At 40.7% G+C, this 72,089-nt stretch overlaps 3 protein-coding genes, 1 long non-coding RNA gene and 1 pseudogene across 4 annotated transcripts; 2 read left to right on the top strand and 3 right to left on the bottom strand.

Moving 5' to 3' along the window:
* The first annotated feature begins 5,795 nt into the window (after positions 1–5,795).
* On the top strand, positions 5,796–13,865 carry TRIM64 (tripartite motif containing 64). The gene is made up of 6 exons (NM_001192539.2): positions 5,796–6,206; positions 6,701–6,796; positions 7,463–7,706; positions 8,510–8,519; positions 12,687–12,784; positions 13,366–13,865. Exons 1-6 carry the CDS (start codon positions 5,796–5,798, stop codon positions 13,863–13,865), a joined length of 1,359 nt encoding a protein of 452 aa, NP_001179468.2.
* A 5,825-nt stretch (positions 13,866–19,690) lies between these two features.
* Positions 19,691–26,526, top strand: LOC132344239 (uncharacterized). The gene is made up of 3 exons (XR_009493417.1): positions 19,691–21,874; positions 22,560–22,582; positions 24,522–26,526. It is a non-coding gene; the product is annotated as an uncharacterized lncRNA (long non-coding RNA).
* Positions 26,527–28,210: 1,684 nt separating this feature from the next.
* On the bottom strand, positions 28,211–29,789 carry LOC107131949 (MAU2 chromatid cohesion factor homolog; annotated as a pseudogene).
* A 277-nt stretch (positions 29,790–30,066) lies between these two features.
* LOC100139585 (upstream binding transcription factor like 1) lies at positions 30,067–31,786 on the bottom strand. Its single transcript, XM_024987462.2, is given in 2 exon segments — positions 30,067–30,730; positions 30,733–31,786. Coding segments are annotated over 2 exon segments (1,227 nt in total). The 5' UTR covers positions 31,661–31,786; the 3' UTR covers positions 30,067–30,431.
* An 18,325-nt stretch (positions 31,787–50,111) lies between these two features.
* TRIM77 (tripartite motif containing 77) lies at positions 50,112–70,536 on the bottom strand. The gene is given in 7 exon segments (NM_001111262.2): positions 50,112–50,831; positions 52,120–52,217; positions 52,927–52,949; positions 54,559–54,789; positions 57,397–57,492; positions 58,741–59,155; positions 70,399–70,536. Coding segments are annotated over 6 exon segments (1,353 nt in total). The 5' UTR covers positions 59,152–59,155; positions 70,399–70,536; the 3' UTR covers positions 50,112–50,337.
* Positions 70,537–72,089: the final 1,553 nt, after the last annotated feature.

Here is a 72,089-nt window from a genome sequence, read left to right as displayed (position 1 = left end):
ATTTGATGAAATATGGAGTGCAACAGTTTAATGACATCATCCTTTAGGAATTAAATAGCTCAGCTGGAATTCCATCACCTCCCCTAGCTTTGTTTGTTGTAATACTTTCTAAGACCAACTTTACTTCATATTCCATGATCTTTGGCCCTAGGTTAGTGACCTCAGCATCATGGCTATCCAGGTCATTAAGAACCTTCTTGAATAGTTCTTCTCTGTATTCTTGCCATGTCTTCTTAATCCCTTCTGTTTCTGTTCAGTCCTTAATGTTTCTGTTGTTTATCATTCCTACCCTTGCATGAAACAGTCCTTGATATCTCCAATTTTTTGAAGAGATCTCAAGTCTTTCCATTCCCTTGTCTACCTCTATTTTTTGCATTGTTCATTTAAGAAGGCCTTCTTATTTCTCCTTGCTAGCCTTGGAACTCTGTGTTCAGTTGAACATATCTTTCCTTTTCACCCTTGCTTTGATTTTTCTTCTTTCCTCAGCTATTTGTTAAACCTCCTCAGACAACCACTTTGCTTTCTTGCATTTACTTTTTCTTTGGGATGGTTTTGGTCGCTGTCTCCTGTACTATGTTACTAACTTTCCTCCATAGTTCTTCAGGCATTCTGTCTGTCAAATCTAATACATTGAGTCTATTTATGACTTTCAGTGTATGATCATAAGGGATTTGATTTAGCTCATATCTGAAGGTCCTAGAGGTTTTCCCTACTTTCTTCAATTTAAGGCTGAATTTTGCAATAAGAACTCAAAATGTGAGCCATAGTCAACTCCACATCTTGTTTTTACTGACTGTATAGAGATTCTCCACCTTTGGCTGCAAAATAATAATAATAATAATAATCAATCTGATTTTGGTATTGATCAAAATGCACTCTATGTATGGTGATGTCCATGCATAGAGTCATCTCTTGGGCTTTTGGCAAGGGTGTTTGCTATGACCAGTTTAGTCTCTTGACAAAACTCTGTTAGCCTTTGCCCTGCTTCATTTCATACTTCAAGGCCAAACTTGACTGATAGTCCAGGTTTCTCTTGACTTCATACGTTTGCAATCCAATATATTATGATTAAAAAGACATCTTTCTTTTAACATTAGTTCTAGAAGGTGCTGTAGGTCTTCATAGAATTGGTCAACTTCAGTTTTTTCCACATCAGTGGTTGGAGCACAGACTTGGATTTCTGTAGTGCTGAATCATTTGCCTTGGAAACAAACTGAAATCATTTTGTCATTTTTGTGATTGCACCCAAGTACTAAAGGAACTTACGAGCCTCTTGATGAAAGTGAAAGAGGAGAGTGAAAAAGCTGGCTTAAAACTCAACATGCAAAATACTAAGATCATGGCATCTGGTCCCATCACTTAATGGCAGATAGATGGGGGAACAATGGAAACAGTGAGAGACTTTATTTTGCAGGGCTCCAAAATCACTGCAGATGGTGACTGCAGCCATGAAATTAAAGACGCTTGCTCCTTGGAAGAAGTTATGACCAACCTAGACAGCATATTGGAGAAGGCAATGGCACCCCACTCCAGTATTCTTGCCTGGAAAATCCCATGGGTGGAGGAGCCTGGTAGGTTGCAGTCCATGGGGTCGCTAAGAGTCGGACATGACTGAGTGACTTCACTTTCACTTTTCACTTTGATGCATTGGAGAAGGAAATGGCAACCCACTCCAGTATTCTTGCCTGGAGAATCCCAGGGACGGGGGAGCCTGGTGGGCTGCCATCTATGGGGTCGCACAGAGTCAGACACGACTGAAGTGACTTAGCAGTAGCAGTAGCAGACAGGGGAACACATGTATATCTGTGGCGGATTCATTTTGATATTTGGCAAAACTAATATAATTATGTAAAGTTTAAAAATAAAATAAAATTAAAAAAAAAAAAAGCAGAGACATTACTTTGCTGACAAAATCTGTCTAGTCAAAGCTATGGTTTTTTCAGTAGTCAGGTATCGATGTGAGAGTTGGACCATAAAGAAAGCTAAGTGCCAAAGAATTTATGCTTTTGAACTATGGTGTTGCAGAAGATTTTTGAAAGCCCCTTGGACTGCAAGGAGATCCAACCAGTCCATCCTAAAGAATATCAGTCCTGAATAGTCATTGGAAGGACTGACGCTGAAACTGAAACTCCAATACTTTGGCCACCTGATGCAAAGAAATGACTCATTGGAAAAGACCCTGATGCTGGGAAAGATTGAAGGCAAGAAGAGAAGGGGAGGACAGAGGATGAGCTGTTTGGATGGCATCACTGACTCGATGGACATGAGTTTGAGCAAGTTCCCAGAGTTGGTATCGACAGGGAATCATGGCATGCAACAGTTCATGGGGTGGACTAACAAAGAGTTAGACATAACTGAGCCACTGAACTGAACTGAAATGCATTTCAGACTCTTGTTGACCATGAGAGCTACTCCATTTCTTCTAAGGGATTCTTGCCCAAAGTAATAGATATACTGGTCATCTGAAATTAGAACTATGATGCAGTTCATTAAATGGAGATATTCACATCTGGGGAGTTTATTTATTGTCCAAACAGCAACTTCATGGATTACAACTATAAATTCAAAATGTGACTTTTTAACAGAGACTGGATTGTGACAATTGGATTAAGTAGGTCTCAAAGGACTTCAATCATTGGCATCTGAAAGTGTTTTCAACCCTGGGAAAATCTAATCATGTGCACCTATACCTTTTCACAGAGCTGATAACACTATCACTTGGAAGAGATGGGCGTGGTCTTCAAAGACTATATATAGCATCCTTGAAGATCCACACTCACTTTTCTCCAGAGTCCAGAGCTGTCTAGACTGGAGTTGGCTGCGTTGTGGAGACTTCGGGAAGTTTCTGCCAGGCAGAGGTGAACACCTAAAGCTGAACTGAATCGTGCAGAATTACTTACAGCATAGGAGTAGAACATTTCATCAACTGTACCCAGTGGTGAGTTCTAATCAAAGTAAATGAAATTCAGCTATATTCACTTAGGAATGAAACTCTAATGGTGATTATGGACAGAAATGGAATTTTTTTTTTACTATCAATAATATCTGTATGTATGCAATGCATCAAGCATTTATTCCCTCTGGGATTTGCAAACAAGTAATGTCTTTTATCTATACTATGCCAAGTAATTTCCTTATAAAATGTGGGTAAAAATAGAAAATTAGTGAATATTGTTTAGACGATTAAAAGAGTTAATCCATATAAAAGGAGTTAATCTAATGGCAAGCTGATTCTTTATCACAGAGCCAAAGTGGAAGCCCATTTAGTTCTTCTATTATTTTAATGCTATCATGATTCCCAGTGTCATTAGCATAAAAATGATTTTATTCGTAAAGAATTCTTGGTCAGTTTCTAGCCCACTCTACACATGGCTTCCTTATACTTTCTCCCTGTTCATCAGCTATCTCCTCATTTGATGCACATATTTATAAATACGTAAGTATTTATAAAACACATAGTACTCCTAAAATGTTCAACATAATGAATACATTTCATAGTCTTTAAAGGATGAATATGAGTTAAATGGTTAAATTAATCAGAAAACCTTCTTGAAATGGTCACAGTTGCTATCATTTTAAAGACATCACTTTGCAGTCCAGAAGTGAAAAGTGTTCAAAATAGATCCAATCAACCAGTAGGGACTCCAAAGAAGTGGAATGGGCAGAGGGAAACATCAAAAAACAAAAAATCTGATGTTGCTTCCATTAACCAGATATTTGGAATTTCCAGTGTAGAGCGGAAATCCTTGTGTATATTCAAACTTATTTCTATGGTTTTAGTAAACAATGTATAGTCAAATTGGAACCTCCCTGGTGATTCAGACGGTAAAGTGTCTGCCTGCAATTTGGGAGACCCGGGTTCAATCCCTGGGTTGGGAAGATCTCCTGGAGAAGGAAATGGCAACCCATTCCAGTATTCTTGGCCTGGAAAATCCCGTGGATGGAGGAGCCTGGTAGGCTACAGTCCATGGGGTAGCATAGAGTTGAACACAACTAAGCGATTTCACTTTCACTTTCTTGCAGTTCAGTTCAGTTGCCGAGTCAGTCCTGTCTGACTCTTTCTGACCCCATGAATCGCAGCACGCCAGGCCTCCCTGTCCATCACCAACTCCCGGAGTTCACTCAGACTCACGTCCATTGAGTCAGTGATGTCATCCAGCCATCTCATCCTCTGTCGTCCCCTTCTCTTCTTGCCCCCAATCTCTCCCAGCATCAGAGTCTTTTCCAATGAGTCAACTCTTCGCATGAGGTGGCCAAAGTACTGGAGTTTCAGCTTTAGCATCATTCCTTCCAAAGAAACCCCAGGGCTGATCTCCTTCAGAATGGACTGGTTGGATCTCCTTACAGTCCAAGGGACTCTCAAGTCTTCTCCAACACCACAGTTCAAAAGCATCAATTCTTCATCGCTCAGCTTTCTTCACAGTCCAACTCTCGCATCCATACATGACCACAGGAAAAACCACAGCCTTGACTAGACGGACCTTTGTTGGCAAAGTAATGTCTCTGCTTTTGAACATGCTATCTAGGTTGGTCATAACTTTCCTTCCAAGGAGTAAGCATCTTTTAATTTCATGGTTGCAGTCACCATCTGCAGTGATTTTGGAGCCCCAAAAAACAAAGTCTGACACTGTTTCCCCATCACTTTCTTTACTAAACAATTGATTCTTTTTTTACAGATTATTGTTATAGTGGGAACATTCACCAGTTCAAAATACGACATACTCTGATTATCTGAAATGACTCCAGGAAAAATTGTCTTCCTGAACTAGCAATGACATATTTATTTTTTCTTTTTGTCTTAAAAGGAATAGTTTTGTTAGTTTAAGTTATAAGTAAACACTGACCAGTTTACAGCTTCAGAATGTCAAAGTTAAAAAAAAACATTAATTATATTAAGTTTAAATTATTCATAAACAATTTTATTTGGCTTTAGAAAAGCATATATGTCACTTCAAAGGCAGAAGGCATAGAGAACATTAGCAAAGAGACAAAGTATGGGTTTTAAGTAGGGGAAATGGAGAGAGAGAGACAGATTGAGATTATATATATGCTTTTGTACAAATCAGCTGACAAAAATTACTCTGGAGTCATCCTAATATTTATCTTCAGGTTAACTTTAAACAAAAAAAAAAGAAAACAGTTGCAAGTGACTCTCTTATCTAATTGCATCCTTTTTATTATAGCAGGAATACAACCTGTCTGTAGTCACCATTTCCAGGTTTGTACTGTGTTTCTGCTTAGTCATTCAGTCATGTCCAACTCTTTGCAACCCCATGGACTGTAGCCCACCAGGCTCCACTGCCCACAGGAATTCCTAAGCAAGAGTACTAGGACCAGTTGCCATTTCCTTCTCCAAGGCATCTTTCCAACCCAGGCCTCCAACCCACATTTCCCATTTCTCCTAAATTGTAGGCAGATTCTTTACCCACTGAGCCATTGGGGAAGTCCAGGTGCAATATTGGTAAAGAACCCACCTGGCAATCCAGGACACTTAAGAGACATGGGTTCAATCCATGGTAGCAAACATCCCCTGGAGGTGGGCACAGCAACCTACTCCAGTATTTTTACCTTGAGAATCCCATGAACAGAGCCTGGTGGGTTACAGTCCATAAGGTCACAAAGAGTTGGACATGACTGAGCGACTCAGCATGCAGGTTTGTGTTGGGGTTTAGCAAATACGGAAATTAGACAGAGTTCAAGACAGGACTGTGCCAAAGGCTTTATTTTCCCTGATCAGGGCAGAAGAAAGACTTCCTCTCTTATCATTTCTATTTCTATCTTTAATTTTCAGAAACATGGATTCAGACACACTGCAGGTCTTCCAGAGTGAACTCACCTGCTCCGTCTGCATGAACTGCTTCCTGGACCCCATCACCATAGACTGTGGGCACAGCTTCTGCCGTCCCTGTCTGAGCCTTTGCTGGGAAGAAGGCCAGACTCCAAGGAGGTGTCCGGAGTGCAGGGGAATAGCAGAGACGCCCGATTTCAAAACCAATATTGTCCTCAAGAGGCTGGTTTCCCTTGCCAGACAGGCCAGAGCTGACCACGACCACAGCTCTGAGGAGCAGATCTGTGTGACACACCAGGAAGCCAAAGGCTTCTTCTGTGAGGCTGACCAGACCCTGCTCTGTGGGCCCTGCTCTGAACGCCCCGAGCACACAGCTCACAGCCACAGTCCGATACACAGGGCTGCTGAGGAGTCCCGGGTAGGTGATGCCTCTAGAGCAGTTCGGGATCTAGAGACTCCTAAGTCAGAGAGGAAGATGAGGATGCTGTGATGGTGATGGGGGTGGAGATAGTGGAGGTGGGATTTCTGAATGTGGATCCTCACATATAATGTGTCCTCTCAGTGTTGTTGCCCAATTGTCCACACGTGTGGAAATGCAGCATCCCGGGGCGGGTGGTGCCAGGGACACAGGCTTCTGATGGGAACTTGAGGCTTTCCTAATCAAGCTATATAAATACGTGAGTCTCAGTTTCTTAGGGACTGGATTTCATGATCTGTAACATTTCCCCAGTTGTGTGGCATACACTTTTGTCACCATCATCTTGGTGTTAGATGCAGATTAATGTGGGAAAATCTGACCACAGCATTCTAACTCAAGGTTTCTGTGTAACCAACAACTGCCTTTGTTCAGGAATAAGGGGATGAAATTTACAGTGTCATCTTCTGTGTCTAAATCCCCTGGGTATTTTGCAGGAGAAACTTCTAAAGAGAATGGGCTCTTTATGGAAAATCAGAGAAGAAATGCAAATCCTTCTGAACCAGGAAGCTAAAAAAACTTGGTCATTTAAGGTAAGAATAAAAACGCTCCTATTTATTTCTATAGATAGTGATATAATTCTAGCTTTTAGGTCTATTTACATTTCCATTAAAGGATATTGATCTCTTCCCTTGAAAAGGCGTGATTTCAAACGACCTATCAGTGGTCACAATTGAAACGGGCCAATACAGGCTAGTTCAAGGAATGCTAGTACATGGGAAAACCTTGGCATGAAAAGTGTTCCTAGGCAAAATTTTGAGGATTTGATTAAAATTCAGAAATGAAGTATAAGACAACACTGTCCTAAGTGTTACTCTGTAGTAGAGGGGAAGAATATAGAAGTACCTAGAGGGAAAAGAGAACATCTTGTAAAACTATACAAAATGGGGTTTACCACATTAAAGAATATTTAGAAAAATCAGGGCAAGGAACAAGAGAAAAACATGATCCAAATTAAAGAGGAAATAATTGATAGAGTAATAACCTTGAAGAATCCTTCTAAGGGGAGAGCTTGGGACCCCTCAGATGGCTTGAATCAAACAGGGCCAGAGACTAGGAACTCAGAGAAACCTTGGACAGGAAAATACTTGAGGCCGACAGTTTGTCTAGAACATTCTTGATGACATCAAGGAAATAATATTGGAAGTTTTCTTTTGAATGTGAGCATAAGCAATACTTTGAATCCACTATCCCCACAGGACTACGTGGCCTTAAGGAAGGAGATGATTACAGCTGAATATCAGAGGATGCTTCTGTTTCTCCGGGAGGAGGAGCAACTGCATCTGGAGGCCCTGGAGCGAGAAGCCAAGGAGATGTGTGAACAACTCGAGGAGAGTGTGTTCAGAATGACTCAGTACAGAGCAAGTCTGAAAGAAATGTACAGAGAGCTGACTGGGATGTGCTGCAAGCCGGACAGGGAGCTGCTCCAGGTGAGAAAGGAGGGTTAGTCCTCAGAGAGAGAAACACTCTTTTAGATGAGTTGCTGTGACGCTGGAATGTTCACTGTTTAAACCGATACTCTCAGCTGAGGGATGGTGCTCCTTGACCCCCATTATTGTATTAGTCCAGTCCCCTAGTTCAAAATATTCTGGTAATCTTTGAAAGATTTTTGTCCATGTCTTAGCTAAAATAGGACTATATTTTTTCAGTGTGATCAGGAGTACTATCCAGACAGATGATCTAAAATCAGCAAAATTCTGTGACCAGCGGAAAGTTAACTTTCTTGGAGTAAATCTCAGTATGTGTTCCCCTAAAGCTTTGTCACTCCCTGTTATCCCAAATTTTCCAGAGACACTGAAGTTCCACCTGTTCTCTAGGCAAGATTGTTACAACCAGTCATCAATTTCACTCTAAGTTAAATACGGTTCCCTGTTTTTGCTATTGCTTTGTTAAATGGGGAGCTCTGTCCTTGAGAACAGCACTGGCAGCGGGCGATACTGGAATCCTAGATGTTGCTGCATCATTACGCAGACTCTTCTGTCCTCCTTCCTTTCATAATGTGCCCTGAGGAAGCCTCCCATGTTTTAGCTTAGGCTATGTTACTAGGATGCCTTCTGAGTATTCCTTAGAAGATAATGTAAAAAACAATAACACCGAATAAAGAATAGAGAAGAAGATGCAAAACGACAAAAGTCTCATGATTAACATGATCTTTGTTTTTCTTTGCAGGTCTTGGCAAATGTATTGGAAATGTGAGTATACACTAAAGTTCTTTTTCTGGAAAAGTTGTTATCTTTCTGATGAAGTAGACGCACGGTACCATGGGAGATTGTTTTCAAGTCCTCCTCAGTATTTAAACTCCAGGATGCAGGATTCCTTATACAAAATGCCTTAGTATTTGCAGTTAACTTACAAGCATATTGCCATACACTTTGTCATCTCTAGATGACTTATAACAACTAACACATAAAATGTAAATTAAACGCATTGTAAATAGTTCCCTAGTATGTGGCATTTTCAAGTTTTACTTTCTGGAATTTTTTTTCTGAATATTTTCCATTCAGAACCAGGAGTAAGGATGGGGGAAATGGATAGGCTGGGAATCTGGGGTTGACATATATACACTGCTGTTTTTAAAATATATTTAAAATAGTTGGTCCAAGAAGTACCTCCCATGAAATAAATAAATGTGTAAATAAACAAGTACATAAACAAATAACTGAGAATTTATAAATTGCATCCACATGTACATCCATAGGTGCAGCACCCTCATATACAGATGACCAATATTGTCTTTATGGCTATTTTCTATTTTATTTCAAAAGAATTTCAATCCTTGGCCTCAGAAGTTTCCTTCTCATTTGGCTGAAATCCAATATACCTGAAAACATTCTGACATTCTGGGCTTTATTTTACCCACTCACCCCATCCTCTCCAACCTCACCACGTTAAGCTTAGTGAAGGGATTTTCTAAGATATCACAGAGGAAGCACCTATGCTAATGAGTTGGAAAGTGGAAAAGGCCTGAAAGAGGCAAATTCCCTAAGAATGAGAGCAGAACTGTCCTTTTGTTTTGAGGAGTAGCAGGGACTCAGCTTGTTCCATCATTGCAAGGTCCCTTGTAGGCAGAACCTCAGAGGGAGTGGCTTTCCGCTGCCCACTGAGAAGGTAGACTTTTTGGACCAAAATAACCAGGTTGGAATTGGATCCCTTGCTGGGCTGACAAGAGCAAGCAGGTCTGGCTTGATGGACTCTTCCTTGTAGACACTGAATGTATCCTTGATGACTACATACTGACTGAAGTCTCAAAGGCTTAGCCTGAACTTTCTGTCTGTAAAATGCCCAGTATCTTTGCATTACCCATATGGAACAGAGGAAGGGAATGAGGTTCAATGAGTTGAAAACTGGAATAATATCTGAAAACAATGGGGAAGTTGAGTGGATGTGACTGGTGATATAAGCAAGGTCTGATGCTGTAAAGAGCAATATTGCATAGGAACCTGGAATGTCAGGGTCCTGGAAGTGGTCAAACAAGAGATGGCAAGAGTGAATGTTGACATTCTAGGAATCCGTGAACTGAAATGGACTGAAACGGGTAAATTTAACTCAAATGACCATTATATCTACTACTGCGGGCAGGAATCCCTCAGAAGAAATGGAATGGCCATCATGGTCAGCAAAAGAGTCCAAAATGCAGTACTTAGATGCAATCTCAAAAACGACAGAATGATCTCTGTTCGTTTCCAAGACAAACCATTCAATATCACAGTAATCCAAGTCTATGCCCCAACCAGTAATGCTGAAGAAGCTGAAGTTGAATGGTTCTATGAAGACCTACAAGACCTTTTAGAATTAACACCCAAAACAGATGTCCTTTTCATTATAGGGGACTGGAATGCAAAAGTAGGAAGTCAAGAAACACCTGGAGTAACAGGCAAATTTGGCCTTGGAATACGGAATGAAGAAGGGCAAAGACTAATAGAGTTTTGCCAAGAAAATGCACTGGTCATAACAAACACCCTCTTCCAACAACACAAGAGAAGACTCTATACATGGACATCACCAGATGGTCAACACCGAAATCAGATTGATTATATTCTTTGCAGCCAAAGATGGAGAAGCTCTATACAGTCAACAAAAACAAGACCAGGAGCTGACTGTGGCTCAGATCATGAACTCCTTATTGCCAAATTCAGACTGAAATTGAAGAAAGTAGGGAAAACCACTAGACCATTCAGGTATAACCTAAATCAAATCCCTTATGATTATACAGTGGAAGTGAGAAATAGATTTAAGGGCCTAGATCTGATAGATAGAGTGCCTGATGAACTATGGAATGAGGTTCGTGACACTGTACAGGAGACAGGGATCAAGACCATTCCCATAGAAAAGAAATGCAAAAAAGCAAAATGGCTGTCTGGGGAGGCCTTACAAATAGCTGTGAAAAGAAGAGAAGTGAAAAGCAAAGGAGAAAAGGAAAGATATAAACATCTGAATGCAGACTTCCAAAGAATAGCAAGAAGAGATAAGAAAGCCTTCTTCAGCGATCAATGCAAAGAAATAAAGGAAAACAACAGAATGGGAAAGACTAGAGATCTCTTCAAGAAAATCAGAGCTACTAAAGGAACATTTCATGCAAAGATGAGCTCGATAAAGGATAGAAATGGTATGGACCTAACAGAAGCAGAAGATATTAAGAAGAGATGGCAAGAATACATAGAAGAACTGTACAAAAAAGATCTTCACGACCCAGATAATCATGATGGTGTGATCACTGACCTAGAGCCAGACATCCTGGAATGTGAAGTCAAGTGGGCCTTAGAAAGCATCACTACAAACAAAGCTAGTGGAAGTGATGGAATTCCAGTTGAGCTATTCCAAATCCTGAAAGATGATGCTGTGAAAGTGCTGCACTCAATATGCCAGCAAATTTGGAAAACTCAGCAGTGGCTACAGGACTGGAAAAGGTCAGTTTTCATTCCAATCCCAAAGAAAGGCATTGCCAAAGAGTGCTCAAACTACCACACAATTGCACTCATCTCACATGCTAGTAAAGTAATGCTCAAATTTCTCCAAGCCAGGCTTCAGCAATATGTGAACCGTGAACTTCCAGATGTTGAAGCTGGTTTTAGAAAAGGCAGAGGAAGCAGAGATCAAATTGCCAGCATCTGCTGGATCATGGAAAAAGCAAGAGAGTTCCAGAATAACATCTATTTCTGCTTTATTGACTATGCCAAAGCCTTTGACTGTGTGGATCACAATAAACTGTGGAAAATTCTGAAAGAGGTGGGAATACCAGACCACTTGATCTGCCTCTTGAGAAATTTGTATGCAGGTCAGAAAGCAACAGTTAGAACTGGACATGGAACAACAGACGGGTTCCAAATAGGAAAAGGAGTTCATCAAGGCTGTATATTGTCACCCTGTTTATTTAACTTATATGCAGAGTACATCATGAGAAACGCTGGACTGGAAGAAACACAAACTGGATCAAGATTGCCAGGAGAAATATCAATAACCTCAGATATGCAGATGACCCACCCTTATGGCAGAAAGTGAAGAGGAACTAAAAAGCCTCTTGATGAAAGTGAAAGTGGAGAGTGAAAAAGTGGGCTTAAAGCTCAACATTCAGAAAACGAAAATCATGGCATCTGGTCCCACCACTTCATGGGAAATAAATGGGGAAACAGTGGAAACAGTGTCAGACTTTATTTGGGGGGGCTCCAAAATCACTACAGATGGTGACTGCAGCCATGAAATTAAAAGATGCTTACTCCTTGGAAGGAAAGTTTTGACCAACCTAGATAACATATTCAAAAGCAGAGACATTACTTTGCCAACAAAGATTCATCTAGTCAAGGCTATGGTTTTTCCTGTGGTCATGTATGGATGTGAGGTTTGGACTGTGAAGAAGGCTGAGCGCCGAAGAATTGATGCTTTTGAACTGTGGTGTTGGAGAAGACTCTTGAGAGTCCCTTGGGACTGCAAGGAGATCCAACCAGTCCATTCTGAAGGAGATCAGCCCTGGGATTTCTTTGGAAGGAATGATACTAAAGCTGAAACTCCAGGACTTTGGCCACCTCATGCGAAGAATTGACTCATTGGAAAAGACTCTGATGCTGGGAGGGATTGGGGGCAGGAGGAGAAGGGGACAACAGAGGATGAGATGGTTGGATGGCATCACTGACTCGATGGACGTGAGTCTCAATGAACTCCAGGAGATGGTGATGGACAAGGAGGCCTGGCGTGCTGAGATTCATAGGGTCGCAAAGAGTCGGACACGACTGAGCGACTGATCTGATCTGATATTTAGGAAAAGAATCTGGTAATGTTTTTATATTCCAAACTGTGTAGAATATATTGTATATGCAATTAACCAAAAACAGATTTCTAACAAAATGTCCTTGGTTAAAAACTTCTTTTTACATAATGGTCATATGATTAGCCTTTGGCCTTGACTTATATCTATGTCATTTGTTACAGGATTGACTTGGCAGAGATGCAGAAGCCTCAGCCAGTGAACCCAGAGCTCACTTGCTTGCCTGTCACTGGAATCCTAGACATGCTGAACAACTTCAGAGGTAAGAGTCAGCCCTGTGGTGATCAGGACTCTGCTTCATTAGAGCTTCCTGGGAAGGAGCCTCCTTTTAATGTTATTTTATTTTTATCTGAAATTATGATACTATATGACTTTCCCAAGTTGTTGTATCTTTTCTGCCTGTATATTTGGATTGCAAATATCAAGCCTGTACTTTACAACCTACAGTTTAATGAAAATGCAAAGTCATATACATATATTTAGTTACATTTGACATAGAGCAAAGGAGAGCAATCACATTGCTCATATGGTTATAAAGAAACAGAATATTCAGTTTTCAGAGTGATCATCAAGAGACAGATTAAATCAGACATCATGCAGTTCATGATATATCTGTCTTTTTCTTCTTTGATATGATTTAAGGTGTTTCAATATGCCGTATATATAGTAGTAACTCTTCCTCTTCGGAGAAGGGCAGTCTGAACTCACTTTGCTGTCTTTGTTTTGGGTTTTCTTGGAGGAGGGAAAATGAAAAAAAATCTCAGTGGGTAGGGAACCTCTGCCTTCTGCCTCTCAGAGACATGGAAATCCCACTCGCTAACCTGATTTCTGCTCTTTCTGCAGTGGATAACATTCTGAGTCAGACAACGACCATTCACCACATGAGCCTTTCTGAGGATGGCAATGATGCAAGTGTGATGTTCAGAGATGAGCACCACGGCACGTCCAGACAGCCTCAGATTGTGGAGAGTGTCGTGTCCTGGGGAACTCGGGCCTTCGCCTCCGGGAGGCATTACTGGGAGCTGGATGTGACGCACTCCTCCAGCTGGATTCTGGGCATCTGCAAAGATATCTTGATAACCAATACTAGTATCAATATTTATTCTGACGAAGCATGTATTTTGTTTTCCAAGAAGGTGAACAATCATTATAGTCTCTTCACCAACACCCCACCCTACATTCAGTACGTGAAAAGGCCTCTGGGTAGGATTGGGGTGTTTCTGGATTATGACAATGGAACTGTGAGCTTCTATGATGTTTGCAGAGGATCCCTCATATACCGTTTCCTTCCTTCCCCCTTTTCCTTCCCTCTGAAGCCTTTCCTTTGTCTTAGGTCTCCATGAATTGTCAAATTCTGTGACCATTATTTTTACTTCTCCTCTGAGGTGTTCTCCAAAACCTCATGTGAGACCACAGGATAATCCCTGACTATCTCTGAGCACACTGTAATTTAATGAAACATAGTGACTGCATGTTTATATAAAATGGCATGACCATGTTGAATGTATAAGTTTGTTAATTAAATTTTCTTCTAATAAAAATTGATTATGGAGTATTTCATTAAATATAATCAATTGTGTTTCTCTTTTAAATAATAGTTCTATTAACATAAAAGTTATATACCATAACGATTATGCCATTTAAAGTACATAATTCAGTGTTTTTTAGTAATATACAAAAATTTGTGAAACAAGAACTGTCTAATTTCAGAACATATACATCACTCCAAAAAGAAATCAATGCACATATTTACTCCCCATATCCCTTCCTGTGTCTTGTCACCCCCTTAATCCAGTTTTATTTTTCATGAATTTTTCTATTATATAGCTTCAATTAAATGGGTTCACACAATTTATGACTATTTATATCTGGTTACTTTCACTTATGTTTTCAAGGTTCATCTACATAGTAAGCAGTGTGCTTTAATTGCATAAATGAACTAGACAGGTGCAGGAATGAAGTGGTATACTTATTTACATCAAGTTAGTAAATAAAAGGAATGGTGCTTAGTGTATAGTTCAAATCATGGTGGAACTTGTGATATCCACTCATCGGAGGCTTCTGGGGCTTTCCAAGGAATTATATAAATCTTTTGACCTAGAAACATCTTCTCTAGCATTCTTTCCAACAGAAATTATAACAAGCAAGGATACATGGGCCAAAGAATGTATTACATAGCATTTACAATGACTAAATCAGTAAATAGAAAATCAATCAAAATTTTTGATATGTGGGATATCATTGAACAAAATACGCTACACATTAAACTGTGTAAGCAACAGTAGTTTGCACTTAGTCCGTGATCTCTTGTATATTTTTTAACGAGTTAATATTCTAAAGCAGTTGACTCCATATGACAGCAAAAAATACTGAAAAACAACTCATCATACTGAATGTTAAGAGGTTCGAAAGAGAAATCCACTGAAATCAGTCAAGTTCACAAACAGTAACATTAGTGGGCAAAATTTTAGTTTCTTTCTCTTGCATTCAGAAATGTGTATGATCAGACATGATCAATGTATTGAGTTCCAGACTATCTACCTAGTACACTTACTCACTGTGGGTCTTCATAATAAACTTATAATGGAACAAGGAGGTATTTTTATATTTGGTGAATTCTTTGGCATATAAACTCACAATGACTTTGTGACATGCCAACTTGGCAGGGCTACATGACAGAGGGGAAGTGAAGGCCGTAGCCAAGTTGAAACATGCCCACAGGGTCACCCGGTCTCTGATTATTCACACAAGCACTAAACTAATCCAAGGGCTATCGTGAAGGGAGTTTGCAGACACAAGTCTCTCAGCCAGATTCTAAACTAGAGAGCTTACACTAATTTATCTTCCTAGCTGCTGTCTGAGCAGCTGGCGTTTTTTAAGTATATTTTTAATTGGAGGATATATACATACACACACACACACACACACACACACATATAATATATATATATATGTATCCCCTCTCCCTTAAGCCTCATTCCCACCCGTCCCACAGCAGGGGCAGACTTTTCATTGAACATGCACTTACAGGCCTAATGTCATCCACTTCTGAGAACTGTGGGCTAACACCGTCATCAAACTCTACCACTGAGGAGATCCAGAGCACCCGTGTCTTCCAAAGAGGAAACTGTACACTTGTGTCTGGTGCCCTGATTTTTGTGACTGCTGCAATTTGTAAATACAGAAAAACAGAGAAATAATATACAGTCACTTTTATGTCAGCATTCCTAAAAACACTTTATGACTAATTCGGAACACAAAATATTATTGTAGAAATTAACCTATACTGCCATACTTCACTTACCAAAGAACAGTGCTAGGGAAATTGGTTAAGAATTGAAAAATAATGACCTGGGGATGCTTATAACAATTGTGGGCCCCCCTAAGACAGTGGTTGTGCTTTTGCAATTCAAGATCATTTTCATTTTTAAAAAACTTTTCATTTTGCATTGGAGTATAGCCGATTAACAAACAATGTCGTGATCATCTCCAGTGAACAGCAAAGGGACTCAGCCATACATATACATGTATCCATTGTCCCACAAACCCTCTTCCCATCCAGGCTGCCACATATCATTAAGCAGGGTTCCATGTGCTATATAGTAGGTCCTTGTTGGTTATCCATTTTAAATACAGCAGTGTGTACCTTTCCATCCCAAATTCCCAGACTATCCCTCTTCCTCCCATTCTTCCCCCTGACATCCACAAGTTCATTCTCTAAGTCTATGAATCTTCAAGATCATTTTTAAATGCACATTCATAAACATTTAGGAGCATCGACGCCTTGCCTGCATGCATATTCAGTCATTTCAGTTGAGTCCAGCTCTTTGTGACCCTATGGGCTGTAGCCCTCCAGACTCCTCAGTCCATGGAATTCTCCCCACAAGTATACTGGAGTGGGTTGCCATTTCCTTCTCCAGTGGATCTTCCCTACCTAGGTACCAAATCCATGTCTCCTGTGTCTCCTGCATTGCAGGTGGGTTCTTTACCACTGAGCCACCTGGGAAGCCATCAACTCCTTAAAATGTATATAAATAGTACAAGTGTCTTGAAAGAGTTAAAAGCAGGGTCCTGATTCCCACTCTTCCCCAAAATTCTGCATTCTCCAGCTTATTGTCCAATGGGAAATATATCAGGAAAGAAAAGTGAGGATATCATGTGTTATTGCTTCAAAATATGTCTTTGTCCTAATTTTCCCACTGTGGTCACTAATGTTTCTGTTTTGTTCCAGAGCAACCTTTTAATGTCATTGGCCTGAAGGTGTGTCTGAGCTGGGGCCTTCCTCTACTGTCCCACATGAGCTGGGCGGGGGCACCAGGCAGAAACCCCTGTGCTGTTGTTGCTGGAGGGAGCTGGGGGGCTTGATCTGGAGTGTGGGGGTGAGGGGCAAGAGATATTTCCATTCTGGAGTGGTGACCACAGGAGTTCTTACATTACAGTGTTCCTTTAAAATGCAGAAATCAATCAAGTGATAAAATAAAGCTCCTCCTCCACGACAGAACGTATTTAAACTAACCTCAAGAAATAGACTTCCAAGTTTTCCAAGACATTTAGCTAAACTCTCTAAGTGATAAAATAATCTTTCCAACTTTTTTGGTAAGTTAAAAATAAAAATGATTAATATTCAGAAAGTCACATATCAGTATATTTCAGGGTGGGTTTGTGAACTTTCACTTTCATTTTGTAGTACAGTCAGCGACTCTTGATGAGAGGATGTTTGCAGAGACATGTTTATGAGGATAAGCCAAGGTGTTAAAGCAATTTTATCTTGTTTCAGGGAATCTCATCATCTGTATTAATCCCATTGGAAGACTGATGAAATACAATCATTTGGAACAAATGGGCGGGGTTCAGAGATTCAGTACAAGGAGACTCCAGGACACAAAGTTTCCTCCAGTACTCAGAGGGTGTGTTTGGAGCTCACCTGGATCTTGAGACTTTGGAAAGCTATCACGACCACAATGGAACTCTTGATCCCTAAGCCAACTTTACATTCTTCTCCAGGATGAACTGTTTCTACATCTCCTTAGGCAAGTACACAGTTCACCACAGAGCAGCTCCTGGGACTCTCTTGAGGAAGGGGGTGGGGGGACACAATTTACTAATTTTAACAGAAAATTGAGGTTGCTTCATTGAAGTAACTGTGTGTGACAACTTAGTAAAATTATTGTATCTCTATATTGTCTAAATGGCATACATGTTGGAATTAATTGTGACTAATTTTAGTTCTCTAATTTCATTCATCTCTTAGTTATTCCTATGCATTACAAGGACTCAGAAAGTGGTATAGATCCTAAAAATAATTTTTAGAGCTATTTATCTCCATGTGTAATACCTAAAATGGTCTATTTTAAAAATGGAGTGTGCCTGTATACACAGGAGAGATAATATTGTCCACTACTGTATTCTATTGAAGTAGGTAAGGAATGCAATAATTTGAGAAAAATATTATTTTAAAGTGAAGTAACTGTTTTCTCTTCAGAAATGTGAGTTTTTATGGCTGAAATTTTAAAGAAACTAAGAAATAATTTAGCAGGCAGAAAAGTGACACTTGGGACGTCTGAGGAATGTCTGTACTTAACTAGCACAGACACAAGGATCCGATATTTTAGCAAAGTCAGTTTTAAAGAGTATGATTTGGTTTTTGCTGCTGATTATCACCATTACATGCAAACTGCATCTTACCACAAGATGAAAGGGGTGTCTGATAATAGTTTTAAAGACTTGGAAGATATAACCCTATGGTTTCAGTTTTGGTTTGATTAATGAGTATGATACAGATTAAACAGGAAGGCAAAGGCAACCAATCAGTATATGGAATTAGTATATGTTACGATTCATGAAGGGCTTCCCTGGTGGCTCAGAGGTAAAGAATCTGCCTGCAATGCAGTAGTTTCTGTTACATAGGATCCTATTTGACAAAATTACTCAGCAGCAGCAACAGCAGTTTCATCTTCATTAACTCTGAATGTATTCAGAAAGTGTTTTGGAGAGAAAAAAAGTGATTGTGGATGTGAATTTAGATTGACATAAAACAAAGGGCATTCAATCACAGGAATACTGACAATCACAGGAAAGAATAAAATACAAATTTAGTCAAGTATCACGTGCTAAATCAATGACTGGCACAAGTATTGTGATTGACTGTTTAGGGCAATCAAGACCCATAACAAAGAGCTAGAAATTAAGTCAAACTCCTGAAGCTCATGCTACTTAGAGGAAAATAAGACCCCAACAAAATTGAAGTTCTCCTCTAGGTAGAGGAAAAGGGGGCAGGAAGTATATAGTGTTTGTTTGGCAGTCGAGAAAATTTCCTGCAGCTCTTGAGAGCTCTCTTTGTGTCTCAGTTTTCCATTTTCGTCAAAGCAAACTCCAGTCTCTTCTGTTCCCAATACAATTCCACAGTTGAGTCATCCCCTGAGTCTAATTTGTTTGTTCCTTTATGTCTTGGGGAAAAAGGAATAAACTCCTGATGTTCTTCCCTCAGGAAAATGGACTCAGAAATCCCAGAAGCGTTCCAGAAGGAGCTCACCTGCCTTGTCTGCCTGAATTTCCTTCTAGACCCAGTCACCATAGGCTGTGGGCACAGCTTCTGTAGGTCCTGTCTTTGTCTTTTCTGGGAACAAGCCAAAGTCCCTGCCAGTTGTCCTGTATACAGACAACGATCAGAACAGACAAACCTCAAAACCAGCTTTCTTCTGAAGACTCTGGTGTCCACTGTCAGAAAAGCCAACCTCAGGCAATTCCTGAAGTGTGAGGAACACCTGTGTGCGACCCACAAGCAGACAAAGACGATCTTCTGTGAAGCTGACAAGAGCTTGCTCTGTTTGGTCTGCTCTCAAGGTCAGGAGCACAAGACTCACAGAGGCTGCTGAGGAATCCTAGGTGAGTGATGGCCTCTGAGAGCACTTAGGAAGCTTGGGGATGGTACACCTAAGAGACTAAAAGGATATTATGATCATGATGATGACTGAAACTTCTCTTTACTGAGTGCCAGTACAAATCTAGTTAGCAGTGATAAAGTTGTGAAGAAAATGCCACAGCCCACCTGCCTTTATGGAACTTGTATCCACTGGCTTGGTTATGAAGTCAATTTGTTGTAAAGTCATGTCTGACTCTTTGTGATGTCATGGACTGTAGCCCACCAGGCTCCTCAGTCCATGGCATTTCCCAGGCAAGAATACTGGAGTGGGTTGCCATTTCCTTCTCCGGGGGATCTTCCTGACCCAGGGGTTGAACCCACATCTCCTGCATTGGCATGTGGATTCTTTACTGCTGAGCCACCGGGAAGCCCCCGTGATTATTTGGATGACACGTTATTATGCTCAAGGTTCTGTAAAGCCTTCATTTTGAGAAGAGTCTTTGACTCCAAAATCTACAAGTGTAAAAAGTCTTTGTCATTGGATCCTGGTTTCCTAACCCTGGACAATGAAGGAAGATACACAGTACATTGGAATTAACAGGGGACAAGCATCACTAGAATCAAACTCTGGTTACAAGATGCCACAGTATCTGAAAATTAGCTATCTTCAACAAAACCTTGTTCCTTTCCCTAGACAGATGGTTCCCTTGGTGTGGTTCTGTGGTGCGGAATTGAAATTCTTGAAATTGAAATTCTTGAAATTGATCATTAGTGAGGAAGAACAAGGAAATGTCGTGATCTGTTATGGCCTTGCTAGTCTTCCTCCAGTTCCTGTATCTGACATTCCCTAGTACACTCCCTCATTTGGAGTCTGAAACCTCAGTCTTTTCTGGTGCTAAAATTCAATTCTTTTACAGGAGAAGCTGGCAAACCAAATGGGATCTTTATGGGAAAAGATACAAGATGTTGAAAGAAACCTCAAAAAATATGGCAAAAAACTGACGCTTGGATGGTAAATAGGAGAATGCATTTCTCTTTGAAAAAGATAAAGTAGACATGCTAGAAACTTGTCCCTTAATAGTTTGAGGTGAAATAATCATGTGCTAAAAAATTCAGAGAATGGGTCGAACACTATTTAGAATAATATCCCATGTACCATTTCAACCTACAATTCCAAGCCTCTTGGACTTTTTGGAATCTAATGGATCAGGAACTACAGCAAAAGATCCATTAGAAGAATGCAGCACAAGTGCTGAGATGGAGGACATGACCGGACGTGGACGACCCCACACCCGGGATTCAGGATCTCAGGGGAAACTTCTCAGGTTTAAGATCAGTTCTCATTCTGAAGATCAAGGGGGCGTTTAAAAATTTATGGGTTATTTCAGGCACAGATTTCTGTATAAGTTGTACATTCTAGAAAGTAAGGGACAGGTTATTGAGAACCACAGGTATTTTCAATCTGATTAGTACCTGAGCTCAGGTAGATACAAAGGAAACTGAACAGCAATTTAAGGGGTGTGAGTATCATGGTGAAGAGTGACAGCTCACTATCTAGAGAGTAAGCAGAAAATGTGACATGTTAAAGACAAACCTCAGGAGGGAAAGGAATAAAGAGAATCAGATAAAGAGTGAGAGAGAGAATCCATCGATGCTGGGAAGGAATATGCAATGGAATGAGGATGAATGACCTTCTAAACAGTGTAGGTAGGAGCCTGTGACCTTACAGAACCTGTTTGTAGAGAAAAGGAGGGCAGAAATAAAGGACTGGGAGGATGAACATCTCCTTGAAGGCAGTAGATGAAAATCTGAAGATCGTTCCTTAGGATACCCACCCTGAGGATAAAATGGAACATAGCTGCCCAGAGAGAAGGCAGGCTATGGAGTTTGGCAGGTTTAAGATGAGGCATCAGTTTACTACTTAACATTGAAATCAGGAAAATGCACATGATGTATGAATTACCCATAGATTTCAATTGCTTGCATGGGTCTGATAGATTTGATAGGAGGCATATGAAAGAAATGACCCATGAAAAGATTTTCTCCAGATGTTTCAGAAACATCTGTATGAAATGGATGGAAGTTATTTGAGAAAAGGGTGGGTTTGACTCTTTACCTAGTCAAAAACCATGAAAAATAAGTGAAGGAAAGAGGGAAAAGTTTGATTTCTGAGAAGAGGGAAGATATGAATTTAAGATGGGCATAGCTTCTTGGGAGACAGAATGAGTCAGTGCAAATTAAATGCTGTTGAAACCCCTCTCCCAACTGTTTGACGTTAATGGATATGGAGACATGATTATCAGATGGTAACTCTAATTCTTCAGGAGGGAGAAAATTACTACAAAGGGTTTATTATAAAAGAAGGCCAAAAGATTTGTAAGCAAATCAGAAAGAAACAAAAGGAACTGATTGGAAAGAAGACAGATCTGAAAGTAATATAGAAAGAATTCAAGAAAAATGTCCTATAAACCAAATGTGGAGCTGCTCCAGGTAAGGACCAAGGACTGAAAATGTATTGTCTGAAGCTCACAGCTTTGATGCCCATTAGATGGTACCAGGGGTCTATTTTTTCATCTCTTGCATTATAAGGTGGGAGTCTCTCCTAGTGGGCAATACTATAGAGAAAGTGCAACTCGTGCAAATCATGATTGAGCAAGCTTTGCAGAATTGTGAAGATGGAGACTCCTCAGGGAATACTCCCTTCTCAAAATCTCCTTTTGTAATTTGATTCTGTAAAAACCAGAAGGGAACAATGTTTATACTGCCATTCAATGTTTTGATCTCCAGTTGGGCAATGGGGGAAATTTTAGACACATTCATAAGTTTTCACCTCCTGTTGGAATATCCCAGGTTTGAGTTGCCTTTAGTTTGGGGCATATTAAACTTTTAGGACAAGCCCTAGGAAACATCAATTTACAGAGAGCTGAGGGTTGTCCAATCACTACCCTTGTACTTCTCTCTCTTCATTGCCCTCCAAATTTCTTAATTTACCGAGAATTTGGATTATCTCAACATGCTGTGCCAATTTGCTTTGGGGAGAAAAAAGACAATGGGTGTCCTGACTGTTTTCTCATGGTAGTGATAAGAACTTTTCTGAAGTTTTCCCCAACCCAAATACTGGTTGGCTATTTATGAAGAAGTCTAGTCTTATGTTTCCTTATTTTATTTTTGACAGGAATTGGGAGACAAACTGAAATGGTAAGTCTGATCTTGCAATGCTGATGATGGCACTGTGAGGGCTGTGTAAGAGATCGAGCTGCATTTAACAAAGGGAACACATAGTGTGCCAGACAATACTACATTGCTTGTGTGTATATGTGTCTATGGGGCTCCCCAGGTGGCGCTAGTGGTAAAGAACCCGCCTGCCAATGCAGGAGACACAAGAGATGCAGGTTCGATCCCTGAGTTGGGAACATCCCCTGGAAGAGGGCATGGCAACCCACTCCAGTATTCTTGCCTGGAGAATCCCATGGACAGAGAAGCCTGGAGGGCTACAATCCATAGGGTCACACAGAATTGGACGCAACTTAACATGAGCATGGGGTCGCAAAGAGTCGGACATTCTGAGCAACTTCATTTCACTTCACTTAACACGCACATATCGGTGTCTGTTTTGTTGAATATGATTTCCTGTTATACTTGAATTGAAGTAATTAATAGCATATTTTGCTCCTGTGGCTGAGGGAGGTATATGTTGCCATGCCCAATGCAGACTTTTCCAAAAGGCCAGTTTTTACTGATTTAAATTTCAAGATCATAAACATGTTGAAGCTCAAGGCCTAGTATTTCCAGGCATTAGGTGAGAAAGGTAAGTACCTCTGGGAAACGGGGGTGAAAACAGACCATGAGAAAAATGAGAAAAAAATTTCCCAAGAATAGCCTGATCCTATCCCATGCTTGTGGGAAAAGGATTTAGATGAAGAAAGTTGAGCTGAAGGATGCTGTCTTATCCTAAAGGCTGTATTTAAGAAGCCCTGGGCAGCAGAAGGATGAACCATATCTCCCTCTTACAGGAGTGAGTCAGCACAGCTGCACGTGCCTCAGCCTCTGCTCCCAGAACTCCCTGAATGACCTATGGCCGGGCTGATGGACTGGCTCAGCCGCTTCCAGAGTATCACCCCACCGATGTGTCTGCCCTGTAGGGTCCCTCAGTGTTGGTTTCTGTAGACAGTCTTTCCCTCTTCATGTCTCAGCTTGTGCAGAACAGCCTGCAATCACTAAAACCCTCTACAGAATATACCCAGGCTGGTGCTTGATGCGATTCTTGCCTCATCAATTACTTATAAATTTGAATAATTTGTATAATGAAGAAACGGACATACTCCAAAATGGCTCCTGGATCCCTAAAAATATCATCACCTACCATGTGGGTTGTTCACTGAAAGCTGCTTATTAATCCAGGGTATTCCAGTTTCAGAGTTTAAGTGCAGTTACATAGAGAAAGTTTCTTAGCAATTGAATGTATGATATGTTTTCCCATTGATATAATATGAACAAACATATAAGCCTCAAAAAAGTATGGAAACCACAAGAAAGCAAATGGTTGGTGGATGGGCCCCACAGAGCTCCATGATAAACTTCAGCCTGGAGGGTGACCAGGTCAGGAAGTGGAAGACTAGACCTTAGGCTGGAACTGCAGATCAAAAGCAGAAAAAAGCCTATAAGGAAATCACTTTTAAGAAGCCATACTTAGGTTTTGTTTCCTCAATGTCCACTTGCTAATTTAACTGAAATGGAAGAATGATCACCAATTCTCTATTCTACAATGTATTTTTTTTTCCCTTGAGCAGAAGTAATGGAGGTGGAGATAAGGTATATTGTCATGGTCTTGGAGATGGTCAATGCCTGTTGTCCAGTCTTTTAGATGGAATAAAAAGTACCCAGCCAGAAGTAGACATGACCTCCCTATTGTTTATAATCTCTGAGTTTTTAAGCAGTTTTTTCCATGGTAACTAATAATCTATTTCCTTGGCAGATATCCTGGCAACGTTTGAATCCAATGTTTTCCAGTTAAAACTACCTTTCTAATAACCTTAAGACTTTTCACCCAATGAGACTCTAGATAAACCCTCCTCTCTCATAGGTCATTTTATTTTAATATTAATTTTGACTGGCATATTCTCTCATCTCTCCACAGTAACTTTTTCACTCAGTAATGAAGTAAGCAGTCAGCACATCAGGTTGTTCGATGATGCAAGAAGTCTGAAGTATGAACATGACAGCCTCCATGCGTCTTTGGATGGTGGAACATTGAAGTATTTTGCCTCATGGGGAGCCCAGAGCTTCACCTCCAGAAAACAGTTCTGGTAGACGCTTGTGGACAGCTCTTGGACTGGGCTGTAGGCTTCTGTAAGGATTCCTGGATAAGGAAGGATGATGGCATACTGGACGAGTCCAACAGGGACAACTTTCTCCTTGTGTGTGTGAAGCAGGATGACCATTACCAACTCTGGACCACAGCCCCCACCACGCCTCTGTACATAGAGAGACCTCTGGGCAGGGTTGGGGTGTTCCTTGATTGTGACAGTGGGAATGTATTAGTTTTGTGGATGTTGCCAAGCATTCCCTCCTTTGGAGGTACGATGATAGCATGTGCACTTTCCCTGTCAGGCCCTTCATCTGCACTGGCCACAGGTGAGGAGGCTGAGTCACGGCCCAGACGGGGTGCTCAGGGCTGCTTCTCTGGCGGAGCCCTTGTCCAGTGCTGCAAAAGAATACTTCGTTGTCTTTAGGCTCTTTCTACTGTAATGGACCCTCCTTTTTAGTTCTACATTATAAAGCAGGTGCTAACTGCCAACTTTTGTTGGTTTCTAACATCTTGACAGTGAAATCTTCCATTATAGCCATTTGTCTGGAGTATATGAAATGGTTATTCACCTGTGTTGTGAGCTTGCTGGACTCAACAAAATATGACCATGTGCTTCCCATTTCCTGCCCCCCAGGGCTTAAACAGGATGGACAGACCTGGTCTCTAACCAGATCCAGGTCAGCCCCCAACCTTCTCCCTTCCTTGAAAACTACTCTGTCCTACACATCTATTCACCCTCTGAGCGAAAACCGATTTGCAGGGAAATCTCCACTGACCTGGAGACTGGGATAAGCATTTCTTTCAGAGAATCCAGAATTAGCAGGTCCTTTTTGTCTACAATAATAAAAAGAAAGTGCTTCATGAGGGGCACTGGACAAATCTTTGCCTGAAGAAATTAATAAATAAATACTCCTTATTGGAAAGGAGTTTTGCAGTAAAAGTTAGGGACTAGAGTCTAAAAGTTTAAGTTTTCAAGATTTGAAAGTGGATGTCAAAAACTAAGTAGATTACACACATTGAGCTTAAGTGTATTTGTATGTTGGAGGCTCTGTTAAGCGTAGATATTATAAGTGTGGGGGTGATTGTGGGCATTGCAATCATACTGGTGGTATGTTACTCTTTTTTATTATTTTAATTTAGGATTATCACCTGGGCATGAAGGATGGGATGGTATGACAGGGAGCATGTCTGTTCCCATTTTCCGATCACACAATAGAGCATTTCTTTTAATTTAAATATTTTTGCCCCACACTGAATTACATAGTCACCATTGTATTTCTAACACTAAAGATACTTCCTAAATATATATTGATAAGTTTTTCAATACTGGTTCTTTAAACGTACTCTCTAGCTCATGTTGAAATGTTGCCGAAACCAGCACTCAAGAAACCAAGCACCACACTCGGAGAGTTGGAAAACTCAGGTTTATTACACCAATGGGCACAGAGGAGTTAACACTCCAAGCTCTGAGCCCTGAACAAAGGGATTACAGAGTTTTTATAGACAGAGTGTAGTAGGCAACACTAGCTGCTAATAGGCTGGTTTAAACAAGGTGTTTCACACACGGAAACAATGGTCAGCATGGGGAGGGTGATGTCTGACCTGGACAGGCATGATTAAGCAGGATTGCGGGCTGGGTGACTGCAAAGAGTAGGACAAGGGTGAGTGAGTAAAGTCCAGTTCCTAGTATTGCAAGTCCCCACTTTCTGAGACTACGTGACCTATGTGATCTAGACTTTGCAAGGGGCAAGCTGAGTTACAGAGGCAGAAGGAGAAGGAGGTTAGGTAAAATTTAACTTTTCTTCAAAAAACCTTACTACATCTTAATAGCAAGAGTCCCCTATATTACCTGCTATTTGAAATAAAAATAATCATGTCTTTGACGCTAATTTCACAAATTTCATATTGAGCAGAGAAGCAAATCATATAATTTGCAGCATGGTTTTCCAAATACATTCAGCATTTCAACCATTTAGAATTCATTTAAGTACAGATATTTCTTCATAGTCATGAGAATGAAAGTGTGTTTTTATATTTACCACAATAACAAAAGCACCTACAAGGATCTAGATGGGGGAAAAAAAAAAGTACTTCACTTTACTTTTTGGCTGCTTCAAGTTATCTTACTTGGAATACACAGAAAAAAATCCACAAGTGAGAAGTTGTGTTCTATGGTTATGTCTTTTAAACAATGTTTTTTATTTACAATTTTTTTCCTAATTAAAAGCACCAGCTGCAGATACAGGCTGCTAAAAACATGAGACATTACAAACCCATTAAAAGACAGCTTGCCAAACGTGACTTAATGGACATGAATTTGAGAAAACTCCAGAAGATAGTGAAAGACCGGGAAGCCTGGCGTGCTGCAGTCCACAGGGTCGCAAAGAGTCGGACACCACAGTGAGTGAACAGCAACAACAATCCCAAACATATAGGGTTGGCCAAAAAATTCGTTCAGGCTTTTCCATAAGCTGTTGTGGAAAAACCCAAATGAACTTTTTGGCCAACCCAATACTTATTTTAAAAAACCCTTTAAGGAGACAAAAACCATGCAGCGAACAGATTTACCCACCGCGCCAGGCAGCTCTTTCCAATTTCCCTGCCTGTATTCCCAGTAAGTTGGACAAGGAGTGCTGACCCCAGAGCCTCACTCATGGTGACTGTCAGGACTCAACAACGGGGGGAGGCAGCTCTGGGTCTGTGACAGAGCGTGACACCTCCTGGACCAGCACCTCCAGAACCGCAGGCCCTGAGGGCCACCCCAACCAGTCGGAAGAAGTGGGAGGCGCACACAAAGGGGCTGACTAGCTTTCAGTGGTTCACCTCCCCACAGGAATCTTTCTGCCGCCTCCTCACATTCCTGTAAAGCTTTGAAGTTTTATTTATCTGTTTTTCCTAAACACTTAGTGAAGGGAATGGCTACCCACTCCAGTATCCTGGCCTGGAGAATTCCATGGGCAGAGGAGCTTGGTGGGCTACAGTTCATGGGGTCGCAAAGAGTCGGACATGACTGAGAAATTTTCACCTTCACTTTAGCTGTATGAGGCTAGCTGTAATGGCTCCCTGGGGGCTTGCTTGCTGTCTGTTTTAAATTCTTATGATTAAAAAACTTTGAGGCACTGAATTGGGATGGTATTTACAACAGCTTTACATAACTGAAAGGTGAAGGGGAGGCTCAAAGTTCACACAAATGCACGCATGCATGTACACTTGCGTTGGCCTCTGTGAAGCTAGAGTGGAATATTAAATATCAAGTACTGAATTTTGGGGGTGGCTTCCCAGGTGGCTCAGTGGTAAAGAATCCACTTGCCAATGCAGGAGAATGTTCGATCTCTGGATCAGGAAGATCACCTGAAGGAGGAAATAGCAACCCACTCCAGTATTCTTCCTGAAAAATTCCAGAGGACCCTCACAGGCTACTGTCCAGAGGGTCACAAAGAGTTGGACCCAACTAAGTGGCTGAGCACACAGGCACACACTGAATTTCTAACTGTAAATTTAAGAGCTTGTCCCTAACTTTACATGTATACAGATAACAGAATGGTCACTACAAGCACTTTAATATCAAAACAGATGTTAAATGTTAAGGTTCTTATTTAAACTGCTCTACATACAAAATGCCCTAGAAGCAAAGAAAGGCTTAAACATAGAGAGATAAACATAATGTAGAGTGTGTCTGACCTCCTTGTATCGGCTCTGGAAGAAGGAGAAGAGCACACACAGGTAAAAAAAAGCCACACACTCAGAGGTAGTAGGAGCTGACAGCGAGGCTGTGGTCTGGACTGACCCTCTCCAGCGAACTGTTCAGTTCCCTCTGGGTGTCTGTTTCCCTCCTTCATATACCCACTCACCAGGCTGGTGACGATGAAGGCCCACAGCTCCCAGTCATTAGTGAGCCTCAAAGCTGTGGTGAACTGGACTTCAGCGCTGTCCATGCCATTGGCAGAGACACAGGCCAGGCCCCGCAGGGTACGCAGCTGAGTTCTGCGGCTAGGAGGGTCGGAAGGCGGGGGTCGCGGTGCCGGCGCAGCCAACAGACCTGGGAGATCTCCTGCAGCCCAGTGGCCTGTAAACTCTGCCCAGCCTACACGTGCTGGTGTACTTACACAGGATTTTTTGGAAGGAGGACAGGATGGGCTGCAATCGAGCATTTTAAGCTTCTCCAGCCATGAGGACAAGTCTGTGTGTTTCCGCACCTTCTCTCGGTAGCTGGCTTGAAAGGAGCGCATCACAGTCTCCATCTGACAAGTGCGCACACGTGCTCCTTGGATGTCGGGTGGAAGAGGTCGGTGGGTTTGCTGGATCAGCAGGATCTCTTCGTGTGCAATGTGGAGATGGTCTAGATGCACTGCTGTTGCTGCTCATGCCCTTTACCTGCCTGGCATCAGGAGCACCTACCTGGAGCACCAGGAAGAAGGTACACAGACTTTCTGAGTGGGGTTCCCTTGCAGGTCCTCTACTATCTGTACACGGAGGTTCAACAGTGGGTGGACTTCCTGCAACAGCAGCCGCATCCCTTGCTGAGCGGGAACGGCGCCCATGTGTACTCAGATCCGACCACCTAGGCGTAGGCAGCCCCACACGCAGGAGGCTGCAGGCTGACAGGGGGTCCTTCTCAAGTGTGTGCAGTCGTGTAAGCTGGAAGACCAAGCGGCAGTGCCAGGACAGGGTCTGCCTGAGATCTAGATTGCTTCTCACAGCAGAGACTTTCCTGAATCAATGGAAGTCTCTTGATAGCATAATTCAGACAAAAGCCTTGCTGCTTCAGATTTAGCATCTTTGAAACAGCGGGTTTTGCTGTAATGTCAGCCTGCCCTCTCCAGGTGGCTACCTGCCTGCTCTCTGTTCTCAGTGTGAAGAAACAGCAGGGAGCCAAGCTGCAGGTGTGTTCGGGCTTCAGTGGGTTGCGGTAGCTTGAAGGAGAACATGGCCTTCAAGCAGTGCATGCACAGGGCTGGAAGTGCTCCTGGAAGCTCAAGAGCAGCAGGTACTAGGACTCAGTCTCCAGGCATCATCAGGGGAAATCCTGCCTTAATGCTTTGAAGCATCAGCTTTAAAGTCACAGTCAGGACAATAACGTATCTTTACTTTTAACATCGTTTTAGACATATGGCAAGACATAGTATGATATAAATTTCAGGTATAACAAGTATAAATATTATCATTATTTCTGGTATTATAATTGTTTACCAAGAAACACAGTTATGAACAATAAAATAAACCTCTAAGATTTTTAGCAACAAAATTAACACTATAAAAGATGCAACTACTTAGTAAATGCAAGTTTTCATGAAAACAAAACAAACAAAAAAAAACAAAAGAAGCCAGGAACTTTTAGGGGAAAAAAAAGAAAGTATAATGAGAGGGCATTAACCTTAAACAGATTTTCAAATATATCCTGGTTTGCAGGAGGAGGGGTGGGTGGTATTGGAGGTTGGAGCAACGCTAGTTCATATTTACAGTTATTCTCCCAGCAATATCCCCTCCTTTCATGTATATGGACCTGATGCAGTGAATACTTCTCAAGTTCTCTTCTTCCCAACCTATCCTACTTTATATGGAGGAGGAAGGGAAAGGAAAGAAAGAAAGAAGCAAGGAAAAGAGGGAGGGAAATGGGCAAGGAGGAGACTCCAGTCCCTTTGGTAACTCTAGATTCCCTAGAGTTTTGCTGCAAAGTCCTCTGTTCCACCATTTAAGGGATAAAAAAATAATTTTGGAGTCTGAGTCAGAGGAGTCCCCTTAGGAAGGTGAGTTACAGACAGTACTCTCAACATCACAATCTTTATCTTCATCCCCAGTGCTTTCAAATTTGCAGTCTACATCTTCTCTGCACTGGTCTGAGGAGTTAGTGGCATCCCCCTCTGCATCTTCCTCATTTTCCTCTGATCTCCCTGAGGTAGGAGAATGTTCTCCAGTCGTGTCTGATGATGCTAACTCTGCAGCCTGAAACACCGGGTCCTCTTTAAGCCTTCCTTGCAAATTCCCTGATGATGGGGACTGCAGACCCATCCTTCTAATCTTGGGGTTGGGCCCCCCATCATACTCATGTTCTTAGGCTTAGCACAGGTCACCTCTCTGTAAGCAGCATATTCTTCAGGAGACAGAGTCCTGAGCCAGAGATCAAGGTCCACCTTGTACTGTGTCTGTAGTTCCTCTGCCTGCTTCTTATAAAGCTCCTTCTGGTCCTGGGGAACCCTCTGCCAGCGTCTACTGATCTCCACCATGCGCTCCCTCGGGGGCACCACTTTCAGCTCCCTGCTCGACCAGAGATCCTGGTGGAACTTGTGATAGCCATTCATCGGGGGCTTCTCGGGCTCTCCGTGGAACTTCCATTTCACGGGTAAATGGTTTTCTGGGGGAGGCTTCACTTTTTGGACATGTTCCTGAAACTTCTTTGGCACTTTGCTTTGACTTCCTTTGGGGACATTAGGTTTCTTGGAGTTCCGGACAAGTTCAGGGTGCTGTTCTCTGAACAGAGTCATTTTCTCCTGAAACTCCTGTTTCTCTTTCTGGAAATCTTGACTGTATTTCAGCTTGAGCTGTTCTGGCAGCTTCCTGTATTCCTCAGACAGAACTTTGATCAGCTCCTGGTTGCTCATCTTGGGGTGTTTTTGGAGGTACTGAGGTCTCATCTCTTTAAAAAAGCGGAGGTAAGCTGTCAGGGGCTTCTTGGGTAAATCAGGATGTTTCTTGTGTTTTTTTCTTTTGGAATTGTTAATGTTTTCCTTAGCCTCCAAGATTAATTCTTTCAAAGTGCGGAACTTTCTCAAGTTATAGGAAATCTCTAACCATTTGAGTTTGCACATTTCCCCAGAAAAATCTTTAAAAGCTACTTTACCCCAGTCCATCACTGACTGGGTCACTTTGAATGTGTGCCTGTTGTTGGATGGAATGTTTTTCTCCATACATTCCAGTAACTGCATAATGTCTTCCTTGGACCAGTCATCTTGACTTTCAGGCATCGCCATTTCTAGGTCTTTGGGACACTTATGTGATCCCAACAGTTCAGGCACCTCAGTAGAATCTTCAGCTTCGTCACTCTCAAAATTCAGCAGATGAGTTATTTCCGAAGTCTTGCAGTGTGCAATTCTATGTTTCTGTGGAGAAAGAAAAGGAAAGTTCTCCTATGTGATACATGAGAGAAGCACACCCTGCTTGAGATATGTCCTTTCTATCCTTTCATTTACCCTTAAGAATGTAAATGAAAACTGGCCCAACCTCTGAGTTGAGACTCTTATTGAACATTATGAAGCTTCTTTTCCATAATTAAAAATCCTCAGGCGCTTTCCCAACATGCCTTCCAATCAGTCTTACCACAGGGTGTTTTACATACAAATGAACAAAACAAAAGATTGGTTGCCCCCTCAGGGGACAAATAATAAGTGAAAATGAAACAAAATTTAAAAAATTAAAATTCCTGAAAAGGAAAGGACTTTAAAATACCATTGAGATACCATGGTCAGTCACTCAGTCAGTTCAGTCGCTCAGTCATGTCCGACTCTTTGCGACCCCATGAATCGCAGCACACCAGGCCTCCCTGTCCATCACCAACTCCCGGAGTTCACCCAGACTCACGTCCATAAAATCAGTGATGCCATCCAGCCATCTCATCCTCTGTCGTCCCCTTCTCCTCCTGCCCCCAATCCCTCCCAGCCTCAGAGTCTTTTCCAATGAGTCAACTCTTCGCATGAGGTGGCCAAAGTACTGGAGTTTCAGCTTTAGCATCAGTCCTTCCAATGAACACCCAGGACCGATCTCCTTTAGAATGGACTGGTTGGATTTCCTTGCAGTCCAAAGGACTCTCAAGAGTCTTCTCCAACACCACAGTTCAAAAGCATCAATTCTTCAGCACTCAGCTTTCTTCACAGTCCAACTCTCACATCCATACATGACCACTGGAAAAACCATAGTCTTGACTAGACAGACCTTTGTTGGCAAAGTAATGTCTCTGCTTTTGAATATGCTATCCAGGTTGGTCATAACTTTTGTTCCAAGGAGTAAGCATCTTCTAATTCCATGCCTGCAGTCACCATCTGCAGTGACTTTGGAGCCCCCCAAAATAAAGTCTGACACTGTTTCCACTGTTTCCCCATCTATTTCCCATGAAGTGATGGGACTGGATGCCATGATCTTCGTTTTCTGAATGTTGAGCTTTAAGTCAACTTTTTCACTCTCCACTTTCACTTTCATCAAGAGGCTTTTTAGTTCCTCTTCACTTTCTGCCATAAGGGTGGTGTCATCTGCATATCTGAGGTTATTGATATTTCTCCCGGCAATCCTGATTCCAGCTTGTGCTTCTTCCAGCCCAGTGTTTCTCATGATGTACTCTGCATAGAAGTTAAATAAGCAGGGTGATAATATACAGCCTTGACATACTCCTTTTCCTATTTGGAACCAGTCTGTTGTTCCATGTCCAGTTCTAACTGTTGCTTCCTGACCTGCATATAGGTTTCTCAAGAGGCAATCAGGTGGTCTGGTTTTTCTATCTCTTACAGAATTTTCTACAGTTTATTGTGATCCACACAGTCAAAGGCTTTGGCATAGTCAATAAAGCAGAAATTGATGTTTTTCTTGAACTCTCTTGCTTTTTCCATGATCCAGCGGATGTTGGCAATTTGATCTCTGGTTCCTCTGCCTTTTCTAAAACCAGCTTGAACATCTGGAAGTTCATGGTTCACGTATTGCTGAAGCCTGGCTTGAAGAATTTTGAGCATTACTTTAGTAGCATCTGAGATGAGTGCAATTGTGCGGTAGTTTGAGCATTCTTTGGCATTGCATTTCTTAGGGATTGGAATGAAAACTGACCTTTTCTATTCCTGTGGCCACTGCTGAGTTTTCCAAATTTGCTGTCATATTGAGTGCAGCACTTTCACAGCATCATCTTCCAGGATTTGAAATAGCTCAACTGGAATTGCATCACCTCCACAGATACCATGGTACCTGTATTGGAATGTCCAAAATCCCAAACAGTGACATTACCAAATCCTGGAGAGAATTTGGAAAAACAGCAACTTTGATTCATTGTTAATGGGAATGCACAATGATGCAGGTATTCTGAACAGTAATAGGGAACTTTCTTATCAAACTAAATATCCTTTTAATATTATTCAGTAATCATGTTTCTTTGTATTTAACCAAATTGGCTAAAAACCTGAAAACCTCATTAAAAAAAAAAAAAAAACTGCAGAGGGATGCTTTAGCAGCTTTGTTCATAATTGTCAAAACTTGAAAGCAACCAACATGTCTTTAGATAGTTGACTGGATAAAGAAACTACGCTACCTACAGACAATGGAACATTATTCAGTGCTAAAAAGAAATGAGAGATCAGGCTAGAAAGAGACATCACTAAGTAAAAGAAGCTAATCTGAAAATAATATGTATTTCATGAGTCCAACTGTAAGACATTCTAGAAAAACAAAAATATGGAGATAGTGAAGTAACTTGTCATTTTCAGGAGTTTGAGCTTCCCAGGTGGCACTAGTGGTAAAGAATCAAATACACCTGCCAATCCAAGAGATGCAAGGGATGTCAGTTTGATCCCTAGGTCAAGAAGATCCTCTGGAGGGGGAAATGGCAACCCACTCCAGTATTCTTGCCTGGAGAATTCCATGGACAGACGAGCGTGGCAGGCTACAGTCCATGGGGGTCACGAAGAGTCAGACACAACTCAGCAACCTTCACTTACTCACAGCTACTATCACTGCGTCCATGCAATTCTCTTGGGAGGTCCAAGCTGACATAATCTATAAAAATGGCGGTGGTAAAGAGAAGGAAACAAAATTATAGTATTGAAAAGAAAACTGTGCATAAGATGATATCTGTAGGGGATCTTATAAGAAAGAAAAACTATTATACCAATAGATTATTTTTCAAAAGTAGCAAAGAAGTAGGAATACATATTCAATATTAAAATACTTTTTGATTCTAACAAAACTCTGAATATTTAGGCTTTTGTTGTGATATTTAGCTGTGTTCAAGTCTTTTGCAACTCCATGGACTGTAGCTGTCAGACTCCTGTGTCCTTGGGATTTCCCAGGCAAGAATACTGGAGTGGGCTGCCATTTCCTTTCCAAGGTATCTTCCCGACATGGGGATCAAACCCAAGTCTCCTTTATTGGCAGGCAGAGTCTTTACCACTGAGCCACCAAGGAAGCCAGTTCAGCCCTACTTACTTCATTATACTTTGTTTTCTTGCTCTGTTTGATTCAATGGCTTTTTCAGCCATGTACTGAAAAGCATCACAGCTCTTTCCCACCTCAGGATATCCACCCACCCCACCCTATTTATCCTTCAAGTCTGTCTTCAGATGCCACTCCCTTATGCCACTGCCTTAAGTTTATACTTCATTATGTATTCCTTTGAGTGGGTTGCCATTTCCTTCTCCAATGCACAAAAGTGAAACGTGAAAGTGAAGTCGCTCAGTTGTATCTGACTCTTCACGACCCCATGGACTGCAGCCTACCAGGCCCCTCCGTCCATGGGATTTTCCAGGCAAGAGTACTAGAGTACTAGAGTACATGGGGTCGCTAGGAGTCGGACACGACTGAGCGACTTCACTTTCACGTTTCACTTTCGTGCATTGGAGAAGGAAATGGCAACCCACTCCAGTGTTCTTGCCCGGAGAATCCCAGGGATGGAGAGCCTGGTGGGCTGCTATCTATGGGGTCGTACAGAGTCAGATACAACTGAAGCGACTTAGCAGCAGCACATTGATTCAAATTGTAACTAGAATTCCTATAACTTTTATTCAATTCCTTGCTCTCTGACTATAGCCTTCATAAGGGTAGGAAGGATGACTGTATTGTTCATAACTCCCCCTCGGTACTTAAAACAAATGTTAATACATAAGCAACAAAATAACCCAAGAATGCATTCAGATGCAGTATTCACAGTATTGAAAATATATTTACAGACTGAAAGACAGTCTCAAATCACAGTGACAAAATCTCAAGTCAAAATACTCTTGGCTAGTAGATGTGAATTTAATAATCCAGAGTGATTTCAAGGAATTCCACATAAATCTTGGGCAAAACAATATTCTCTTTAAAGTCTTAGCTTTCTATTTATTCAGGACTTTTGACTGATCGCCTGTTCTCTTCAGGAACTAGCTAATTAAAAGTCTTATTACTAATCCACGTTAAGATTCTCTAGCTCAGGGATTTTCCAAAATCAGAACAACTGACATTTGGAACTGCTTATTTCTTTCTTGTTGGGCTCTCCTCTGCCTTGTAGGCTGCTTAACAGAATCCATGGTGTCTACCCATGAAATAATAGTAACATCCAATTGTGACAACCTAACATTTATCCACATATCAACAATTGCCCTCTGGAAGGAAAAATCACCCCCAATTGAAACCATTGCAGTGAAAAAAGAAATGAGACATTGCTCATGATAAAATTTATATTTTTAGTTATGACGAGAAAATGTAAACATGAATTTCTCTTCCGTGTTCATTCAGGCCTCCTTCCTCCTTCTCTAGTGTGCAGTGTCCATCTGCATTCCACTCTAACCAGATCTCCTCAAAGATGTGGGTGTCTACCCGAACACAAAGAAATTCCTTTTCCCTCTTTTCTAATGCTAGCAACGTAACTTCTTGAAAGTGTTAGTTCCCCAGTCGTGTCCGACTCTTTGGGACCCCATAGACTGTAGCCCACCAGGCTCCTCTGTCCATGGAATCCTCTAGGCAAGAACACTGGAGTGGGTAGCCATTCCCTTCTCCAGGGATCTTCCTGACCCAGGGATTGAAACCCAGGTCTCCCACATTGCAGGTGGAGTCTGAGCCACCAGGGATGCTCATAGTCTAGGTAACAACACACAAAATGAGTAGCAAGTCATCATGACACCCCAATACAGAGCTGGAAAGAACACTCTTCTTTAAAAGGTTACACTGCTAGTGTTAAAAGAATGGGGGTTCCCCTACTGTCCCTCAGATGGTAAAGAATCTGCCTGCAATGTGGGAGACCTGGGTTCAGTCCCTGGGTTGGGAAGATCCCCCGGAGAAGTGAATGGCAACCCACTCTAATATTCTTGCCTGGAGACTTCCATGGACAGAGGAACATGGCAGGCTATATTCCATGGAGTCGCAGAGTTAGACATGACTGAATGACTAACACTTTCATTTTTCACCTGGACTATATACCTTTGGTGAACTTTATATAAAATATCAATATATAGGTTTAATGTCTGTTACTTTATCTTGAAAGGTTTGTGACTGTGCCTTCCATGTCTAACAGGCAGAGTAATTCTCAGAGCTTCTGCAAGTCTGTTTCCTGAGTTATACTCCTCAGCTTGGTTTGAATAAAATGCTCTTTTTCCCCCCTTGATTGTTAATTGAATTTTCAACAGCAGTAAGATCCATAACATAACTTAGATATGCTGATTCTTAAAACTGTAAAATCTAAAGCATGCAAGGCAACAATACAGAAGCTAATGAAGCAAATAAGTAATAATATGAAAGAAAAATACAAAAAAGGGACTTCCCTGGGGTGGTCCAGTGGTAAAGAATCTGTCCCTGGTCCAGGAAGACCCCAGGGCAACTAAGCCCCTGAACCACAATTGCTGAAGCTGCAGCACCTAGGCCCCGTGCTCTGAGAAGCCACCGCAATGAGAAGCCAGCCCACTGCAACTAGAGTAGCCTCTAGTCACCGCAGCTAGAGAGAAGAAGAGCCAGCTCGGTCAAATAAATAAATAAATGAAATGAAAAGAAATACCAAAAAAATGTATATAGTCCAGTCACATATTTCCTAATATTCCCACTTTTCATACACACAGAATTACAGATTTGTGTTCAAAGATAAGATGTTGAGGAAAATAATAGACTCTATGGTATCTTCTTACCTGGTTGATGAAGAACAATATTCATACAAAATTTTTGAGAAATGCTGCTGGATTAGTCTGAACTTTCATGGAGGCAATCCTTCCTTTACTCCATGTGAGAAGCTTTTCTGGATTCTAGCTCTCTAGAAACTGTGTTGATCTTCCAACCACAGGCTACACAAATCAGGCAAATTTTTTCTCCACGTCCTTCTTTGATTCTTACCGGGCTGCTTTCTTTCTGTAAATGGAAGGAAGATAAATATTTTTCTTCTTAAAAGGATTATGTTAATACAGTATTTAGTTGTGGATGTTTCCTAGGGATCTTTGAAAATGAACTGTGAGGAGAAAAACTCATCAAGGAAGATTTCCTAGTAGCTGAGAATAAAGAAACAGAGACTGAATGAACAACAGTTTTTCCTAAAATGAGATTGAAGGGAACAATTGCTACTAATCTCCTTTCAACATACCAATAACTTGTCCCTCCTCCCAGTTTTTTTGTAGATCTTATGCCTATCTTTTCAAAAAATAAATTTCCTTTATTATTTTCTCTAGTAAGAAAACAATAAACTCAAGCCCTTCCTTTTAAAACAACAGCATGCTTGTAGAATTCAGAGCCCCACTCTCCAAAGTTTGAAAGTTTCTATAGTCTAAAAGACCACTGTTTTAGGTGGCTGGAAATTAAATCCTATTAAAGGGATAGAAACTTAGATAAAATGCTTTAAAAATGTTCTATTAAACATGCAATAAACAAGGGACTTCTCTAGTGAGCTGGTAGTTGAGACCCCGCCTTTCAACGCAGGGGCTGTGGTTGGAACCATGGTCGGGGAACTAAGGTCCAATGTGCCATGAAATGTAGCCAAATTTAAAAAGGAAAGAAAAAAATTTTAATCAAAGAGATATGAAGAAATTTGATAAAAATCATACTTACATCAGTAGTAGAAGTGGGGCCAAAAAATCACATTTTTCTTCACCTTTCATTATCTAATAACAGTAACTATATTGAACATAATCTTGAATTCTTAGTCACTAGCGACAAATCAAAGGAAAGGTGACAGGAGGAGAACCTGGGAAATACACATTCCGATTCATTTAAGTTTGGGGGTGTTTGTTAGAGAAAATTAGCCTGTCCTCTAACTTGTTTGAGAGATTTTCACTTGCCTGAAATATATGTAAGAAGTGAACTCCTGGTTTCATGGAATTTAATGCATTACAAATTGCGTAATTTTTTCACATTTCAGACATCATTTATCCCAAGGCCATGCTGGTATTCAGTCGCTAAGCCATGTCCAACTCTTTCTGATTCCATGGACTGCAGTACACCAAGCTTCCCTATCCATCACTATCTCCTAGAGTTTGCTCAAATTCCTTCCTTTGAGTCCGTGATACTATCTGACCATCTTATTCTCTGCGACACTCTTCTTCTTTTGCCTTCAATCTTTCCCAGCATAAGGTCTTTTCCAATGAATCAGTTCTTCGCATGAGATGGTCAAAGTGTTGGAGCTTCAGCATCAGTCCTTTCAATGAATATTCAGAGCTGATTCTCTTTAAAATTGACCGGTTGGATCTCTTTGCAGTCCAAGGGACTCTCAAGAGTCTTCTCCAGCATCACAATTCAAAAGCATCTTCTCCATCATCACAATTCATCATCAGTTCTTTGGCACTCAGCCTTCTTTATGGTCCAATCCTCACATCCATACATGACTCCTGGAAAAACCATAGCTTTGACTAGATGAACCTTTGTAGGGAAAGTGATGTATTCACCATCTTGTTATTCAGTTGCTCAGTTGTGTCCACCTGTTTACAACCCCACCAACTGCATCACACCAGTCTTCCCTGTCCTCCACTATCTCCCAGAGTTTGCTCAAACTCATATCCATTGAGCCGGTGATGCCATCCAACCATCTCATTCTCTGTCATCCCCTTTTCCTCCTGTCCTCAATCTTTCCCAGCATCAGGGTCTTTTCCGATGAGTCACCTCTTCGCATCAGGTGGCCAAAGTATTGAAACTTCAGCTTCAGCTGCAGTCCTTCCAATGAATATTAATATACTGTCTAGGTTTGTCATAGCTTTCCCTCCAAGGAGCAAGCGTCTTTTAATTTCATGGCTGCAGTCACCATCTGCAGTGATTTTGGAGCCCAAGAACCAAATCCCAAAATATTTTCTTTGCTTTTCTTTCTTGTGAGTCATGTTATCATTTTGTTTATAGAAATGTGAATTCTTAGTCATGTGCATCATTCTTTCAAAAGCAAATCTGTTGTTTTTTTCCATGTGTAATGTTTATATCATCTAAAGCTTTAATAAGGATTCTTTTTTTAATATTTATTTATTTGGATGTGCTGGGTCTTAGTTGTGGCATACGGGATCTAGTTCCTTGATCAGGGATCAAACCCTGGCACCCTGGATTGGGAGTGCAGTCTTAGCAACTACCACCAAGGAAGTCCCAGTAAGTGATTTTGTATATATGCCTATTTAAATCCTGACTGTCTGAAGGAAGACAAATATCATATATCACTTGTATGTGGAATCTAAAAAAGGGGTACAAATGAACTTGTCTCCAAAACAGACATAGAGTTATAGATGTAGAAAACAAAACTATGGTTACCAAGGGGTAAGTGTGTTTGTGTGGGATAAAGTGGGCTATTGGGATCAACATACACACACTACTATATATAAAATAGATAACTAAAAAGGACCTACTGGATAGCACAGGGAAATCTACTCAATATTCTATAACGGCCTATATGGGGAAAGAATCTGAAAAAGACTGGATATTTGTATAATCAAGTCACTTCGCTGTACACCTGAAACTAATTACATGACATAGTAAATCAACTATACTCCAATAAAAACTTTAGAACTAAAAATCCTGACTGTCTCCTTCTAAGTACTGTTTTCCATTTTCTTATCACTAGGAACATTATCTTCCATATTATATATTTGCCATCCCTGAAAGTGAAAGTCACTCAGTCGTGTCAGACTCTTTGCAACCCCATGGAATTCTCCAGGCCAGGATACTGGAGTGGTTACCTTTCCCTTCTCCAGGGGATCTTACCAACCCAGGGATCGAACCCAGTTCTCCCGCATTGCAGGTGGATTCTTTACCAGCTGAGCCACAGGGGAAGTCTAAGAACACTGGAGTGGGTAGCCTATCCCTTTTCCAGCGGATCTTCCCAACCCAGGAATGGAACTGGGGTCTCCTGCATTGCAGGCGGATTCTTTACTTACTGAGCTATCAGGGAAGCCCATCTCTGAGGAAATCTCAAAATCAAACTTGTAGAATAAAATTGTAGTATATATAATCATTTCAAATCTCAAAATAATGGAATTTCCTTGGCCTATCAATCTGGAAATCAATTTATGACTTGCCTTTTGTTGACATTATGCTTTATTATTCTCAGTCCTATTATGTTAGCTGCATTTTGGAAAACTTTGCCAGAATAATATTGTTTATATTCACTCTTTCATTCATTTATTTATTCATTCATTCACCATATTTTTATAGTATTCTATGTTCTAAGCATGTATAAGATAGTGGGAATAATAAAAAATATTTTCCCTACCCTCTTGGGATATTCAGTCTAGTAGCATCAAAACGGGCTTCCCTGATAGCTCAGTTGATTAGGAGACCCCAGTTCGATTCCCAGTTTGAATCAGGGAGAACTTATTCTCTGGTTACCCGCTCAGCTGGGTCTCCTGCTGAAGCCCTGCTCTCTGGTTCCAGAACCAAAAAAGCACCTCCTGCCTTAACCCTGCATAGCTAACCCCAGGGAAGCTCCCAGACCTCAGAGGAATCAGAGCAGTGATCCCCAACCCTGAGGCATGGACGGCACCAGTCCATGGGCTGGAAGGAGCCAGGCCACACTGCAGGAGGCGAGCAGAGGGTGAGCAAGCGAAGGTCGTCTGCCCATCCCATCCCTCACGTTACCGCCTACACCATGCCCCCTCCCAAGTCCATGAAAAACTGTCTGCCATGAACCTGTCCCTAGCACCGAAAAGGCTGGGGACCAGTCCCAAGGATGGAGGCTTTTCTGTGCCTCCATTTCTTGTAAGGCCATAATGTTCCCTGAGTTCCAAAGGGCGGATTCAAACAGTTGCTAATCAAGGGAGGGACAGACAGAAAAACACCTGAGGTAAGATTAAAGGGACCAGAGAAGCTCATCAAGATTAGGGGACAGACTAGCTGAGATGAGATTAAACAGTGCAAGCCTTGCTCACACCCTAATTTTGTCAGACCCCACCTTTGATCCAATATTATAAAAAACCTTCATCAAATCCTCTGGGGTTGAGGCACATAGTTTATTGAGGCAGAAGCCTGGTATGTCTCCCTTTGCCTGGTAAGGCAATAAAGCTATCCTTTTCTGCTTCACCCAAAACTGGCTCTGGGATTTAATTTGGCACAGGTATTCAGAGACCAAGCTTTCCAATACAAGCTGAGGTTGTTTCTATGTAATGCTCTCATTTGTCAAATTTTTTAAAGTATTACATTTTTTCAACCTTTCTATAAATTAAACCATTCAGCCATCTTGTCTTGCTATATATTTTTGGAATAATTTAATGATTAATTTTAGGTCTGTTATCTATGAATTCCTTGGTTGTTTACATAGATTTTAAGGACTCAGAAAGTAGTTTCCAGGTACTGTTTAGTTTTCTATTTAGTGTAGTTCCTAAAAAGGGTCTCCTGCTCTACTCATATAAATATATTACAAGTGGTAATATTTGTGTGTGTTAGAAAGAATGTTTAGCAATAGATAAGTAGATAGCGCAGTAAATGATTTGAGAAAAAATAGAATTTGGTTTTGAGTGTTGGCAAATGACTTTTCAGAAACCTCTGACTTCGAGCAAGCAATAATGAATGTATCTATAGGAAAGCGACATTTGTAACTGTGCATAAATATGAGAAATTAAAGTGACCATTCATGGGATGTAGAAACTAAGATCAAGAACTGATGGTTTTGAACTGTTGTTGGAGAAGACTCTTGGAGTCCCTTGGATGTCACGGTCTTTGTAGACCGGGACCTGGGGACTGCAGTAGACAAGAAGAGGGATGCAGGGGACCCAAGTGAGTTGGTGAGTGAAACAAGGGTGCTTTATTTGCAGAAACGCATGTTTATATATCTTCATACAAGGCAGTTTTCAGTTCAGTTCAGTTCAGTTGCTCAGTTGTGTCCGACTCTTTGCGACCCCATGAATTGCAGCATGCCAGGACTCCCTGTTCATCACCAACTCCCGGAGTTCACTCAGACTCACATCCATCAAGTCAGTGATGCCATCCAGCATCTCATCCTCTGTCATCCCCTTCTCCTCCTGCCCCCAATCCCTCCCAGCATCAGAGTCTTTTCCAATGAGTCAACTCTTCGCATGAGGTGGCCAAAGTATTGGAGTTTCAGCTTTAGCATCATTCCTTCCAAAGAAATCCCAGGGCTGATCTCCTTCAGAATGGACTGGTTGGATCTCCTTACAGTCCAAGGGACTCTCAAGAGTCTTCTCCAACACCACAGTTCAAAAGCATCAATTCTTCAGTGTTCAGCTATCTTCATGGTCCAACTCTCCCATCCATACATGATCACTGGAAAAACCATAGCCTTGACTAGACGGACCTTTGTTGGCAAAGTAATGTCTCTGCTTTTGAATATGCTATCTAGGTTGGCCATAACTTTCCTTCCAAGGAGTAAGCGTCTTTTAATTTCATGGCTGCAGTCACCATCTGCAGTGATTTTGGAGCCCCCCAAAATAAAGTCTGACACTGTTTCCACTGTTTCCCCATCTATTTCCCATGAAGTGATGGGACCAGATGCCATGATCTTTGTTTTCTGAATGTTGACCTTTAAGCCAACTTTTTCACTCTCCTCTTTCACTTTCATCAAGAGACTTTTTAGTTCCTCTTCACTTTCTGCCATAACGGTGGTGTCATCTGCATATCTGAGATTACTGATATTTCTCCCAGCAATATTGATTCCAGTGTGTGCTTCTTCCAGCCCAGCGTTTCTCATGAGGTACTCTGCATATAAGTTAAATAAGCAGGGTCACAGTATACAGCCTTGACATACTCCTTTTCCTATTTGGAACCAGTCTGTTGTTCCATGTCCGGTTCTAACTGTTGCTTCCTGACCTGCATATAGGTTTCTCAAGAGGCAGGTCAGGTGGTCTGGTATTCCCATCTCTTTCGGAATTTTCCACAGTTTATTGTGATCCACACAGTCAGAGGCTTTGGCATACTCAATAAAGCAGAAAGTAGGCAGTAAAAAAAAAATGAGCAAAACAAAGCCAAGCAAATAGCAATCTTCCAAGGGCCAGAAAGCACTCCGTATCCTGAGTAAGAAGGGCATAACTGAATAGATTACTTTAAGTAAAAGGTCAAGGAAGGGAGTCACTAAAAGGAATCCAAGCAGGTGCCCTTTCTCATGATCTCAGAACTGCGTGTAGCTCTGCCCACTCCTGTTTTCCAGGAACTGATAAGGAAATGAGAGTCCTTGAGAAACAGCACACAAAAGAAGAACATATTGGATCCCTTAAAGTTGAACGTCCCCTGACACTTGGACAGCAAGGAATTTGAATGAGTCCATCCTAAAGGAAAAGAAAGAAAGAAAGTGAAGTCGTTCAGTCATGTCCACTCTTTGCAGCCCCATGGACTGTAGCTTACCAGGCTCCTCCTTCCATGGGATTTTTCCAGGTAAGAGTACTGGAGTGGGTTGCCATTTCCTTCTCCAGGGGATCTTCCCAACCCAGGGATTGAACCTGGGTCTCCCGCATTGTCGGCAAATGCTTTACCATCTGAACCGCTAGGGAAGTCCTCCTAAAGGAAATCAACCCTGAATGTTCATTGAAAGAACTGATGCTGAAGCTGAAGCTCCAGTATTTTGGCCACCTGATGGGAAGAACTGACGCCTTAGAAAAGACCCTGTTGCTGGGAAAGATTGAAGGCAGGAGTAGAAGGGGACAACAGTGGATGAGATGGTTAGATGGCATCGCCGACTCAATGGACATGAGTTTAAGCAAGCTCCGGGAATTGGTGATGGACAAGGAAGCCTGTTGTGGTGCAGTCCATGGGGTCGCAAAGAGTCAGAACTGAACTGAACTGAACTGAAATGTTTTTTACAAAAGAAAATGTTAAAAGGATTTGTTTTCTGGTGTTGTCTGTTACGAATGAGAGTTACATCACGGTGGCGAGGAGTTCCTGATAATAGTTTCAGAGAACTTTAGAATAATCCCTTTGTTTTGTTTTTAAATGCAAGGGTGTCAATAATAAAGATAGAAGGGCAAATTTAAAATGTAGCTATATTCATATAAGTAGACTTTAGTTGAAATCCAAACCATTTTTACAAAAATTAACCCTATTAATTATATATTTGGAAACTGATTTTTAATGACAAATTCTATTTGAGATAAAGGACATCAAAGGAAACCACTTAGTTTGTGACTATATCTTGTGTATGTGCGCTTTCCTACATTTTAATCAATGGGTTGCAATAAAGGCATTTAAACAAATTTTTTTAATGTTACTTTTATTTATTTTATTTTGGCTGTGCTGAGTCTTAGTTGTAGCACACTGGAACTTTGATATTAGTTGTGGTGTATAGGATCTAGTTCCCTGACCAGGGATGGAACCTGGGCGCTCTGCATTGGTTGTGAGGAGTCTTAGCCACTGGACCACCAGAGGAGGCCTTAAAGCATTTTCTAGACCGTGGGTGAGGGCAGAAGAAGTACAGATCAGTGGCACTGTGTACATTTCTTCATTTTAACAGCTGTGGTTTTGTTTTTAAATCTTTGATTATCTCTTATAAGGATGTTGTTTTATTAACCATTACATTCTCAAGCTGGTAGATTGTCCCTTGAACTGTCAGCTTGCCAGAAAACACTTGTTGAATGAATTAACATAGTTGCTTAGAAAACAACATGTTGCTTGTATTTTGCCTGATCTAGGACACTTGATGACTTGTGGATTTTAATTTGGGTCAAAAGTGATTTCTTACTCCCGCACTTCTCAGCAGGGTGATTTTGAACAAGAAATCCTGCTTGGATGGTTGTGACACTTAACTCAAATAATGGAAGTAGAAAAGTTTAGTTAACTACTCTTTGCTAAACCAGTCCCTGGCTGGTACTATTATTGTTTGATTTTCCAGACCAAATAGGACTCACCTCCTGGAGCTATAGGATGAATCAAACTGTGGAAGTCCAAGCTATTTGGAGGAAATTAACACCAACAACAAAACCATATTTTTATTTTGTTTTGTTTTTTTATACATGAGGAAAACTGTTGGAGAGGGGGATGACTCTTAGTTGGGAAACCTTTATAATAATTCAAAATCTGACTTTGACTGGAATATTCTGTTTTTGCCACAGTAAAAAGAAATCATCAGTCACAATACCAAGCTGTTTAACAATGTGAGAAATTTGAGGTGTGGACATGGCCAGCAATATCTTTGAATTCTGAAAGATCTAAACAGTTTTTTGATATGGTGTACTGTATTGTTAATTGATTGCTACTGTATTACTGAATTGATGCCTTCCGACTGTGGTGCTGGAGAAGACTCCTGAAAGTCCCTTGGACAGCAAGGAGATCTAACCAGTCAATCTTGAGATATTAACCCTGAATACTTTGTTAGAAGAACTGATGCTGAAGCTCCAGTATTTTGGTCATCTGATGCAAATAGGCAACTCATTGGAAAAGTCCCTGATGCTAGGAAATATTCAGGGCAGAAGGAGAAGAGGGTGTCAGAGCATGAGATGGCTAGACTGCATCACCAATGAATGATCACGAACTTGGACAAACTCCGGAAGACGGTGGGGGACGCGGGCCTGGCGTGCTGCAGTCCATGGGGTTGCAGAGAGTCCCAGATGACTGGGCCCCTGAACAACTGTATTGCGAAAGAAAAATTTCCCCTCCTTTTTAAATTGAAGAATAAGTGGTTTGGAGCTTTCCTGGTGACTCAGATGGTAAAGCATCTGCCTGCAATGCAGGAGACCTAGATTGGATCCCTGGGTCGGGAAGATCCCCTGGAGAAGGGAATGACTACCCTGTCCAGTACTCTTGCCTGGAGAATCCCATGGACAGAGGAGCCTGGTAGGCTACAGTCCATGCTGTCACCGAGAGAAGGCCACCACAGCAGTCAAGGAGCACAGACGCTTGAGCACGCGTGCATAGGTGACCGACAACCTAGTAAACTCTTCTTCTAGGTGTGGGGAAGGGAGGCGGCCAGAGGGGCTGCAGCAGTCACCTGGGGCAAGGCGGGACTCGGCCGAGCGCAGTAGACCGAGCCGGCGCGGCGGGGACCTAGCTGCGCCGGGACTCAGAGCACGGCCGGCCGCAGTGCTTCCTGAGCCCCGGGGCAGTGCGACCCTCCCCTCCGGGAGGAGCGGCAGCCCTGAGTGCGGAGAGGCCGGTGGCCAGGGCTCCCCCGCCTCCTAAATGGAACTGAGGCCCGCGGGGGCCGCGGGGAGCCGGGAGGCCTACCCATCCAGGGCCCGGAGGGTAACTTCCCAGCAGATACAAAGAAAAAAGATTAAAAAAAAAAACCAAAAAAAACAACTTTCTGCCACACTTTTCTTTTTCCAGAAACGTCTTTTCCCGGTTCTTTGACCAGAGAGCAGGCGTCTGTGTGTGACCTTTTGCTGCATGCCCAAGCCGTGCAAACCAGAGGGCTCTGTCTCCCTTCCTTTCAGTCAATGCCGGGAAAGAGAAGCGGAAAAACATGCCACAAAATCCCACTCCATTGCGGATAATGAGTCCAGTTTTAACTTCTCTCCTCATTTCACTTTTCATTTTTCGCAGCCCTCACATAGTTACTGTTTATAGTCGATTCTGAGTTTTCAGTTATCTGTGCGTGAGACCTACTGTTGACAATTTATCCCGTTTGGGCAGGTGTCAGAATCAATCTAAAAAGTTTAGATATGCAACAATTTTTGGATCCCTTCCAAAAAAAAGGGCATTATTGTGCGTGTGTGCTAAGTCACTTCAGTCGTGTCCAACTCTTTGGGACTCTATAGGCTGTCGTCCTCTAGGCTCCCTCTGTCCCTGGGATTCTCAGGCAAAAATACTAGAGTGAGTTGCTGTGCCCTCCTCCAGGGATGGAACCCTCAAATCATTTCTCCTGCACTTACACGCGGTTTCTTTACCACTAGCGCCACCTGCCCGCAAAGGTCGGTCTAGTCAAAACTATAGTTTTTCCAGTAGTCAGGTATGGATGTGAGAGTTTTACCATAAAGAAAGCTGATATAATGAGGTGGATGAAACTGGAGCCTATTATACAGAGTGAAGTAAGCCAGAAGGAAAAACATAAATACAGTATACTAACGCATATATATGGAATTTAGAAAGATGGTAACAATAACCCGGTGTACGAGACAGCAAAAGAGACACTGATGTATAGAACAGTCTTATGGACTCTGTGGGAGAGGGAGAGGGTGGGAAGATTTGGGAGAATGGCAATGAAACATGTAAAATATCATGTAGGAAACGAGTTGCCAGTCCAGGTTCGATGCACGATGCTGGATGCTTGGGGCTGGTGCACTGGGACGGCCCAGAGGGATGGTATGGGGAGGGAGGAGGGAGGAGGGTTCGGGATGGGGAACACATGTATACCTGTGGCGGATTCATTTTGATATTTGGCAAAACTAATACAATTATGTAAAGTTTAAAAATAAAATAAAATTAGGAAAAAAAAAAACGTAAAAAAACAAAACAAAACAAAAAAAAAGAAAGCTGAGCGCCCAAGAAATGCTGCCTTTGAACTGTGGTGTTGGAGAAGACTCTTCGGAGTCCCTGGGACTGCAAGGAGATCCAACCAGTCCATCCTAAAGAAGATCAGTCTGAATATTCATTGGAAAGACCATGTTGAAGCTGAAACTCCAATACATTGACCACCTGGTGCAAAGAACTGACTCATTGGAAAAGACCCTGATGCTGGGCAAGATTGAAGGCAGGAGGAGAAGGGGAGGACAAAGGATGAGATGGTTGGATGGCATCACTGACTCAGTGGACATGAGTCTGAGTAAACTCTGGGAGTTGGTGATGGACAGGGAGGCCTGGCGTGCTGCAGTTCGTGGGGTTGCAAAAAGCCGGACAGGACTGAGCAACTGAACTGAACTGAGCGCCACCTGGGCATTATTGGACTGCTTTAAATAATCCCTAAGCAAATACTTGAAACTCTAATTAAAATTTATTTTCCACTACAATTTCATAAAAATACATTTAATCCCGAGATTATTCCCTAAACCACTTTCTCTGTAAAGAGAGTGAACAAAAGATGCAGAGACAGAAGAAAGGAGTGGGAAGAGAAATATTTATATGTATATATATGGGCTTCCCTGGTGGCTCAGCCGGTAAAGAATATGCCTGCAATGCAGGAGACCCCAGTTCTGTCCCTGGGTTGGAAAGATCCCCGGGAGAAGGAAATGGTTACCCACTCCACTATTCTTGTCTGGAGAATTCCGTGGACAGAGGTTACAGTACATGGGGTCAGAAAGAGTTGGACACAACTGACAGAATCAGAGTCAGACTATAGAGTGACTAACACTTTCACACTTCACTTCATATATATATATATATATATATATATATATATATATATATGAAAATAGAAGAAAAAAGAAAAAAATTCTTAATGATGAGATCTCTTAGAATCTATTCTTTTAACAGCTTTCTTATCTATCATACAATAGTGTTAACTAGAGTCATTATATTGGGCAATACATCCCCAAAGAGATGAATTTCAATGTCTGATTATTTTGCAAAGTTTTAATCTCTAAGTCAGTAACACTCTTTGAAATGAAATTTTTTGACAGCTTGGATGTTTTTTATATGTGAGAAATAAAGTTCATTGTCCATCCTTGAAAATAAATATTCAGAGTATTTTCACTCTATGTATCTTCCTTAAAAATACTGCAGATTCCAAGCAGCTAAGCCATATTATCTGTACTACGATCCCTCTGGTAAAAGCATGTTTGTATTCCTGAAAATCTGTTCATCATTGAGAACTACTAAGAGCAACACTGGGAATCAAATCATACACAGTCTATATCTCGCCCACTAAACTGAATTTCTGCACCACGAACCTGAACAATAACTTAATTCACTTCTTTAATGTTTCTCATCACTTCTTGAGCTACTGACTGTGTCTACACGATAGTAAATGTTTTTGGTTACATAGCCTTTGCTTTTAATGTTTTTCCTACATATTCGTTTGTTCAAATATTTTTCAGATGTCTTTCATATCCTTAACCTGGTGTTTCATCCCTGGAATGTGGTTATGAAGAGGATGGACATTGGCCTTCCTTTTTGGCAGTCTGAAAACTACAAAAGAAGATCCAAAATCTACTGTGAGCTTTGCAAAGGGAAAGAATAAGCTGTTCTTGAGGTCATATTATAATTGATCTACTCTACTTCAGGAAACCCAGGATTAAAGGAGGGGTAGAATTTAGCCAGATGAGTGGAAGGAGAGGAAAATTCTATGCTGCCCTTGAGTTTTGACAAGGATTCTCTGGAAGAAGAATCCTCTGTGCTTTGCATTCATGCATTTGACTGGGTTTCCACACCCGTGTGTTCTTTCATCTCTAGTAAGTTCAGATGGCAGATGAAAAGTGCCTATATCCTACCCAAAAAAATGAATGTGATTGCTTTTATTTAAATAAAATACAAAAGACAAATGGACATCATTAACACTACCACCACTTTAAGAAATAATGCAGCCATTATAAGTCCTAAAGGTAAAATGAAGTTAAACACAGTGAAGTTATAATTGATTTTCCCCATTCTAGAAGTCACCAGGATAGGAGCCCCCTCAGCTACTAGAATTCCCAAAACCTTGGTTAGGTTTGTGACCTGTTCCTGATCATTTGGGTCCACACCAAATGAAAGGTCTGAGAGGGAAAGAGAAAGATCGTGAGAGGAAATTACAAATGAGGGAACCTCTGGCAACATTAATAAAGCTTATCATACCACATTCATAATCTAGAAACACCCCTATGTAGCCCTGGGGTCTTTGAATATAGTGGGGTAAGAATGGGAAGGTAGAAAAGAGACTGAAATGGCCATCCTTACTGACACAGAGAAGTAGAAAAATGTCCTCAGAGTTGAGCAGCATATCATTCCTGCTTGTCCAGGACTCCTTGCAGAGCCCTATAACCCAGTCACCGGAGTTTCCCACATCCACCTCCCAGTAGTGCTTGCCAGCGGTGAAGGTCTGAGCACCCCATGTAGGCGTGTTCTCTGGACATGCTGCGTCCCAAGGCACATCTCGATCGACAGGACCGCATTGCAGACGTCTCAGGGCTTCAATCAGAGGCACGCAACCGTTTCTTATTTTCCCATCCAACGTAATATACACTTCAGGAAAATGAAAGCAATGAAGTCAGAGAACAGCGTTTCAAGTTCTGAAGAACATATAACTGCAGTGGTGTTGTGACAAATGTGTAGCAACCAAATCTCTGAAATGAAGCCAAACTGATTTGTTTCATTTGCTGGGAATGTTTCAACCCACCATGACTGGTTTCAAGGCGCCAGTCCTTTAATAATTGCTCCTAAAGTTCTGGAACTTGTAACAATTAGCTCCCACAAGTGTGGCAGTACTGGCTCGTTTCAGAATACCCTTTAATCACAGATGTTAGACACCCTGTGTTACCACACCCTTTTATACAGAGTGTGTCACTGGAAATACATAGAAAGAACAGGAAGGGCTTCTTATCTATCTAAAGAGCCAGGAAATCCCTAATTATACAACTGGAGGAAGGAAAACTTTGAGAATACATAAAGATATAGGATGTCCGACTCTGGCTTATTTTCACTACCTCACCAAAAATTTGGGAGTCCGTTCATAGATGTCAAGAAAATAGCAAAATGGCCCTTAAGTCATCTCATTAATCAATCATCACAAAATAAAAAAATAATCATAATAAATATATATTATATTTTATATGACATTGTTATTTTTAGTCCTAAACAGGGATCACATTGCCTAGGATATAAGGGTTTAACATTTAAAGAAGTAAAAATAAAATAAACCAAATATCTATATGTGCTCTTTTTTTGCAGTGATTTCTCTCAGAATTTCTAACGGAGTCACTGCTAAATCAGAATCCAACTCATCCCATCTCAGTCCAGCTTCTCCTTTGTCCGCTGGGCTCACCGTCAGTTGCATTTGTCTCAGGGAGTCCTCTACACAATGAATTATGGATTGTTTTCAAGCTTTTTGAAAGTCTTGTGATTTTTCATATACAAGCATTACCTTTAATATTCAGGTAAACATTTAAATAACAGCATTAAGGTGATTCTAAGAGTCTCAATATCCAGATATAATCTAAATATCCACAGCTAACTACAAGATGAAATACACTGAATGGATATGCATTTTTATAAGTCAAAGTGTTCTTTTTATTATTAACTCACTGCAAGTAGCTAAATAAAAAACTATGTGTCATATTTGATTATTTTTGACAGCCTTCAGTTAACTTTTCTGACTGATAATTAGCAATAAAATAAGTTAAAAGGGTTTGCATATGTTCTCTACAAAGAACAGACAGAGCGGTGAAGAGATATCATCAATGTGTTATCTATTCATGTAGTTTCCTATGTGATTTCCAATGTGATTGCCTTCACGCAGAGTGCTGCCTCTCACCTCGGAAGCTGTTAAGCCTTTCCAGCATCCCAGTGATGGTCCATGTACTGAGCTGTGGGTCCAAAGGCTGGGGGATATACAGCTGCATTAACTGACTCCTGTAAAGAGAAAGGCCCGCTTACTAATAGGCCCAAAGGTATCATTAGCAACCCACTGATGATGCTTCAACAGAATCCTCATAATTACCTTTAAAGGGTATGAATTTAACTGCTCAGATGGATGAACACTGCAGTTGCTATGATATTTTACAATCTACTTCCTTGCTCTTGGCATATCAAACCTAGTAGAATGTGCCGCCGCAATCAAAACTGTGTTTCCTTCCTTCTAGCTTCCCTAGAGGATCCACACAGCAATTCACATCTAATTCCTGAAATCTAACAGGCGGAAAATTGTTGGAACTTATCATTTAATACATATGAAAGCTCAGCACTATTGTATGTTCTTTCTTTATGAATTCTACCTCACTCCTTTTCTCAGCATCCTTCTACCTACTGTTTCTCTGAGCTTATCTGCCTTTCCCATGGATGACCAGGAATAATCCTTGGATAACTAGGATTTGGAAATTAGGGGCAGGAAAAATCGTCATCTCTTTGCAACTTCTACAGAAAGCCTTGCAATAGAAACTGCGCTCCTCTCCACCATACGGTCACCAAAGGGTAGACTATATAAAACCTGGCAGACTATTAGAGAAGGAAGGAATAAATACAGAGAGAAAGATACTTCGTATTGAAAGGGAGGGTTCATCTTAGCAGAAATAGCCTGATCACTGTCACAATTATCATGATTTGAATAGAGGAGCAAACTTACCTTTTCATTGTGTCTTCCACACCCTGTAAAGAAAAAGAGAGGGAGGCTTAGTTTTCAGCACAAACTCTCCTCTTAAGTCTAGTTTCAGGATATGAGATTATACTGAAAAATTCATTATTTCCAGTTTTCTTCCTTAGATTAAAATCATTTGTCATTTCCCTTCTCCTTATAAATATGAAATCCAATCTCACATTTACATTAACTGACAAGATCATAATCTTAATAAAATTGAAAGTCAAACGTTCTTAGGGTGCATGAATGACTGTTCTTTGTCCTGATATACAGAAGTATTCACAGGGGTTTCCCCAAAGTTCTTTGGTGTGTGGACTCCAAATCTGCTGCTGCTGCTGCTGCTAAGTTGCTTCAGACGTGTCCGACTCTGTGCGACCCCATAGATGGCAGCCCACTAGGCTCCTCTGTCCCTGGGATTCTCCAGGCAAGAATACTGGAGTGGGTTGCCATTTCCTTCTCCAAAGCATGAAAGTGAAAAGTGAAAGCGAAGTCACTCAGTCATGCCCGACTCTTAGCAACACCATGGACTGCAGCCTACCAGGCTCCTCCATCCATGGGATTTTCCAGGCAAGAGTACTGGAGTGGGGTGCCATTGCCTTCTCTGAATCTAGAACTTCAAAATAGAAAGGATGAATGCATCCTATGGTTACACATGTTACACATATTATCAAGTGCAAATATAAAGTTAACTTATCTGTTCAACACAGTCATCCCTCATTATATGAAGGGAATTCATTCTAAGAACCCCCTTGGATACTAAAATCCATCGGGTGTTCAAATTTTTATATACAATGGCACAGTATATCTGTATAATATACACACATTTTCCTGTATACTTTAAGCATCTCTAGATTACTTAAAGGCTTCCCAGGTGGCTCAGTGGTAAAAAGTGCACCTGCCCAGCTGGAGACAAGGGTTAGATCTCTGAGTTGAAGATCCCCTGGGGAAAGAAATAGCAACCCACTCCAGGATTCTCCAGGAGATAGTGAAAGACAGGGAAGCCTGGCGTGCTGCCATCCACAGGGTTGCAAAGAGTCAGATACAACTTAACAACTGAACAATGAACAACCAGTATTCTTGCCTGAAAAGTCGCATGTACGGAGAAGCCAGGCAGGCTATATATGGGGTCGCAAAGAGTTGGACACGACTTAGTGACTAAATAACAAGATTACTTATGAGATCTAATATAATGTAAATTCTATGTAAATCATTGTCAGCATTGGCAAATTGAAGTTTTTCTTTTTTGAAATTTCTGAATTTTCTTAAAAAATATTTTCCATTGGTGGTTTGTTGAGTCCCTAGATGCAAAACCTGTAGAGAGTTGGAAGGGCAACTGTATGGTAGAAGGATATAAGAAGGTTTGGGAGATTTTTTTTTTTCTGGCTCTGTTACTTGAATCTTGCCACATAGCCCTCCTTCTTCCATAGAAGGCAAAACTGATGTTTTGTCTCCAGGTTATACTGGAGGAACAAAACCTACCATCACAGAGGTAGAAGAGTCAGAATCTGGACTTTGGAGTCAGAAAAATAATGGAAGTCAAAGAAGATATAATGTCAAATGATACAAGTGTTTTCCAAGCAGGTTGGTGTTCTGCAGCCAACATCCGTCCTTAGTCCTTACCTGGAGCATGTCCACATCTGCTTTAAGGCACATTTCCTTCAGTTCCTCATATGTTTTTCTCAGGAGTTTCCCCATATGAATCATTCTGGCTACATTTCTATTGAGTCGCTGAAAAATAACTGTGCCTTCAATTGCCAACATCTCTAAATGTTTTTGCTTTTCTTCCTGGAGATACTGACACACTTTAGGGTATTCAGCTCGTATCATCACCAGTCGTAGATTTATAAAACCCTGCAGTGACATTGGATGAATTAGATCATGTATTTGGATGGGATTTTATTCTTCCCTTATTATCTGTTGTCTATGTGTTGTATATAGAATGCTTGTCTTCGTTCATTTGGACTACTAACAAAAGTACTAAAGACTGAGTGCTTATTAATAACCGAAATTTACTTCTCACTGTTCAGTAAGGTAAGAAATACAAAATTAGTGCCAGCAGGTTTGGTGTACAGTGAGAGCCCACCTCTTAAATAGGCATCTTTTTTTTTTTTTTTTTTGCTTAATAATAATTAAAATATACTCCACTTTACAAAGCACATTCACATACTTGGTTTTCATTTTTTACCATATGCATGTATTTTTTTGTTGAAGTATTATTGATTTTCAATATTGTGTTAGTTTCAGATATACTGTAAAGTGATTCAGTTATCCATATACATGTGTATAGCTAATTCTTTTTTCCAATTCTTTTTCACTATAGGTTATTACAAGATACTGATTATAGTTCCCTGCTGAGTGCTGAAGAGTTGATGCTTTTGAATTGTGGTGTTGGAGAAGACTCTTGAGAGTCCCTTGGACAGCAAGGAGATCCAACCAGGCAATCCTGAAGGAAATCATCTCTGAATATTCATTGGAAGGGCTGATGCTGAAGCTCCAATAATTTGATCATCTAATACAAAGAGCCAACTCATTAGAAAAGACCCTGATGCTGGGAAAGATTGAAGGTGGAAGGAGAAAGGGACGATGGGATGAGATGGATGTGAGTTTGAGCAAGTTCTGGGAGTTGGTGATGGACAGGGAAGCCTGGTGTGCTGCAGTCTGTGGGGTCGCAAAGAGTTGGACACAACTGAGCAACTGAACTGAACTGATAGCTCCCTGTGCTATAAAGTAGGTCCTTGTTGTTTATCTATTTTTATGTAGAATAGTGTATATATGTTAATCCTAAATTCCTAATTTATCCCTCCCCTCACCTTCCCCTTTGATAACCATAGGCTTGTTTTCTGTGACTATTGGCCTATTTCTGATCTGTAAATAAGTGTAATTGTATCATTCTTTTAGATTCCACACGTGATATCATATGATATTTGCCTTTCTCTGATTACTTCCCTTGGTATGATAATCTCTAGGTCCATTCATGCTACTGCAAAGGGCATTATTTCATTCTTTTTATGGCTGAGCAGTACTTCATTGTATAAATATACTACATTTTCTTCATCAACTCATCTGTCAACGAACATTTAGGTTTCTTCTATGCCTTGGCTAAATAGCCATCCTCTGGTTTTGTCCTCACATGGCAGAAGGGGCAAGTCTCTACTAAGCTTCTTTCTTTTTTAGGGCTTCTTTTATAAGAATCCCATTAATAAGGATTCTTTCCTAATGACCTAATCACTTTCCAAAGGCCAAACCTCCTAACACTATCATTTTGGGGGTTAGAATTTCAACATTTGAACTATGGGGGACCCAGACTTTCAGACCATAGCTTCTGTCTTCTGTGCTCCAGAAGGATGTGTTCTCAGAGACCTTCTGGCTCACTCCCTTTGATCCTTTTAGATCTCTACCCAGATGTAACCTTCATGATGGGTATTCTCTGGCCAGCATACATCCCCCAAACCTGTACTATTTATATATATCCCTGCTTTAATTTTCTTCCAAGAACTTTACAAATGTGATGTATTATAAATGTTATTCTTCTTTATTTGTTGTATGACTTCTTTTACAAGATTATATCCTACTGAAGTCATTGATTTGTTTCTTTTTGTCCATTTCCGTATCTCTCTGTGGACCTATAACAGTGAGCAACATATCACATGCCCTCCTATGAAAGAATGGTTCATTAGGAAAACCATCTTAAATGATCAGGGTAATTTTGTTATTGTCCTGCAGTATTTTTACAGCACTATGTACAGATTTCTCTTTAATGAAATATTCTGTAATATAGCCTGCTGATGTATCTTCTTTAGAAGTCATTGAGTTCTTTGAAAATGAAAATGTAGTTCAACTTCTTTAGTTTCAGGCTCTCCATTCATAAATGTGAACCAATGAATAATAAAACCCCAAATCCTTAGCTAGGCATCTTGCCGTGGCTATAATTACATTGCCAGCCATATCTCTCACTGCCTGCCTCGTACCGTATGTACTAATTAATAGGAGCTATCTACATGCCCCAGATAATTCTATGATTTTTTCTCATATTTAGCTTTCTTGTCCCTTAGATCTCTGTGTTATGAATTTACAGGTTCTACTAAAACATTAGCTTCAGGGTGATTTTTATTTTTTTGAGAAGCTTTACATTCAAAGTTTATTAAACTCCTACAGAACTGTTTTTTTACCTTCATCCGAGTGACCCTTGCATTTTGTTTTGTGATACTGCATTTTCTTGTCTCTGCTGAAGTATTAGTGGTAGATATTGCTTTATCAAGATAATCAGGAAAAATCTTTTATTTACCTATTGGGGTCATTCAACATGAAATCCTACATTGAAGGTCATGTTTTTCCATATGCAGCTCTCTTTGATCACCCTCTCAGGGGACATTATGATTTAATTCAAGTTCTTCCACTGTAAGTTACCAGGTTATTTGTTCCAAACTGGCTCCAAGGGATTCAGGGTCTGCGGCTTACCTCCCATGCTCTGAATGTGTTGGTCACTTTTTTTATATTTCGTTGATTTTCCTGTTTCTTTTTCCAAATAGACTTCATTTGCATCAGAAGGTGCTCCTGCAAAATAACTATTATTTGTAGCACTAGAATAGCAAAGTTAGTATATTTCAGATATTTTAAAGAAGATATAAGGGGATGAACATGGGACAAACAGTAAAAAGAGCAGATATGTCAGTAATTTTCCTTTGGAATACTATCTCCTAAATCTGGGGAGATCAAACAAAGATGGAATGTCTAAATTTGAAAAAATGTAATCCATTATCTGAGGAATCTAGCATTGAATTTATAATAACCTGGTCAGTTTTCAGAAGTGAATCTTGCTTTTGTTTCTGGGTTTGTTTGTTTTTTTTTTTTTTTTTCATGTTACACATTTTTTTAAGTCAACATGAACAAATTCCTAGAAAGACACAAATTACCAAAATTAACTCAAGAAGAAATGGAAAATGTGAACAGGCCTGTATGTAGTAGAGAGAGTGAATCGATAATGAAAAATTTTCCAACAATGAGAAGCCAAGAACCAGATGGTTTCACTGATGAAATGCACCAATCATTTAAAGAAGAATCAATACTAATCTTTCTCCAACTCTTCTAAAATAATGGAAGAGGAAGGAATACCTTTTAATTCATTCTGTGAGGTCTCTTGCTTTATATTTAATTGTGAAATATTAGCCCTCAGTTTTCCTGTGGCACTGTTAGAAAATGTTGGCCAGTGTTTCTAAATCTGCTATAATTAGAACAGGACCATTATAATCATGTTTGTGGTAGCCAATGACTTTTACTGAAACTAGATATTTATCTTCCACACTGTGTGCACGCTTAGTGGCTCAGTTGTATCTGACTCTCTGCGACGCCATGGACTGTAGCCCACCAGGTTCCTCTGTCCATGGGATTCTCCGGGCAAGAATATTAGATTGGGTAGCTATTCCCTTCTCCAGGGGATCTTCCTGACCCAGGGATCAACCCCACGTCTCCTGTATTGCAGGCAGATTCTTAACTGTCTGAGCCACCAGGGAAGCCCATCTACCACATTACTTCTGAAGTACCAGCATCCTAATCCTCATCAATTTCATCATCATTCCTCTCTTTCAGCTCAACAGAATTTAAACATCAGGAAAGCAAGGATGATATCTAGTTTCTTCACTGCTTTATCTCTAGATTTCAGAATAGTGCCTGGCACATGGTGTTCAAAAATTGTATTTGTTAATAGCATAAAGTGATAATGGTTGTTAACCAATGTATTTTCCTCAGTGCTTATCAGATACAGGGTCTTCCACATTTTAAAGTTCAGTCAGAGATATTACTTACCCTGTAGTGCTCTGCAACCTGCATTACTGAATAGTGTTCATGAGTGGCATGCCCTGTGGAACGAGAGCAGAACAAGCACAGCAGGCTCTTGTCAGCTTCACAGAAGTAGAGCTTTATCACTTGGTGTGTCCTACACATCTGCTTGGCAGAGCCAGGTAACTGGCAGATAACTGAGTTTCCGGTGGAACGAATATGTTTCTTAGCAAGAATAGTGCTTTTGAGGTCCATTTTTGGAGATGCCGCCTTGCACACAGGACAGCAAGTAACTGTTGGGGCATCTTCCCACAAGAGACAGAGGCAGGGAGTACAGAATCGGTGCCCACACCTAATGGTGGCAGGGTCTGTGAACGTGTCCTTGCAGATGGAGCAGATGATCTCAGTGGGGAGACACTGTGCGGAAGCAGATGCCATGTTTCTAAGAAAACAAAAAGGAAGGACTTTCTTGACTTTCAGCATGTGAGCTGAGCTTAAGCTTTCTCTCGCCAATACACATATGTCCTATAGGAGGACAGCCCATGTTTTGAGGATGGTGAAGAAAAGAGAGTCCTATAGACCAGTAAAATGTGTTATTATTTTCCACCATTGGCCTCCAGCACTACTTCTCAGTTCCCTATTAGAAATCCAGTATTTTCCACATATATTATCTCTTTTTCAAAGACAAAGAATCAGAGGTTCTGGGATCATTCATAGGTAGCTAATCATATTGTGTCCGAAACTATCACAATTTTCCCCTTTTTTACTCTCTCTGATTGGTTAACACAAGGTATTTGTTCAAATCCTGGCCAATGAAATAAGACGCTAAAATTCCTAGGACAATTCTAGAAAAAATTTTCTTGTTCCAGAAGAGATGCACAGAATTAATGGATGGCTTTTTCTGTTTCTGGTCATTTTCCAGATATAATGCCCACTTGCATAGCCATTTTGTGATCACAGAATGAGTTGGCCTGAGGAGAAAAGCCAATAGTCTAAGGATAACAAAAACAGAAAGAAATGGTTTTTAACAATGGCATTGAACAATAGTTAACTAATTCTGAAGAAGCCAATTCCCAACTAAATTAACACAAATCTCTAGACTTAAAATCCTAGCAGAAGAAAGTTTGTGTTTACCACCACATACAAAAAGAACTTTGCACAGGATCTACTGCCATATACATGTCGGGGGTTCAACAAAAATCATGCAGCATATCATAAGGCAAGAAAAATTTAGTCTAAACAGACAAAGCAGTCATCAAAACCAGACTTAGATATAAAACAGATATTAGAACTATTAAGATAACTAAGATAGTAACGATGACCCTATATGCAAGACAGCAAAAGAGACGCAGATGTAAAGAACAGACTTTTGGACTCTGTGGGAGAAAGCGAGGGTGGGATGATTTGAGAGAATAGTATTGAAACATGCATATTATCATATGTGAAACAGATCACCAGTCCAGGTTCTGTGCATGAGACAGGGTGCTCAGGGCTGGTGCACTGGGATGACCCTGAGGGGTGGGATGAGGAGGGAGGTGGGAGGGGGGTTCAGGATGGGGAACACATGTACACCCATGGCTGACTCATGTCAATGTATGGCAAAAACCCTACAATACTGTAAAGTAATTAGCCTTCAGTTAAAATAAATTAATTAATTTAAATAATAATAACTATGATTAGTATGTTAAAGACTTTTATTAAAAAAATGTTGACAACATGCAAGATAGGTAATTTCAGGAAACAGATGAAAAGTATAAGATAAGCAGATAGGCTAGATATAACATATGCAGAGAATTTTATGTTTGGGTTCAGAAGTAGGTACAAGTAAGAAAATTACCAGTGAGCATGGGAGTATGTCAGTGTAAAATACAAAAACTAAACACAAAAAGGAAAAACAAAGAATAAAAAATTACAACAGAGCAGAGCATCAAAGAGCAGTAAGACAACATTAAATGTTGTTTAACATTGTTTAACATCTGTGTGATTAGATTTCCAGAAAGAAAATGAAGATATAATAGGGCAAAGTGAAGTGAAAGTCACTTAGTCATGTCCAACTCTTTGCAGGCCCATGGACTATACAGTCCATGGAATTCTTCAGGCCAGAATACTGGAGTGGGTAGCCTTTCCCTTTCTCCAGGGAATCTTCCCAACTCAGGGATCGAACCCCAGTCTCCCACACTGCAGGCAGATTCTTTACCAGCTGAGCCACCAGGGAAACCCAACAGGGCAAAAGAAGCATTTAAAGAAATAATTTTAGAGGCTCTTCCAAAATTAGTGACAGACAGCATAAAAGAGATCTGTGATATTCAGAGAATATCAGACAGAAAAATACAAAACGAATAAGCAAACAAAAACACAACTAGGCAAGTTACATTAAAACTAAATAAAAACAAATAACAAAGAGAAATTCTTTCTTTCCTTCTTTTTTTTTACAAAGATAAATTCATTAAGGGAGTCACAGAAATAGGAAAAATAAAGATTATGCACAGAAAAATAAAGATAAAAATTAGAGCAGAAACCATGCAGGCAAGAAAACAATTAAGTGACATCTTTAGATTGCTGAGAGAAAACAACTATTAACCCAAAATTCTCATATGTAGTGAAAATATACTTCAAAAGTAAAATATTATAATTTTTCAAAAAGAAGAAAGAAAACTTGAGGGAATTCAGTTTTATCAGGTCTAATCTATAAGAAAGAGATAAAGAAGCTCTTCATTTAAAAGCATATGTTGTGCTAAGAAGAAAATTGATCTACTCACAAAAAATAAGTGATACTGGAAATTGAATAAAGGCAAAACATAAGCTCTTATATTTTTCTTTAACTCACTATTTTTTTTTAATTTTTTTTAAACTTTACAATATTGTATTGGTTTTGCCATATATCAACTATTTAAAGCAATAGCTTAACAATGAACCATGTGTTTATGAAACTTATGACAAAAATGACACAAGAAATAGAAAAGAGGAATTGGAAATATTATAAGGATTTTACATTAAATGAAAAGCAATATAGTATTACTGAAAGTGGACAAAGATTATTTAAAGAGGTATATTTTGAACGGGGCTTCCCTGGTGGCTGAGTGGTAAAGAAACCGTCTGCAATGCAGGAGATGCAGGTTTGATCCTTGGGTCAGGAAAATTCCCTGAAGAAAGAAATGGCAACCCGTTCCATATTCTTGCCTGGGAAATTGCATGGACAGAGGAGCCCGGCAGGCTATAGTCCTTGGGGTCGCAAAAGAGTCGGACACGAGCTAGTGACTAAACAACAAGAACATTTTAAGCTAACTATGTATATTCATAGATGATAAAGCTATGAGTGTAGAAAATCCCAAAGAATCTTGTCGGGAGCTGCGTTAGGCATTACTGACAAAATGGAGGCATGGCCCCAGACCCCTCTCCTCATTCCGCAGGCACGGATCCCGGGATGAAGGAGTTAGGCCTTGTAATTCTGACTTGTCTTTTCTTCTCCTCAGCTGAGTTGACTGAAAAGGAATATTAAGGTGCTTATTGTTCTTGAGAGGAGCGTAAGAAGGCACAAAAGCCTTCTGTAGCTGTGCTCAGAAAATAATTCATAAAGTTAATCACTGACATTTGTTCAAGGACTTTTACAAAAGAGTGTTCCAGGATGAGCACAGAGGCCATAGCTTGAGGCCATGGGAGGGATTGCTATCTGAAGCTTATTTGTGAGGAGAATGTTTATGACAAAGGAGTTTACTGAATTTAGGGCTTAGAAATAATTAAAACAGAAGTTAAAGATTTAAGGAATGTTGTAAAGTTAGCATATTTTACTATAGCTTATAGAAGTTAGGAATTTTTAGAGATGCTATAGCTAGAAGCCTTTTTAAGAGATAGTGAGCTCAGGATGTTAGGGGCAAACAGGATTTAGGAAGATAAGTAGTAAACTGAGGAATGTAGCATGAGTTACAATGTAATCACAAGTTAACTACAGGACACATTAGAAGAGGTAGATAATAGATGATAAGGCTGATTCCCAGAGAATCACTAAAGCAGGAACTCTGTTTGAAGAGCAACAATGATTTATGGAGATAATAAATCTGGGAGAGGAGGGACTGAAAATGTCAAACCTCTGGCCCAGTGTTTTTGTAAAAATATAAAAGAGAATCTTAAACTTGGAATAAACAGGCAGTCCACAGAAAAATGAGAGGCTGTCTCATTGCAGACACTGTCCATCTCTTCAGGTTGAATCCCTGGCTGCTGGAGTTGGACTCTGGCAGAATCTAATATAAAACATCCTGGAAGTAATAAGCAAATTTAGCAAGGTCAGAAAACAAAGGGCCAATATATAAAAATTGATTTTAATGCCACACACCTGTATGAAAATTTTGTATTTGAATTTCTTTAAACTTCACATTTATAATAACTTCAAATAATGAGTTAGTCAAATGCAATAAGTTCTAGAGATTTGATAAAAAAAAAAACATTGTACCTATAGTTAGTGATATTGTATTGTATCATTAAAAATGTGTTAAATGGGTAGATCTCATGTTAAGTGTTCTTATACTACAACTTAAAAAAAAGGGCAAAGGAAACTTTTGCAGGTAATATATTGATATGTTCATTATCTTGGTTTTGATGGAGGATTTGTAAGTGTATACATGTATCAAAAGACTGTCAAATTGTACATTTTAAGTATGCAGAATTTATTTTTTGTCAATTATGTCTGAACACAATTATTAAATTTTAAGAAAATGAAGGTGGCGCAAGTGGTAAAGAACGTGCCTGCCAATGCGGGAGACATAAAAGATGCAGGTTCAATCCCTGGGTCAGGAAGATCCCCTAGAGGAGCGCATGGCAACCTATTTTAGTATGCTTGCCTGGAGAATCCCATGGTCAGAGAAGCCTGGGGGGCTACATCTGTAGGGTCACAAAGAGTTAGACACAAGTAAAGTGACTTGGCATATGTGCATGCCAAAAAAATGAAATAACTAGTTATAATTTTAATAAAATATCAATGGAAGAAAAGAATTAAGATCTAGATAAATGGAGAATTATGTTTATACACTGGACAATTTAATACTGTTAAAATGGCAATCTTCTTCTATATGATATATAAATTTAACATAATCTCTGATAAAACTCTAGAAAAATTTTATAGGTATATACGAACTGGTTTTGAAATGTTTTATGGCATACCAAACAAATAGAATAGCCAAAACAATCCTAAGAAATAAAATCAGAATACTCACATTACTTGATTTTAAAAGTTAGTAGAATTCTATAGTACTAAAAACACACAGTATTGGGAAAAGGAAAGACATACTGATTATTAGAACGAAACTGAAAGTAGAGACCTGCAAAGATATAGTCAGCTGATTTTTTTTTTTTTTACAAGTGTTTAACTGTAGCCAGTATTCTTGAGCTTCCGTTGTGGCTCAGCTGGTAAAGAATCTGCCTACAATATGGGAGACCTGGGTTCGATCCCTGGGTTGGGAAGATCCCCTGGAGAAGGGAAAGGCTACCCACTCCAGTATTCTGGCCTGGAGAACTCCATGGTATAGTCCATGGGGTCGCAAAGAGTTGGACACGACTGAGAGACTTTCACTTTAACTTTCATCAGCACTTCACTGGAGAAAGAATAGCCTTTATCCAGATAAAACACCAAAAGCACAATCCATGAAAGAAATTAACACACTATGCTCCTCTGTCCAGGGAATTCTCCAGGCAAGCATACTGGAGAGTGGGTTGCCATTCCCTTCTCCTGGGGATCTTCCTGATCCAGGGATCAAACCTGGGTCTCCTGTATTGCAGGCAGATTCTATTTCACTCCAAAGTATTTATCCAAATGAACTGAAAAGACTGACAAGACAAGATAAGACTTCTCTGGATCCACAAAGATTACAGAGATATCTCACTCTTCCTATTAAACCTGGAGCTGCTATGTAAACACAGTAGAAGTTTCTCCCCTAAGAGTCAATGGGGAGCCCTTCAGATTCTCTCCTGGCTTATTTAATCCTCAGCAAAACCTAACCATGAAGACATTGGGTCTAACTGAGAATTAAGGGACTGTATCCCAAAGAAGCTGGGATAATTATCCAGTGTGCACTGGCAGAGATTGTGAGAGTTCCCTTAGGACTAGATTTTGAAATACTTGATCAAAGGGCTGGGACATAAAACAGGATAAGAGAGAGTTTACTGGATGGGGACACTTCCTCAGGATACAGAATATAATAGTTTGACAAGGACATTAGAAGATGGGGCACATTTGATGCTTGCAGGCTCCTACAACCCTAGGAAAATGATGGCCCATGCTTAACAATGAAATGCAAGAACTGCTGTGTAAGATGGGACTGGACAGGATTAAAAAGCCAAAGGGCATTTTCATGTTAAAGTGAATATGTTATGAAATCAGAAGATCAATCACAGCATTGTGTTTATCAATAAAGCCACACTATCCACCAAGATTATCACAAATGTGCTGCCGAGAGAGATATAGCATCAGAATGCAGTTCAATGGTAGCTGTCCTCTCCAGGATTAGGACAGTGATAAAGAGTGTTTAGGTAGCTTGGCTACTGATCTCAATCAGATGATAGGATGTTTAACTACCAGGTGCCAGCAGACTGAATCTGTGTAATGACTAGCAAGGGTTGAGCAGGAACCAAGATGACTTGACCCACATGGAATTGCAGAGATAGTTAATAAAATGAATAGCACCCCCAGGGGCAGAATAGATACAAGAGAAGCCAATAATACTGCTGTAAGATATGAACAGAAGAAGGCAAGAAAGTATTATCAAGAGGCAGAGGGGTTTTTTCTCTAGTTAATGATCCTTCTTTCCAGACTTCCCTTATTTTCAGACTTAGAGCTCCTTGATTGACAAGGTGACCACATCCCTTGGAATAAGTTCTCTGTGACATCATGAAAAGTATGTACTGTAGAGATTACCCAGTCCTTATCCAAAGGGACCTATGGTCAATAACCAAAGTGACTTAGGAAAATGACTTAGGAAAATGCATTCAGTTTGACTTCAAACAAGGTAGGAGTTTTAATTGACACTTGAAGACCTGAAGCATAATCCTCATCTCATGTTAGACTAAAAACAAATGAGAATCATTTAACAAAAGCAGCTCTGGAAGACTCCCGAGTATCCTGAGTCTCTTGGGTCTATAGACTCACCTAATAGCATTCTCTTGGAAGCTGAATATGTACTGGACACAAAAGACCTCACTCACAAGTCTGGCAGATGACACTGTCTGGGTTACCTCTGCTGGGGCTGCTGCCCAGAATATCTTCACCTAATCACTCATGTAGCTTCATGGGCTTCCTCACAGCCTGGTAATTAGTTTCCTAGTTATTTCCATCCCAATATTGTCAGGAGGAATTGTGCAACACAACATATCTCACCTGTTATGGTCATAACCCTACCCAGATTCAAAGGGATGGAACACTTTGAATTGTGAGCAGTTTTGAAGTTACATTATAGGACAAGAATGGGAAATGGGATATTGTTGAATCTCTTTGGGGATGAAGAGGAGAGGAATAAATCTTGCTATACCTGCTCTTCCTGATAAGTTGACCTCAGGGATCTGGATCCAGAGAGTGAAGGCCCTGGATTCAATGAGTCTTTTATAGATCTACCTTTCAAGCTCCAGATTTCTATTAAATGGTTCTCTAGCTCTCTGGAAATTTGGTACAATAAATATTTTTAATGTGAGAGGGCCCTTTAAGGGTTTGGTGTCAACTGGACAATCACTCTGAATACAACATAGTAAAAGGCATATTGATACAGATATGCACAATTCTGAATGGGAGAGATGTTCGTTTCCTCACAGGGCACCAGGAACAGACTTGATAATTCCAGGCCAACGGAGTGAAGAAGGTCAGAACCTCTCTTCAGCAGGAAGCCCCTTCTGATGTCTCCATATTTCACTGAAAAGTCTCATCAGTATAGGTCTTGGGGCTTCCCTGGGAGCTTAGTGGTAAAAGAACCTGCCTGTCAATGTGGAAGACACATGTTCAGTCTCTGGCCCAAGAAGATCTCATATGCCGAGGAGCGACTAAGGCCAGGTGCCACAACTGTGGAAGCTGGGCTCTGGACCTGGGGAACAGCAACTCCTGAGCCCAAACGCTGAAACTACTGGAGCTCATGCTCAGCAGCAAAGGAAGCCACCACTCTAAGAAGCCATGCACTATAATGAAGACACAGCACAGACAGAAATAAGTAAATAAAATGATAAAAAATAAAAAGGCAGGCCTTGTGGACTTGTGTCCATGTGTGTCTTCCTGAGGAGAGGGTAGCATATCCAGCCTGTAGTAGACAGATGTTCAAAATCTGTAGCTGAGCCATCCCCTAGACCTTACCACTAAGTGCAGCCTGCAGAGCTTGAAACATGGCCCCATCTTTAGAAACTGCTCTGTTTGCACAGTCTCTGTGCCTCCCATACTCTGAAGGACAGTCAGGCAAGTTCTTCTGACCTCCCACTCTTCTGGACTCTGGAAATTTCTGATGCGGTCTCTGAGACATGGCATCTCTTTGCTAACATCTAGTGTCTGTACTGTCATTCTGCTGTGAAGGAATAGGCCCCGTCCTTGCCACACAGTTTTGAGTGTTCCTGTGTGTATCTCTACTCTGGGCCTACTGAATCAGGATGTCTGACAAAGCCACCCTGAAATCCTTTCCCTTCTCCTTCATTCTCTGTCTGGCCCAGATCTCAGCACAAAGCCACATTCCAGGGCTCTGCTCTTGCTGTTCGCTTTCGTAACATAAGGTGTGTTGATCATCAAAATATCCCAGAATGAAGAGTCAGGGCTGCCAGTTCTTCCCTGAGAACCAGCAATAAATATATAGGATCCTAAAGAGGAGGTGCGGAGAAGGCAATGGCACCCCACTCCAGTACTTTTGCCTAGAAAATCCCATGGAAGGAGGAGCCTGGTAGGCTGCAGTCCATGGGGTCGCTAGAGTCAGTCATGACTGAGCAACTTCATTTTCACTTTTCACTTTCATGCATTGGAGAAGGAAATGGCAACCTGCTCCAGTGTTCTTGCCTGGAGTATCCCAGGGACAGGGGAGCCTGGTGGGCTGCCGTCTATGGGGTCGCATAGAGTCGGACACGAATGAAGCGACTTAGCAGCAGCAGCAGCAAAGAGGAGGTGGCAAAAGGTGAAGCTTTCCAGAATGTTCAGTCTTTTTCCTATGATGTGACTTCAAGAAACTGGAGTGACGTTTCTCTTGTTTTGACTGATTCCACAAACGTGAGAAGGTCGTGACTTACAGGACAAGGGATTTGGGGTATTATATCATAGGAAGAGAGGAAGAAGAAAGTAACGTCCAACGGATCAGAGATGAGAGGGAAACAAGAGATACCAGGAGTAGAGAGGCACTTAGAGAAAGCAGTATGAAAAAAGAAAAGAAATGTAATTGTAGAGAAAATTGGATAACAGGGTTACGTGACCTTGTGGGCAGTTATAGAGAAAAAGTTCAAACAGTGCCTGGTCCAAAGTAAACTACCCTTGCTTTAATTGATGAACCCAAGAGAAAGATAACCCTTGGGCAATATCAGCAAAATTGTAGAGAATATGAGATACTGATAAAGGAGGCAACAGGCAAAATTTTCTGCACATTTCAAAACTATTCTTGGTGGTTAATGTTTAGTTGCTGAGTTGCGTCCAACTCTTTTGTGACGCCATGGGCTATAGCCCACCAGACTCCTCTGTCCATGGGATTTCGCAGGCAAGAATACTGGAGTGGGTAGCCATTTCCTTCTCCAATTCTTGGTGGTAGAAAACTCCCATTTCAAGAAGTTGGCATGAAGCTTCTGCAGTTTAACACCCAAAGTGAAAAAGACATTGGAGACCACTATGGTCTGTGGATAAGAGTACAGATCCTGAAGCTAAATTGCTGAGTTAGACCCGTTGTTCTCTAGACCCTGCCATCTTGAGACGATTCTGTATCTCCACTTGCAAAACAAACCAGGTACCTATTTGAAAGAGGGATAATTGGATCAGCATCTTGTAGAAGAGTTAATTTCTACTAATTATCAAGTAAAAATGACAACAAAAGAGAAAGGGAGCTCAGTCACGAGAAAGACAACAATGTAAGAATTGGAAGAAAAGTAGAGAGTCTTAAGGAAAAGCTAATAAAAATAAAGCAAAGAGAGAAAAGAAAAACCAAATTTGAGATGGTAGTTGATGAAAGGAAAACACCCTTGTCAAAAGGTAGCTGAGTTCAGGAAAAGCATTTAAAAGATTTTTGAAACTTTTAAAATTTATTATAGAAGAATGATGTAGGAAAACATATATCTATGTTTATAATCCAGGTTGGGGATTTCATTTGTTTTCCAAACTCAGGGTTCTAAGTTCCCTGTATTCAGGGACAATTGATGGACGATGGGTCTTATCAAACAAAAGGAAAGTTGAATTCTGATTGTGGGCTGAGTTGGGTCTTTGGGGAAAAAGAGGAACTTGTGCTATACTTGGTCACTCAATCGTGTCCAACTCTGTGAGCCCATGGACTATAGCCCACCAGGCTATTATTCTCCAGAGACAAGATTCCCCTCAAAGATGACAAAATCTTTTGGAAAAGTGGGAATATCAGACTTTCTTTTCTACCCTTCTCATGTGAATTTGTGCCTGCCACCAAACACTAACATTCAAGAATTTTTCAAAAATGCAGAGATTGCTGTGATTTGTGAGATACATTTTAAAACATTATTTAATCCCTAGAATATGTGCTTGGGTGTTCATTGGAAGGACTGATGTTGAAGCTGAAACTCCAATACTTTGGCCACCTGATGCAAAGAGCTGACTCATTTGAAAAGACCCTTATGCTGGGAAAGATTGAAGGCAGGAAGAGAAAGGGACGACAGAAGATGAGATGGTTGGATGGCATCACCGACTCAATGGACATGAGTTTGGGTGGACTCTGGGAGTTGATGATGGACAGGGAGGCCTGACATGCTGCGGTTCATGGGGTGGCAAAGAGTGGGACACGACTGAGCGACTGAACTGAAATGATATGTGCTCAGAATTTTTCCCAAAAAGGATATCAACCCTATAACTGATTTCACACCATGAGGATCTTTTCTATTTATCTTCCCCTCAATCCTTATTTCAATATTTATGAAAGCAACCTTACCAGTCCATCTCAATAAATTTTGCTGGCTAATTTTTTTTAATAAAACTTTCTCCAGTGAAACACAAAATTAAAATAAAGAAAATACTCATACCAAAAATATTAACAAATATTAACAAAATCACTAATAGATGCTAGTTATGTATTATGAGTTAAAGTAGTTTATTTTTGTTATTTGGTACTTTACAAATTTGCAAGTAGCAAAAATATTAGTGCAAGACTGTGTTAGGAAAGAGGATGTAGATGGCTGTCTCTGCAGTATCCACAGACCTTGGAATGAACTGTAATAAAGCCTCCTTTAATGGAAGCAAACTCAGAACCACCAAGGTATCCAGAAGGGAGTCTCCAGGTGCAGAGAGCAGCTCTCACCACAACTCCACTTCTTTGAAGATTTTCTGGATAACCCTCGAGGGGACCACAGGTGGGGTTTTTCCACATAATATGGTCCTGGTTTCATTTTTATTCAAACAAGGGTCAGAGAGGAGGCTGGAACTTTGATTACAGGCTTTCTTAAAGGCTCAATTAAAACTACAAGGAAAGACAAACACTAACCAAAAGCAAGGCAATCTTGTTTTATACAACTCACATTTCTCACCTTTCAGTTGGTGCTTCTCAAGGAACCTCTGTGGCCTGATTTTGTTTGTCCCCAACACCAGGGACTGATTCTCTGTCTTTGCCCGCTGTCCACATTCAGGAAGGTGAGGAGATGAGAGAGAGCAAAAGAAGCTCCCCTTCCCAGCTGTGCTGTTTCCCTTCTTAAAAGGGATGTTAGGCCCATTTGATGTTAATTGTCAAGGCCGACGTAGCCTAGTAGGTACATCAGAATCACCTGCAGGGCTTGGTAGACCACAGGCTGCTAGGCTTCAGCCACAACGATTCTTGATTCAGTAGGTCTGGGGTCACAGAGTTTGCACGTCTAGTGAGAGGCGAGTTTGCATATCTAATGAGAGGCGAGTTTGCATAGTTCACAAGGTGCTGTTTCCTGGACCATAATTTGAGAATCTCCGACTGAGACTATGTCTATTACAGGTGATACTTTTAGGTTGTACAGGAAGGATAGTTTATAAAGAATCTTATTGCCAAGCACAGGCTGGAAGCACACTGTGACCTTGCTGCTGCTGCTGACCTTGCTACTATCGCCTTTTATAGTCTGTGGTGGAAAGCATAAAGTGGCCGAAAATGCTGGCTCTTTCTCCTATATAGCTACAGGGCCTTGAGAGGAATGCAGGAGTACCACCATGCATCCTTAGCTTGCAGGGCCCAGAAAATCTAGCAACAAGGTACAGGCCTCTCGTCCAGGGGCCCAGGCAGCCCCACCTCTGGATCATTCCTTTCCCTATCCCAACTTCACAGGAAATATGTCCTTATTACATCAGTTCTCAAAGTGTGTTTTTGAGAATTGTGGGAGTCTGTGAGGTCAAAATTATATTTAAAATAATATTTAGAGAATATTTGTCCTGTGGCCTAGATGGCTTTATAAATGTTATTTTATAATTATTTTATAAAATTATTTAGTAATTAATTTTATAAAATTATTTAGTAAATAAATATTTAATTATTTTTAGGTTTAATTTCTAATATGGTGTGTGTGTGTGTGTGTGTGTGTTAGTCTCTGTTGTGTCTGACTCTTTGCAACCCCATGGACTGTAGCCCACCAGGCTCCTCTGTTCATGGAATTTTCCAGGCGAGAATACTGGAGTGGGTTGCTATTCCCTTCTCCAGGGGATATGGCATATTCTGATATTAAAAAAAAAAAAAAAAAGCCCAGTTAACAAAAAGCTTGTGGGACTGTACAATAATTTATTAGTTTAACTGAGGTGCAATGTATATACCATAAAATTCACCCACCAAATATGTACAGTTTAATGACTTCTAATAAATGTTTGTTAAGTTTATTTTATTCAACCATCATCACGTCCACTTCTAGTATACATCTGTCTTTCCAAAAGATCCCTCCTGATCTATCACAGTCAGTCCCTACTCCTATCCTCAGCTCCATGCAACCAGATACCTTTCTGTCTCTCTAGTTTTATTTTTTTAGAATCATCACATGTATGAAATCATATTACACATAGTTGCCGGGGTCCAGCCCCAGCTGATCCAGGGTATTCGAAGGAGAGACGGCGTAGGCGACCTATTTATTTGTTTATTTATCAAAGATGTAAAGAATAATAGAATGAGGATAGCTCAGTAGGAAAATTCAGTGGAGAAAAGAAGCTGAGTAGCTTGGTTTACGCGGAAAATCAATATAACCCATGACACCGGGTTAGCTCTGACCATGGAGGC

Source organism: Bos taurus, chromosome 29 (assembly GCF_002263795.3).
Source record: "Bos taurus isolate L1 Dominette 01449 registration number 42190680 breed Hereford chromosome 29, ARS-UCD2.0, whole genome shotgun sequence".
Classification (NCBI taxonomy): domain Eukaryota; kingdom Metazoa; phylum Chordata; class Mammalia; order Artiodactyla; family Bovidae; genus Bos; species Bos taurus.
This window is presented reverse-complemented; position numbering and strand designations above follow the sequence as displayed.

Bases quoted from the DNA above. Each gene is read 5' to 3' on its own strand.
- TRIM64 (NM_001192539.2), top strand. From the start codon at position 5,796: ATGGATTCAGACACACTGCAGGTCTTCCAGAGTGAACTCACCTGCTCC. The intron at 6,207-6,700 runs GTAGGTGATGCC...GGTATTTTGCAG, and splicing joins GGGCTGCTGAGGAGTCCCGG to GAGAAACTTCTAAAGAGAAT. The intron at 12,785-13,365 runs GTAAGAGTCAGC...CTCTTTCTGCAG, and splicing joins CATGCTGAACAACTTCAGAG to TGGATAACATTCTGAGTCAG.